The sequence below is a fragment of the Camelus bactrianus genome, chromosome 25, assembly GCF_048773025.1.
Source record: "Camelus bactrianus isolate YW-2024 breed Bactrian camel chromosome 25, ASM4877302v1, whole genome shotgun sequence".
NCBI classification, from domain to species: Eukaryota; Metazoa; Chordata; class Mammalia; order Artiodactyla; family Camelidae; genus Camelus; species Camelus bactrianus.
This window is the reverse complement of record NC_133563.1, coordinates 16985509-17057597: the sequence shown is the minus strand read 5'-3', so window position 1 is coordinate 17057597 and position 72089 is coordinate 16985509.

Below are 72089 nucleotides of genomic sequence, written 5' to 3'. Positions count from 1 at the left end.
AGGGCCTTTTATACCAGGACAAGAACCTTAGACTACATACTGTAACAAGTATTAGCCATAAAAGGTTTGCAGCACAGTGTTACATAATCAAATGTGTGTTTTAAATAGATTGCTTTCATGGCAACGTAGAAGATTGAAACACACCTGTTTGGGTCAATAATTTAAGCAAGAAATGAGATCCTTGGCATATATAATTGCACTGAGGATAGAATAATAGGATAGATTGATGGTGATTTGACATATTTAAAATTAAGGGAGGGAAATCAAAATGATTTTCTATTTCCTGGCTTGAGCAACTGGGATAATTATGATATAATTCATTACTTATGGAAGAAAAGAGGAAGCTTTCACTAACGAATACATCCTATCTCATGAATGCAATTCTTAATGGAATCCAAAAAAACATGTAAAAAAGAGAAGCATGATTCATTCAACTACTTTTTTGAAGAATACTCTAACTTTTCTCTGAATTAATTGATCAAAAATCATGCGTTTGTGGAAGTATTACCCTACCCTCCTATCAGAGTCCTCATAATTTTCTCTTTGGTCTGAGTCTAGTATTACAATCTTCACGCTTTGAAACTGTCTTAATTTGACTTGGCAATATTTATTTATTAAATTTTGACAGGGACCCCCATCTACCTGTTAAGCTGAATGCAAACCTGAAAATTCTAAATCAGACAATAGACTGTAATTTCTAAAATCTCAACTCCATTGGTTCCTAGGTACATAGCCTCTTTGAATGCCCACTTTTAAATTTATCTGTGATGTTTCATGAATATTGCCAAGACAAATTAAGACAATTTCAGAGCATGAAGATTGTAATACTAGGCCCAGATCAAAGCCAAAATTATAAGGACTCTGATTGTTGCTCCATCATCTTCAGCTCTAGTGAGCAGAATAAAAATCTGACTTAAATAATGCATAGTCGCCAAATGGAAATCCTCTCCACTACTGCCATCTGGAGATATTTCTGATGTAAAAGAAGATATATTTCATTACATTTATAATTCTGGTTATGCTGTCTAATGCTTATTTTGTCATTAAACACTGAATTTTCATATAAAACACATTTTCTCCATAAACTCTATAATACCCTCTCAACAAAAGAGAGCAGCTCTTTTTTGAATTATCAATTCCCCTTATATGTCTATTATAAATTTTCTGTTTTGATGACAGGTTTTTAAATGTTATTTACCATTCCTTCTATTTTTCTCTTTTATACTTAGAGAGTTGTTTTGGATTCTATTTATGGATCTTTGTGTATTGTTGTTGTTTAGTTGATTTCCTTGGCATAAAATTCTTAAAAATAATCTTATTTTTAGAGCATTAAAAATTGGGGATTCCAGATTTTAGTGGTTTGTTTATTGATTTGTTAGTTTACTTTTTTGCAAGGAGGTGAGTTTTTGAAAAGAAAACCTATGTATCATGTACTTCTGTATTCCTACTGTATTCAGAATGATACATTTTAGAAAAGATAACTCATTAGGATCATTAAGCCATATTTGCATTAAAATTCACTTGAAGATTGGAAAAAAAAAGTATTTTTCTCATGTACATTCTAATTTAAATTTTTAGGTGATATTTTAATTTAATTTAAAACAGAGGTCTACACTTAAATGTAGAAGAACCAGAATGGTTAACATAAATGAATAAAGAAAGAAGGTACGTGACAATGGGCAGTGGTTAAGAACTGGGCAGCTGTCACTAAGGCATAAAATTCAGTGTATGTGTGAGAGAGATCTGTGCAGCACCAAACAAAACTGGTCTGTCAGAAGAACTAGGCCTGCGATATTTTGGAAGATCTTACATATAAAGCTTTAGAATCCCAGGATCATAGAATTCCAGAGCTTTAGGAGTGATCTTTTTTCTCTTAAAATATGTGTTATATACAAGTTCTTAAAGCTTTTAGAAAGAGTAAATTATTTCAAAACGTTAGTATCAAAGATGAAATAAAAGTATAAAAATTACTTACTGGAATGAGTTATTCATAAAACTCTTTTCAAAACTGTATTTTTTCCTACATTTACCAAAGTGGCTTTTAAATAAGAGTAAAAAGCCATAAAAAGTATACAAGTGGAAAATAGGATAGTTATTTTAGAGAAGAAAAATCATAGAATAGTCATATAATCAAATCATACTTCTCTTGCCCTTTTAATATAATGTGCTGTTTTTCCTTCCTGCCTGAGCAAGTCTCTTGAACTTCCAAATAAAAATGTAAGCAATGTGATAGGGATTTATAACCTCCAGGAAATTGTTTGATTCTATCGATAATAGAAATAAGCTCTAGATATTTTACAGCCTCGAAATCCAGTTTTCAGGGGTGTCATTGAACATGTCTTCCAATATGAGACACTACATAACAGCTAATACAGCCACTGAAATAACAAGGCTGAAAATCTTAGGGTGAAAACTACATGTTATTAATTGAAAAGTAAATTCACCCTCGAAAAAAAGGAGTCACAGAAGTACACTGAATGACACAAGAAGAAATGATTGTCCAAACTTCATTGCATCTAAAACAATTTTGAAATGGGTTCCAAATTTTTTAAAGTTGTAGTATGTTAATTGGTCTTGAAACACAAAGGTAGAAATTATTTTTGAGAATTGCTAAAATCCAAAAAATAATTGGTTTAATTTGAATTTGAATTTAACTCAAACTGAAGAAATTTTATGTGGTTGAACTAGGTTATATGTTGTTCTGTTTTGTTTTGTTATTGAAGTATAGTTCACTTACAATATTATGTTCATTTTAGGTGTACAGCATTGTGATTTAGTATTTTTTACAGATTATACTTCGTTAAAAGTTATTATAAGATAATGGCTATAATTCCCTGTGCTTTATCCTTGTTGCTTATCTATTTTATACATAGTAGTTTGAAGGGTATATGTTAATATATTAATGGACTGCACAAAACCAATAGATTGGAAGCACAAATCCCCAGAGTACTGACTTAGAGCTCCTCCAATGGTTCTTGATCTTTACTGGGCAAAGCAGTACAAAAAGCCTAAGGCAGAATTCAGACTGTGTAGATAAAGGGTCAAATAATAACAACCTGGCAAAAAAACAGATCTGATACAATGGCAAGCTGGACAGATTTAAATGTTTTTCCTTTCAGAGGAGTGTGTGTTAACATTTATTACTTACATACTGTTTGACTACACACCATAGTCAAACACTATGCTAGGCACTGAAGAGATAATATGAATACAACAGTTTCTGGGTTCAAGATCATAATTTCATAGTGAAAATACATATACAATAAATGATTGACAAAGAGAAGGGAGAAGGCTTGATTAAAGATTTTTGCATAATTAATCAATTTCATCTTAGTTTAACCCTGAGTGATTTGAAGGTTAGATTATCTTTAAGAAATAAACTTCAAGTATACTAGAATGAAATTAAAAGGAAAAAAAAGTTGTCAGTATAAGAATAGCTTAAGAATAGCAAAAAGAACAGCTGCCTACAGACGTTTATTTTATATATAAATTAATTTTAGGATGAATCAGGATGAGACTATCACTTACATATAACAACCAGCCGTACTAGTTGTTTTACTATACATTGATAATATACCTATAATATCCTATAATGTGCCTTGTTTATGAAGAAATGAAATTTAACTCATCTTTCTGTAATTTATCCTACTCTATGTGGTTAAGATTTATAATTATAAGTAAAAGCTTAGTAAACAGAGGAATTTGAAAATATTCTAATGCCATAGCCATATGAAGCAAAACAAATAATATGCATTAGACATATATTAACAAGTGCTTCAGTTTCTTAATTAAGTTAACCAAAGTCAAAGTACAGCTTTCTGTGGTCAGTAATTTTAGAATTTATGTGAAAAGTTGATCAACAGAGAGATGGGGGTCATCTCTTATTTTTTATCAAAATTTCAACAGAAATATCACAAATCTGTATCTTTAAAAATCAAGTATATAAACCAGAGGAGTCAAAACTTTTATCCAACAATTCCTAGCCGCCAGTACAAACACAGTCACATACATAACTTAGCATACCAATAAGTAAAGGAAAGCCAGTTTCACAAGAGAAGCGTAATTACTCTTGGTAGTGAAGACCCAGAGATGTTCAGTGTATCCCCCTAAAGAAGATACGCAATGAAACCAACCTTCATAAAACTTTGATGTTACAAATAAAATGACTTCTTAGTTTCTCAAAGAAATATTATTTTCTAGCTAAAAAGGAAGCCAGCAAACCAAACATAAACAAGGTAAATAAAAGATTATAAATAGATACCAGAAGGCCAAATTAACATTTTACAAATGACAATTTAAAAATTGTACATTTAACATAATAATCTGCTTCCTAAAGTGATTTAAATGAAAACAGTAAAGAAAAACTACATATGTGAAATTATCAATGTGGATAAAAATTTGATATAAACAAAATAAATCCGAATATCAATTTTATCCTGCTCTAACAGGAATTTAATTAATAAAAGTGATATAACCCAAATTATACAATGATGTATTTAACTAAAAAAATAATTATTTCAAAATAGATGGAAAAAAATCATAGGATGCATGGAAAATTGCTGTGTCATTATTAAATCAAATCTAGAATATATAATTTACATTAATTAAAAATAACATAAAATAGCCTACTTAAAACACAAATCTTATGTTTTTCTGTGTATGAACTCATGCTATATTCTAAAAGGAATTAATGACTGACCAAGATATATAAAGCAAATCTTTCTCCTATATAACCAGTAGAGGGAAGTCTTCATTAAATATCAAAAACAGCTTGAGAGACATTGGGCAGATTAAAAATGTGATTACAAATAACAGTGCCCATACAGAAAGACCCAATTATACTAGATAGGCTTATCTGTGCACTCAATTTCAAATAAAACAAAATACATTTTGGTGGTTGCCTTTGCTTCCAGGATGGGCTCTAGGCAAAGCATTTGTTAAATAAATAAAAATATTTTATTTTGCTATTCCCTCTATCTCCCATTTCTTTGAGAGTGCCTTCTCCAACCCCATCCCAGTTTCTCAAGCATTTTATTTTGACATCTTTCTCTATTTGCTTTCTTCTCATCAATACATAGTCTCTCAGTAACGCTAAGGTATGTTATCTTTAAAGACTGCAGTTTAAACCACTGCAGTTCAAGGCAAATTTATCTGAATCTATATGATGCTTCATATCATGCTAATTTTTATGGATTATATTGTATCTCCCTTAACTTGAAAAAACCATGAGTTGGCAAAAGTGATCTAGAACTCCATTGTTATAGAATTTTAAGAGATGGTAGTATTAAATGATGGCATCTTATTTTAAAGTTTAACATTTAATTTAGCACTGCTGTGTTTTCATCATTGGCTAAGAGTTTTAATATGCAGCACTTCACATAATACTGGTAACAGTCTTATAAACTAAGTACAACTGTCATCCCAATTTTATATATAAGGACTGGGTTTAGAAATATTAGGGGGTAAAGCTGGATTTTTAAATACACACTCTGAGCTTGGAGTTTTGAAAGTTTAATTACTATACATACTGCCTCCAAGCTGAGATAAATATGATAAATGAGATCAAAAGATCCCAGAGCACACCAGATTCTAAATTTCCTGAATCCTCTTAGATACTGTCTTCAACATCCCAGATACCATCACTTTATCCAGCATCCTTATTATTCTATTATTATCCAAACACGTAGTTGGTCAGTAAATACTTTAAACGTTTAAACAGAATGGTTTATATTCCAAGTGGTTTAAAAGTCTACATGGAAAATGTGAGCCTCAAACTTTGAAAAAGAAAAACCAATAAAAACTGTTAGCTCAAAAATCTATTCATATGTTTCAATGCAAAAACAGCTTTAGAATGAGTGTCCTAGAAAGGCAGGGAGGTAGAATAAGAATCGCAAAGATTTTCTAAGACTGACTGAAGAAGGTTAAAGTTCAGTTTATCCTGAGAATTGTCCACTATTAAAATCCTCAGAAGAAATGGGAAAATGTAGGTTGTATTAGTCAAGATAGGAAATAGGGGAAGTAGGACCAGAGTTATGGTAGCAACTGTTAGGTGGACTATTTGAGTTCAGAAAGAGTGGGACGGGACACTTGTGGGCTAAGATTTGAAAGAGTGACTAAAAGCAGAAGGCTTTTATACTTTGTGTCCTCTAAGAGCCCTTCCTTTTAGTCAGCATTGGTGAGAGGGCCGACATGCCTAGAAAAACAGCAGAGTTCAGTTCTTTACTGCTGTGATGGTGGCCCCTAAAATGTCTTAATCCCCAGAACCTGTGCATCGCCCCTTATTTGAGAAAAAGGATTTTGCAGATGGAATTAAGTTAACTATCTTGAGATGAGGAGATCATCCTGGATTTTATCGCTGGTTCCTAAATTCAATTATAAGTATTCTTAGAAGATACAACACACAGAAGAGAAGATACACAGAGGAGAAAGTTATGTAGAGTTGGAGGCAGAGATCCGTGTGATGTACAAACCAAGGAAGCTAGAGAATACTGACAGTAACCAGAATCTGAAAGAGGCAATGAATTCTCCTCCACTGCCTCTGGAGGGAATGTGGCCCTGCCAACAGCTTGATTTCAGACCTCTGGCTTCCAGAACTGTGGGAGAATAAATTCTTGTTGTTTTAAGGTACCCAGTGTGTGGTCATTTGTTACACCAGACTGAAAATTAATGAAATTACTACCTAAGGTTTATGTATCTGAGAAACTAGAGAGGGTCTGTAACCTTAGGAGCTGGTTTATTATCAAGCATGAATATCAGTTTCTCCTGTGAGTTATGGTTTTCTATGGTTACTTCATTTATCTATCAAGTTAATGGCTACACAGGAGAATTTAAAACTCTGGACAAAATATAACACAGGACAGTAATGCCAAGGGATACAGAAGGTAGAATTATTAATAGGACCTTAGCCACTCACCTATTTTCCGTAGTCCTAAGGAGGAAAACAAATGCCATTTCCCAAATGCTCACCTGAATTCTCTGACCCAGGAGACCTGGAAAGTGGCACAGTAGTCAGGTCACCAGGTTTTCTCACCTCTTCTGTCCTTCCCTTTATCTTTTCTTCAAGAATCCTTAAAATACTAGGGAATAACACCTAGAAATGAAAGATACAGAATTAAAATGGAAAATACTGTAGCTTTCATCCTTGATAACTAAGAATCTAGTTATATAAGTATAACGGAAGCTGTAGGTATAGTAAAAAGAAATAATATCTGCCTTCCACTTAGGATGCAGAAAGCTGGAAGAGTGCCAAACAATTTGATAACAAGAAAAAGATGGATAGTCTACAAAATCATACCTTTTATTGAACCCATCAAAGAGTTGAAGTTGCAGGGCAAACAGACTGACATCTAAGAAAATACAGGTGCCACCAAAGAGAGACAGGGTGCAAGCACTGGCTCACCAGAGGCAGAGTATGGGAGGAGGAGACACAAGACACCAAGACACACTTAGATAAAATGTTTAATGAATTACTAAATGCTGGGTGAAAGCATGTAACTCCGGGAGCTGCCAGTACAAGGCAAGTTCAAACTTAAGCACAGAGATCCGTGGATCTCCAGCAGGAGCTCACAGGAAGGTGTGGGACAGAATGGGAGATCAGAAAAAGCCTGAATCTTCGCAATGGGGCAGGTTTGGTGGAGACAGGTGGCCACCTAAAGGGAACAAGGTTCAAAGCCTCACTCAGATTCTTTTCCTCTAAGGGATAAAAGCATTACACTGCTAAAGGAAGGGTATCAAACCCTTTCACTCCCAAAACACAGGTGCAACCAACTGAAGTTATGGGAAGGGAAAAGAAAAACCTAAAGGGATGGAAAATGCCTCTGGGTTCAAGATACTATTCCAGTATTATTAGAGGTCTCTTAACAATGGACAAGGGGAAGTATCACTGAGAAAGCCTGATTCCTGAATGTGACACAATGAAGCAGAGCCAGTAAGAAAAAGGACAAGACAGGACTCCTACCCTTTTCCCCACAGGAACAGGCTGGCAAGCACTGAGTAATACTCAAAGAACAGTTTCCAACTATATTAGTAAGAATATGGAGACAGACTCTGGGAAAAGAACAAACAGGTTAAGCTTAAAGCTGAAAACAGAACAGGAACACTGAGAAAAATCCTTCAGCAAACCTACTCTATCCTAGGGATGTGGTAATTCTAGGAGAATTTAAAGCTGATGGTATGACTGAGGTCACCCTAATAGTAACAAACCCAAACCTAGTTCAACTCCTGACTTAACTGTCTCATTCTACCCCTCAACACATTAATGGCCTATAGAGTAAGAGACATACCTATTTACATACTGTTCATCTTAGCTGGTACTATCCTACTACAATGTCCAGCATTCCATTAAAAATCGAGACACCAAAAATCAATTGTCAAAAGAAAATGTAATTAATAGAATCAGACTCAGATGACCCAGGTGTTGGAGATCCGAGGCAAGCAACTTAAAACAACTATTAATAAGTTAAAAACTCTAGTAGAAAAAGTGGACAACATACATGAACAGCAAAGAGGCAGAAACTATTAAAAAACAGTCAGATGGAAATGTGAAAAATAAAAACCACTGAAACAAAAATTAAGAATGCCTTTACCGTCGTTCAATAGTAGACTTGAAAGAACCAGAAAAAGAATCAGTGAACTTGGAGTCAATAGAAATTACCCCAGCTGAAAAGCACAAAGAGCGACTGCACAGAAAAGAGCATGCAGGAGATGCACACACTGTCCAACTCCATAACATACGAGTGATCAGAAGCTCAGAATCAGGAGAGAGAGAAAACTGTACAGAAAGTGTATCTGAAGACATAATGGCCAAGAATTTTCCAAAAATAATGAAAGACATCAAACCACAGTTCAGGTCCAAGAAGCTCAAATAAGTGAAATATTAAAGCCATAGTATGATTAGAATGGCAAAAAATCAAAACACAAACCTCACAGTATCAAGTGTTGGAAAGTATACACAGCAGTGTTTGAACCTCCCACCATTGCAGTGGGAATGCAGAATGACATAGCAACTTTGTAAAACTTTTGACTGTTAAAATGTTAAGCCTACACTTACTAGACAATACATTAACCCCACTCCTACGAATTTACCCAAATGTAATTAAATACTTCTGTTCCACAAAAAAAATGGGCATATATTCAGAGCAGCTATATTCATTATTGCCCAAACCTGGAAACTAACAGAATATCCTTCACCTGGTGAAAAGATAAATAAATGATGTTAAATTCATACAACAAAATACTACTCAACAATTAAAGAGAACAAGCTAGTAAGTCTCGGGTGCATTATGCTACCTGAAAGATGTTAGACTCCAAAAATTACATGCTGCATGATTCCATTTATATGGCATTCTGAAAAGGTAAAACTGTAAGGATAGAGAACAGATCACCAATTCACAAGGGTTGTGTAAGAGGAGAGGGTTTAACTACAAAGGGTATGAGAGAATTTTGGGGGGTGATGAAACTCTTCTATATTTTGACTATGGCAGTAGTTATGAAACTATGAGTTTGTCAAAATGCTTAACATTCTATACTAAAAACAGTGAATTTTACTATATGTAAATTATGCCTCAGTAGATACAACTGAAAATAAGGGGAAAGAGGAGAGGACAGAGAAGCATGAGACATTCAGTGGCTGATGGCATTTGTGGCTCTTTGGGAATCCTGAGTGGACGCTGTCCAGTTAAGGAAGAGTGTTGCTTGATCTGAGTTTCTTGGGGTGGGAGGAACTCCTTCCTTTATGATGTTGTCAGTTTCTGGAGAATGCTGAAGTAACTTCAGTGTTAGATCCCCAAGCAGTGATTATATTCAGGTTGTGGAAACATAATGTATTGTCTGGCTTTGGAAACATGGATCCAAGGATCTATGCCTTGTTACTTAATTGCTTTTGTTAGTATTTAATAATACTTGCAATGGTCCTCTCCAACAAGGTTCAAAATCAGTCTTATATCGGTATCATTTCTGTAAAACAGGTCCCTGGACTGAAGATCATGCAGAAGTTTCTCAGATTTATTTATGGGAAAAGCTATCTGCACCTATTAATTAGAAACTTGGATATACTACATTAAATCTTTACAGTAATTAGTCATATCAACCTGTAAAAGAACAGAGTCAAAGACATATAGGCTATCTGTTTGACTAACTCATATGAGGATAGGGTATAAATTCCACTTGGAGTTCACCTAATAACCTTAAGAACTAAGAGCAAAACTTTTGGCTGTGAAAACTGACAGTCCTTAGATAGTTTTACACATGTCAGTTTTAATATGCCATTCACTCATTCTGTTTCTCTGAGAACTAGAATGGTAAGAACAAGGAAGCTTCTGGGTGACAGACAGAGCTCCCAGAATTCCCTAGTCACTTTTATATTGAATAAATAGGAGGGTTTCTTAGCTACAGTTAAAACAGTTGCCTTTTGACAGAGTAAAGCTTTTAGCCATCCAGAATAAAAAAAAAAAATGGTAAGAGCATATCAATATCCAATAGTAGGAGGCAACTGAATAAAAAACTGAGCAAATGCATCCTGAGGCATTAATTTTGGGGTATTGCCTGTGTTACACTTTAACCACGGGTATGAGATAGGCAGACAGAACATGTGTCAGAAAAAGCCTCAGCAATTTTGAGTAGTAAGTAGCATGAGCGAAGGCATACAGCCGGGAAAAACCGAATATTCAGAATAGAAGTCCAGCCCTACTAATTACTTATTTAGTACACATGATAAAGGCATCCAAGCCAAAGCAGTTATTGGTAAAAAATGTTACTGAATTTTAACTCTAGCAGTGATTCTCAACTAGTGTGGGAGGAGAAGTTATAATGCTCCCTATAAAAAATTTGCAAATGGGTGAAAACTATTTTGGGTTTTGGGTTGTTACCATGAGATAAAGAAGTCAGCTGGCATTTAGTAATTTGAAGCCAGGGATGCTGAAGGTTTAGCAGTGCACAGGACAGAGTTGCACAATGAAGTTATTAGCCCAAATGCCAACAGTGACCTCAGTGATAAACACCCAAGGAGTGTCCCTAGGGCACCTTATGTATGCTAGGAAACTTAGAAGAAACACAAGTGAAAACGTGGTTAGAGAAGGGAGCTTTGCTCCAGATCTACAAAGCACAACTTGTAGTACAATTTACACTTTCCTCATGTGGAACATCTCTCCTGACTGCTTCAGAAGCAAAAATCATTTAACACTGTAAAATAAATAGGCTCTGGCTTCACTGCTAGAGTAACAGGGAACAGGATTAAGAATAACAGTTTTAATTGATGCAATGACTTTTAGGATAATCAAAGCATGTGTGTAAAGAGGGTGTGTTGAGCACTTTGGGAGAAGATTTATCTTTGTAATTATATTTTCCCTTGCCTAACCTTAAAACTATTTTGCATATACTAACACACACAGACTAATAAAAAGGTATACTCCAGGAATATTTAAGAGTTGACAGAAGTGAGCATAGTGTTAAACATTCTCCACAGTATTAAACATAGTGTATCATATCCTACTTGGTAGCTAAGTCTTTTATTACACTTTCTTTAATTATATTTAAGATCAGGTAACAAAATCTTTTTTATAAATGAAAAATGTTGATATTTTATAAAGGTTCAAATACATGTTTAAATCCCACCATTAAATTATAAAAGTTTATAGAATTTTTCAATTTATGGCCACTAGTCAACATACATACATCTTACTATAACTAAAAAATTAAATAAAGAAAATTCCTATGAAATTCCAGACTAGGCAAATCTACAGCGACAGAAAATAGATCACTAGTTGTCTGGGGTCTGGGAGTGGAATGGGTAGGGAAGGGGGAGAGAAGAGTGCTTATGGGCTTCTTTTCAGGGTGAAATATTCTAAAATTACAGTGGTGAACTGTACACTTTAAATGGGTGAATTTTATGTTATATGAATATCTCAAAAAAGCTTTTTTAAAAAGTATATAAGGAGTGTTGAGTTAAACCTTGATACTTTGATGTCCAGCTGGGTGACAGGGCCATAGCTAGAAGGTCCTTTCAGCCACTGCTGCTCAGGAGAGACTCTCTCTGCCTTCCAGATTACTTCTACTCAAGATACTAATCTAGTTTCATAAGAAAGCTCTCAGAAAAGACCACGAATATCCACACCTTCCATGGAACAGAACTGGCAGCCCTTTGAGAATGTGGATTCAGCCACTGGGCTCTGGGCAGTTTGCTTTTAATTGCTCTGCAGGCAGCTTCCAGAACCCCCATTTCAAATGACACGCAGCACCAGGGTGGCAGCAAGTCCTCGACCAGAGCTGGGCAACCCCCTTGGAGTCTCTCCCTCAAACCCGAGGATACTGTCCTGGCTGGCCACTGTGCTCTTGAAGGCCAGGAGGACACAACCATCTCCAAAGTCTCTTTTCCTCTTGCCCCTGCCCAGTCCGGCCTTAGGTTCGCTCATCCGTTTTGGGTGAGCTCACAGTGGTCCTTGGCAGGGAGACTGGGACAGGGAAGGACAGTCAGTTATCACTTGACCTGGCATCACCACGTTTCCTCTCCATCCTGTAAGGCCTCTAACCTTGTCCTCTGAAAGTTCAACAGTGGAAGGAGTTATATAATTATGAAGTTTTGCAGCTTTAAAACAAGTGGACATTTTATCTCAATTTTTTTAAAGAGGATAATTCATGTAGTGAAGATACACAATAGATACGAACAAAATTTTCCTACTTTCCTATTAAACTGTTGCAGTGAAATTACATGTACTTACACTATAAATTTACATAAAAACCATTTTAATTATATCAACTTAAAACTTAAGCATTTAGGCTTCATGTAAGGAGAAAAAGTTTTGCTTTGTTACAAACTAGACAAATTAATTCTGAAGGTTGTTTGTAAGAGTCATTGTGCAAAATACCAAGACATTTTTGGGAGAAAAAAAAAAAGAGTACTTGACATATTGGATATAAAAAAAAAAAACTAACTGTGCATTAAAAAAGTCAGTAATGAAATAAAAAAAACTATAAAATGATGGCACAGAGAGTTAAACTACATAGAAAGTAATACAAAAAAGAAATTATTACAGATTAAATTAAAAAGCTACAAAAAATACAAGATGATATAAACTTGGATAGAGAACAAAGGTAATATAATATGAAATGTATAAAATTAATAAAATGGCAGAAGTTTAGAAAGAATAAAGCTCTTGAGTCAATAAACAGAAAAATAGTCAAGCTTAAATATGTTAAAAGCTATGAATTTCTGTATGGTGCCATAGAGAAATTTGAAAAACAAGTAATACATTGGAAAAAAAATACTACCAACATATTACAAAAATCATAGGATGGAGGAGGGATAGTTGCATAAATTCACTTCAAAGTGTATTGTAGCCTCTTTAAAAGGTATGCTCATTATGTTTTACTTGTTTTCTCTGTGTACATATAAATAGATTCCTAGAAATTTATGATTTGGGATGTTTTGTTTGTTTGTTGTTTTAGCGCCTGCGAGGTACCGAGTTAACCCTGGGGCAGACACAAAATTCTATGTAACACTTTATCCTCATTGTCTTAAGAAAGGTAATTCCACATATAACTGAGGGAAGAGGGAGTCCCAGGCAAAAAAATGAAAATACACAATGTATGATGCCCACTGTGGGTGAGGATGTCAGGGAACTTCCATTCTTACACCCTGTTAGAGTAAAAGTTGGAAGAGGCTATTTGGAAAATAATGTCAGATTCTGCTAGAATTAGAAGCTGTATTTCTTTCCTTCAAGCTATTCTACCTTTAGAAATGTGTCCAATAGAAATAGTTGCCGTGTACAATGATAGAAAAAAAGATACCCAAAATAAATTTACTTTCAAGAGGAACGATTTAATATACACTAATTTCTGCCAATTAGCAGCTATGAAACCTTGGGCAAGCTACTTTACCTGTTTCTATTCCAGTTTCCTTTTCTGAAAGATGAAGATAACAGTCATATCTCATTGCTAACGATATTTTTAGAATTCAGTGGGTTAATGTATGTAAATTATTTTGCACTTTGATTAGTTTTTGCAAATACTGTGATGTGGAGCTAAGACAGCTTTAACCGTAAAGATAAGGACAATGTGGAGGGAATGATACAGCCACATGATGGAGGGAAACTGCGTTCAAGAAAGAGCTAGGGTATCAGATGTGCTCATGTGCTTTGACCGCAGTATGTATTGGGACCTCTTTATTACAACAGCTTAGCTTTTACTCTAATAGAATTACTCTTCCATTTTCATGTTTCTGTATGTATGCTCTGTCGATAGATAAAATTTAAAAAATCAAACTGTCCCTTGTAGTTCTTCCTCAGCAGGACAACAATGCTATGGATGAAAGTAGATTTGAACTTTTAATTTTATGTGTATTTAAAGTCCTTGATTTTATTTTTTCTATAGGGAACTTTTCATAATGTAAAAACAATGGAAAGAAGAATGATGAAAAATCACATTAGTAGCCCAATTTTCCAGAATTTGATAAAATGTAACTTTAATTTTTATACGAGCCATATAACATTTACATGCGTCTATTTTTAATATTAAGGATGCTGAGGTACAGAGATTAAACAATTTATCTAAAATTATTCTGAGAACATATGTTTAAACTGGGAAGCTAGCCTGGGTTACTCTGAAGGTAGGGTTTGTTCTCTTTAATTATGTGCTGAATTTTTAAAGTTTCTTTTAAATTAATGATGTGTTTTTAACGTTAAACATGTCTTTTACAAGTGTCTTTATGTAGTCTCACGTGGTAATAATATGTTCATTTTGGTTATTTAATAAATTTATTAGGACGTCTTTATTAAATTCTCATTTTGTACTTGGTGCTGCTCTGTATCCTAGAATTCAGACCTGAGTAGTATTATAGTACTGTCTCTCAAGAGGCTAATCCCTGACAGCCCATAACAAAATACCACTCCTAAACCGACAAAGAAAATGTTACATATGTCTCTATTAATATTATTGTGATTTCAAATGATCCTATTCTAAGTTTTGAAATTCCCTTAATAAAACCATTATAAGTGAAAGATCAAATTGGTTAAAAAGAAAAAAGAAAGAAGGAAAAAGAAAATGGCATAAATAAGCCTAAGCTAAGGAAAACTGCTTAGAACAGTTTGAGAACACACATTTTTCCTCTCTACTGTTCATGTATTTTTCCAATGTTGAACATTTCTGAAGAACCAACACATGACACTACAGCTTCATTTAAAAATCAATATCCATGTTCAATTTACGAATTTCAATGCTTTTTAAGTTTGAGTCTATCAATAAGCTAATTCTTCAGATGTGCTACTGAATGTAAGATATCACTGAAATAGTGATACTTGGTGACAACAATGTATGATCTTATTTTAAACACTCAGTTTATGCCCAATACTTTTGCATGGCTATCATTCATATTTCTTCACAAAGGAGAAAAAATATGTCTAATGAAGTGAATAGCCCAGGTAATTCTTTATGACAGCTGAGAAATGGACAGGAGGGAACTTGGTAAAAATTAATTTCTATTTTTTTTTACTTTTGTTAATTTGTTTTTGTGTGTATATATAGGTATGTGTGTGTATATATACTTTTGTGTGTGTGTGTGTATGTGAAGTTTGTTCCTGGAGGTGACTAACAAGACACTTTTAATTTCATAGGAACTTATACTGGGAGAGAATTACATATCCTCAAATAATAAAAAAAAGTGACTAGAGGAGAAAATGGCGAAGAAAAAAAGGAAAAAAGCAGTGAGTGTATATTAACAGGAAACTGTTTTTCTATTTCTGATTTTCATTTTTTTTTCATTCTATACCAGCCATTATTATAAAACAAGTACTGGCTCATCAAATTTGTAACTGTTAAAGTTTCTAACATTCTATGATGTAACATGGGAAGTATATTTGAAGCTTTTTAAAATTATGCAGCTTTGGGCCAACATCAGAAGAGTTTACACTTCTCATACTCATCTGAGATCTAAAGAAGGCTTGTATGCTTCCAAGAGGATCATATTATTAAGTTCAGGAAGTGATTTCTCCTCATAGTCACAGCAGTAGAATTAGATTAGGATGCATAGAAACACATTCTGAGACCTCTCAGCCTCACCAGTAATCCAATCTCTAACAGTATGCAAATGCTCTAACAGGAATACAGTCAGGGCTACAAGAGCAAGTAATTTCCATTTCCATTACTGCTTAATGAGAGTGTGTTACAATTTTAAGGCAGTGGAAACCTTCAGGAAGGGTTTTTTTTTCCCCTTCTCCTCTTCTCTTTTTGCTTTATTGTAACTGCTTCCTCCAATTAAACTGAGTAAGAAATTATTGCCTTATCTGATCCAAGGAGTACAAAATGTTTCTAAAATAAGATTTTCCCCCTATAAGCATGTTTTGAAGCCTGCTAACATAAGAATTAAAAAGTAAATGTAGCTATAATGATCTTGATTTTTTTCACACTTACAAGTGTGGTATTTATTAATCTTGATTCTATAAGACCTTCTTGTTCTATGTCTTATCACCCAGCCTATCAACTCTTTTAAAAATTAAATCACCTTCAAGAGAAAGCTACTTCTTAGGCATTGAAATTCACTGTGTAGTCTCTTCAGCAAATGGTGCTGGGAAAACCGGACAGCTGCATGTAAATCAGTGAAGTTCGAACACTCCCTCACACCACACACAAAAATAAACTCAAAATGGCTTAAAGACTTAAACATAAGACAAGACACTATAAACCTCTTAAAAGAAAACATAGGCAACACATTCTCCGACATAGATCTTAGCAATGTTCTCCTAGGGCCGTCTACCCAAGCAATAGAAATAAAAGCAAAAATAAACAAATGGTACTTAATTAAACTTATAAGCTTTTGCACAGCAAAGGAAAACATAAGCAAACCTAAAAGACAACCTATGGAATGGGAGAAAATATTTGCAAAAGATGAGACTGACAAAGGCTAAATTTCCAGAATATATAAACAGCTCATACAGCTTAATAAGAAAAAGCAAACAACCCAATCCCAAAATGGGCAGAAGATCTAAACAAGCAATTCTTCAATGAAGACATACAAATGGCCAATAGGCAAATGAAAAAATGCTCAATATCACTAATTAGCAGAGAAATGAAAATCAAAACTACAATGAGGTATCACCTCACACCAGTCAAAATGGCCATAATTCAAAAGTCCACAAACAATAAATGCTGGAGAGGCTGTGGAGAAAAGGGAACCCTCCTACACTGTTGGTGGGAATGCAGTTTGGTGCAGCCATTATGGAAAACAGTATGGAGATTCTTCAAAAAACTAAAAACAGACTTACTATATGATCCAGCAATCCCACTTCTAGATATATATAACCAGGGGGAACTCTTAATTCCAAAAGATACATGCACTCCAATGTTCACAGCAGCACAATATACAATAACCAAGACATGGAAGCAACCTAAATGTCCATCAGCAGATGACTGGATAAAGAGGTTATGATATATTTATACAATGAAATACCATAAATATATATAAAAAGAATAAAATGATGCCATTTGCAGCAACATGGATGGACCTAGCGATTGTCATTCTAAGTGAAGTAAGCCAGAAAGAGAAAGAAAAAAAAAGGACACTATGAACTCATCTACCAAACAGAAACAGACGCAAACATAGTAAACCTTATGGTTACCAGGGAAAGGGGGTGGAAAGGGATACATCTGGGAGTTTGAGATCTGCAAATGTTAGCCACTATACGTAAAAATAGATTTTAAAAAAGGTTTCTTCTGTATAGCACAGGGAACTATATTCAATATCTTATAAAAAAAACCCTTTAATGAAAAAGAATATGAAATGAATATATGTATGTATATGCATGACTGGGACATTGTGCTGTACACCAGAAACTGACAGATTGTAACTAACTATACTTCAATAAAAATAGATTTAAAAGAAAGAAATTCACTGTGTAGAAAAGTTATTTCCAGGTTGTTCTAGTTAGGGCTAATACAGGGCACAATTATGAAAAATCTCTAAATATTTGAAATGAAAGGACAGTTTGAAATCATTATATCATCACCCACTATATTCTCCTTCATTCAACAAATGAGATGTGAAGAACTTAAAGTTATCTACCCAACGGTTCACAGAGAGCTGTTGATGAAGCTACATCTCATGCCTCCTAATTTGTGGAGTTAATTATGTTTGTTCTCCTATTTTCTTCTCTAACTTCATACTATTTTCTTCCTTGCATGGACCCCCATAATATTAATAGTCAATATTCATTAAGTATTTAATCTATATGGTTTTACTAGAGGTGAATTGTGCTTAGTGTGTTTTATCTTTAATGCTTAAAACAGCCTGTGAAATAGTCACAATGATTTCTCCCTTTTATGAATGAAGATAACCTGGGAAGTTTAAGTGACTTCCATTAAGTTGCACAGTAAGTGGTGATATCAGGAAAATGAACACATGTCTGCATGACTCAAAGCCTAAGCTGGAAACTGGCTCCAGTAACGTTCTATGCTTAAGTCACTCTACCTCTTGGATCCAGGCATTTCACTTCCCTATAAAGGTCATCCAAAGCTAACTTTTCAAAGTACTCTCATTAATGAATTTACCATAAAAAATGATGGTAACAATGTGCTGTCTTTCTGGAGAGATTTCATTTTTTTCAAAGGAACAATGTTACGAGCCGTAATACTAAAATTTTAGTGTTGCAAATTCACCCTTCAGTGACCAGCTGTTAGGAAAAGATTTAGGGTTAAGAGAACCTTTGTTGTGTCCTTGACTTATTGTCTCTTGTAGAGCATGATGAAAAGAGACCAGACTATAAAAATACAGTTTACTTCTAACTCTGACTCACTGGGTGAAAGATTTGGGGACGTTTACTTTGTATCTTTGAGCCTCAATGTTCTCATCTATGTTTTGGAAATAACAATGCATCCAATACACAGAATTTTAAAGTTGTATTTAACAACTATTTTAATTCTGTGAAAGGGGAGTTTAGGAGTATTATAAATAATTTAATAATTTTCTAAAATGAAAGCCTTTACCTTTTACCAAATCAGACATTTAGATCTGGAAATATTAGACATTTCTTACAGTCTAGTGATATCGAGATTTTTCTGGGAAATACATGGACCTTTGACTAAGGTGATTTGATGACGAAGTAGGAATGGAAGATGGATAGATGGTCGGGAGTGGCTCTCCCATCTCCATCCCCACTTCATTCAGACATCTGTGCTTTTACATAATATATATATTTCATTCTTACATAAGATTTCACTTTAAGAAAGGAGCCCATATCTAAAAATACCTTTACATTCATTGATTTTGTACAAATATTTTAGTTTACAGCTAAGCAAAATACCTTAGCAATATTCTACACTCTTTGATATACCATACTGTACAGAATGCATGTTTCAGCAAAAGTGTTCACGTTGGTCTGTGTTATCAGTTTTTATCCATATTTTAATGTAAGATATTTTGTAAGAAACTATTCCCTTCAATACTGTTTAAAATGTGTTAAATTCAGTACATGGTTTAGTAAATTCCCAAGTGTGAACATGTACCTTTTTCCTGGCATTAATATATTTTTTCTCTTCTACTTAAAAAAAAAAAATCTCAAATAAAAATATGTAACACCTATCCATGATTTTCACCTACAAAGCCATTTTTTCTTTTTCCCTAAAGTGGCTCAGTTTATCTTAAACTTATTTTAAAACAGTAACTCTTTTCAAGTTTTTTTTATAGTTCCAATTCTAAATACTATATTAAACTCATGATTTAGATGCATTTTGCCCTAAATATATTAATAGCACAATTTACATTAAATATGCAGAATCAAAACACCTTGAGTGTTTACTGACCAATTTTTAACTGAACTAGTATTTTACTATATTAATTGATTTTTAGTGAAATACCCGGAACATTACAAAAACTTTAAATCAATTATACTCTGATACTTAATGAAATATTAATTACAAATTTATTATTAAAATCTTTAGGTGGAACAATGAAGAACTAATTTTTTCATATGACAGAGAATCCATGGTTAGAAGATGTTATTAGAAAAAGTTATACAAAATACTGATTTCATTTACTGTTTCTGTCTTTTTGATTAAACTTTCATGAAGTATGTAATATCCTTGGATAATACGTAAAGTTTTTCTTATTTTCTTTATATACTTACATTTTACGTTCAACAGTTATTTTAATATTCATCCATGCTTGTGAAGACAACTGTAGGGTTCCACTGAAACACAGCATATCTGTACATTCTCTTATATAAACTGGGGTTATCTTCAGTGTATTCCTGTTAAAAAAACAGTAAAATTGTAAAGCTGTTCTGTATACTCTTATACATACAGCCTGGTGCATATGTGCAATATTTTGCTTATTTTATAAATCAAAATGGAATTGATGGCTCAGAGGGTAGAAAAATCACCAAAAAGGCAAATTGTTTTCCATAGTGATTTGATGTAGATTCATTTTAGATAAATTTAGATTAATACCAGCAATGCATAAAAATACTATATTCTTCAAATCTTTCTATACTGTCAGATATTTTCACATGTCTTCATTTTTATCAATCTGGTAGGTTATAAAATGTTATCTCATAGTTTCCTATTTCCCTGGTTACTATGAGATAGCACATCCTTTCTAATGTTTGGGGGGTTCTATTTATTTCTACTATTAAATGCTTCTTCATATCTCTTGACCACTTTTATATTAATTTCTAACTTAGTTTATTTACAAGAATTATTTATATACTCTGGATATTATCCCTTTGCCAATTAGATGTTTTTGTCCTAGTTTATAAAGTTCCCTCTCATTTATACCTTTAATTGTGTCTTTTGAGGAATGTAAATTCACTTCTATTTCTCATGGACATGGAGATTTTATAAAAAAGATAGATGATGACTTTTATAGCACGTTTATTCTTAATTTATTGAGATGTTTTGCATGTTGTGTTTTTCCTTTAATCTGTTACACCTTCTGTATAAGGGTTCTCCAGAGAAGCAGAAGTAAGGAGGGAGAGAGGGGGGGAAGAGAAAAAGAGAGAGATTTGCATTTACATGCATAACCTCCATCTGTCTTTTTGTCTATCTAGAGAGTTTTTTTTTTTTTTTTTTTTTTTTTGAATTGGCTCACATGACTGTGGAGGCTCTCAAGTCCAGAATCTGCAGGGTTGGCTGGCAGGCTGGTGACCTAGGGAAGACGTGATGGTGCAGCTCCAGTTCAAAGGCAGTCTGCTGGTAGAATTCCCTCTTCCTTGAAAGGTTATTATGGACTTCACCTGACCTCGTTAGGACTTCAACATACAAAGTTTAAGGAGGCATAATTTAGCCCATAATACCTACCATATGTTTCTGGAATAAATGAAACTAAGTCATATTTAAATGAATATTTGTATCATATACTTTATAAAATGTGCATTCATATAGACACATCCATATATTTACATATAAGATACACATATTTAAAGTATAGTTAGTGTAGCATTGTAGTTAAGCACATAGAGCCAAATTGCCTGATCTTCCATCCTAGATCCACTACTTATGACATGTGATTTACAGAGTGATCGTTTTTAGAGCAGGATATGGTACATAGTAAATACTCAGAGTATTTTCTACAACATTGATAAGGGTGACAATAACATAGTTCTTAATTTGTATGGTTTTGGGGATTTTTTTTTTTGCATTATTTTGTCCACAAGTGAGACTGGCCTGTATGGTAGACAGAATAATGGTCATCCAAATATTCCCACATCCTAATTCTTGGAACCTGTGAATATGTTCTGTTCCATGGCAATGAGGAAATTAAGGAAACAATGAAGACTGCTGATTGATGTTAAGTCAGGGAGAGTATACTGGATTATCCAGGTGGATCCTATATAATCACAATGACCCTTAGATATGGAAGGAGGAGGCAGAAGTGTTAGAGTTTTGCAGTCTAGGAAGGACTCACTCCTCTATTGCTGGCTTTGAAGATGGGAGAGATCCACCAGCCAGAAATAACGGGTAACCAATGAAAGCTCAAAAAGGCAGGAAAATGGGTTCTCCCTTAGAACCTCCAGAAGGAAATAAAGCTCTTGATTTTAGTCCAGTGAGACCTATTTTGGACTTGTAACCTGAAAGCTATAAAATAATTTTTGCTGCTTTAAGTCACTAAATTTTTGCTAACTTATTACAGCAGCCATAGGAAACTAATGCAGATCTCAGCACTTCAAAGTGGGATTCTATTGTAAAAAAAAAAAACAAAACAAAAAAAACGTGAAAATGTGGAAGTAGCTTTGGAACCTGGCAATGGGCAGAAGCTGAAGAATACTGAGCAACATGGATAATAAAAGCTTAGACTGCTGTCAACAGATTAGTAGAAATATAGATGTTAACAATTCTGCTGGTAGAGGCTCAGAGGAAGTGTGGAGTGTGGTAGCGAAAACATGGGCATTATGTTTCACATTAGGATTCAAAAATGTAAACCACATCATTCTTCACAGTCTTGTTAAGGAGAAACATATGTTCATAAAAATTTTTAGGGAGTGGAATATGTAATGTGCAGAGTGCACAGAGTATAATATACCAGTTTAGGTGTATCTTAAGCCATTTTTTAAATTCACTAGTTAGTATGAATCAGTGTAGTGCAAGGAGAGCTGCCCAGCAATCCACATCTTGCAGGATGTTATCTATGTACCAAAGTCCCCTCCTCTAAGCTTCTCCAGTCTTTTTCCTATTTTCCTTAACTATATAAACTACAATCTGTTTTTCTTTACGTCCTTCAGCATAATTGCAATAATAGCTCCTTTAAAATTCTTACCTACTAATTCCAACATGTGGTTATTAATTTTTAAATTTCTCTTTGTTGACACAGATGTCTTCTTTTTAACATGTTAAACGTACACAGGTGTGGCATGACTAATACTGGTGTGAAAAGCGTCACAGCACCTGTACATGGTAATAGAACTTGTATAAACCTTATGATTTATGACTATCATATATGATAATTTAGGCCACATATTTCCCAATTTACCTAGCTATTTTCACATTCTTTTGGCAGATCTATCATATTCCCTCAATTTAAAATAATCTGCCTTCTCTTGGGAGGGCAGATAGGTGAAATGAATTTTGCTCATTATTTCTATATTTGATCAGATACCTCACATCTCCTGGAACTAAGCAAGAATTATTAATACCAGAAATCAATTATCTAAAGAGTAGAAAAATATAAAGCTTTTTATAGGCTCTTCCAAAGGGATCATATTTTCTTCTTCATAATTTTTAAAGATGATAAATTAAAATTACAAGGAAGTTGGCCAGTTATGAGCTAGTCTTGATTAAAACAAAACAAACAAAAAATCCAAAATTAGTGTATAAACTCATTGGAGATACAATTATTCAAATATCTGTACTCAAAATAAGCAAATAATTGTTTTCTTAGTTTCATAAAAATATTGACGTTATTCATAGTAGGATTTGAGATTGTCAGATGCTATCCTTTTCTCTTGCAAAATTTAACTATTAAGGTTGACCCTTCAACACATGGCAGTTAGGAGCATGGACATTCCATGCAGTCAAATATCCACCTGTAACTTTCTATATGTGGATTCAACCAACTGCAGATCATATATAGTACTGTAGTACATATTTAGTGCAAAAAAAATCTGCATGTAAGTGGACCCACGCAGTTCAAACCTGGGTTCTTCTAGGGTCAACTTTCTGGAACATGACTGAAAAAGTTGATTTTTTTTTTCAAAATTCAGCAATTGAGAAACACACAAAAAAGTGATGGATATTAGAAATAATATCCATAAAAATGTTTAGGAAAATAGCAAGGCTTTTTGCTAGAACTGTACCTGTGTTCTACACACACATTTTATTAAATTCTCATTTGGAAATATTTAAAAATGATCTTTGGAAAACAATGTCATAAACATCTTAACATTTCTTCTGCTCTGACTGAGATAACGAGATAAGCATAGCTGAAGTCCTAATGTACTTGAGCTTTTATGCTTTCATTTTTGTCCACAGTTCATAAATTGCTATATTATCTGTCAATGTTCTGATTATACTTGTGAAAGAAAAAGATGCTTTTAGAGTAAAAAGAAGATATGCATCCTTGGTTCTTTAAATATGTGATATTTGATATGGTTAATAGCATTGTAATACAACAAAGTTGTCTTCTCTCTGTAAGTGACATTGCTGAAATATGTTCAGCGGAGTGGAGACTATAAATTGCTTTCCCAGAGCAATACGATGTATGACATTACTCACCTGTACTGTTTGATCAGCCCTCTTGTAACAAGCACAACACACTTGCAATATTTTTGGTTTTATTTTAGGTGTACCATTTGTGATTTACCTAGTCCTATAAAGATGATATCTTAGGGCAGCAGGAGGTTACAAAATGTATTTTAGCTGGGGAATTGTTTCCATATAAAACCTTTCTTGGATGCATAAAATGTAAAACTCATAAAAGTTAGGCTACAATTCCAGATGAGATGCGATTCCCCCTTTTCTTTTCTCCCGTTCCTAGGTACCTCACAGAGCATTCAGCCAGAAGCCCATGAATCACTATTTAAAACCCCTCATAAATTAATGCCTCATTACAAAATATTCAAAGGTCAAAGGACCAGACTGTGAAATACTTAAGAATTGCATTATTGTCATAATAGCAATATATTTCAGTGCTTATTATTTTGAACCATTATGCTGAGTGTTTTAGCTGTATTATCCCAGCTGCTGCTTATTCTCATCATCTGAAGGGAAGTGCTACTTCTGGGTACTGTTCTTCACCCATTTTATAGAATGGAAACTGAGGCACAGTATGCTTAAGTAAACTTTCCTTATGTAACAGCTAGTAAATGCTAAAAGCAGGATTTAGGCTGAAACAACCTGACTCAGAAGGCTACTTACATAATGGACATGTATTATTTTCTGTCTGACCTCAATGTCATCATTTCTAGAATGACCCTCTTCACTATCTAAATCTATGTGATTCTAACGGGGATGAAAGTGGAAACCCGCCACCCCACCAAAAAACAGGCATTTTACCTAAGGCAGCCAATCAAAATAATTCTCCCTTGTGTAAAGTTGTTGGTCCAGTGTGAGACATATAAGTAAGACAAATCTCTCTTTCTGAGATTGTTATATACGCAGTGAGAGATGTCTCTTCTCATAAATGTTAAGTACACCTGTAAACCTGGACCTTCTTGGAATGAGTGGGACTGGCAGGTGTCTTTCTCACCATGTGAATACAGGGTACCATAAGCAAAAGCCAAGACGAGAGTGATGCTAGGCACCTGAAATTTCTCAGTCATGAGGGAAAAAATACATTAATTTTTCCCATGAACTATTTGGTGTTAGCATTTTATCTCTTGTATCTATTTGACCTCAATTTTTTTTTAATTTAACTAAACTCAAACACATATAATAAAGGAGAATATCTTTCTCAAGCATACTACTACTGGGGATACAGAAATGCGTAAGACCCAACTTTATTCTAAGAAAGGGTTGAAAGAGACATAAATAAAGCGCAGTGTAGGGGGATGAAATATAACTGGGTTGTGCTTAAAATATCAACTTTTCCACTGGAGATGGAGATTCATGGGCTGATCCTTAAGGATAGGTAGTCATGAAAATGAAGGGTGAGGAGCTTTTCAGGCTGAGATGTACAAAGAAATATGATGGTCAAAGCTCAGAGTCAGAAAAGAGTGTAAAAATCCTGGCAGAACAGGGGCATTCTTTGAAAGAATCTATATTACAAACAAACAAAACACCATCAATGCTGATCTAAAATTTGGCCTATGACATTTTACATAACTTAAGAGCATGGTCTAAAAATGGGTATTATTTTGCATCTTTTATTATTTTAAGATACATTCATGAATTCAGGGAATAAAGGTAATCTATAGCTGTTATGAGTGAGCAAAATCTCCTCTAGTAAAATGTAAGCTCATTTGTGGGAAATAAACATACTTTATAACTAAGAAGATATTCAGGATTATATTTTGGTTGAGCCTCAAGTCCATAACCTCTTTTAATAGGCATTTCCTATACAGACATTCTAATTACTTTTTTCTCAGAGCCAAGATTTAGTTATATAATTTCATTGTTATTGGTAATTGCTCATTTTCTCCAGTCTGATGAAAGAGAAAATCAAGAGAAGGGAAAAAACTAATATTTTTATGACAAATTTTTGATTCTGAATAAATATTAAGCATAGGTGGATAATAATACAAAGAGATGTTTCATGCCAGTTGATCTAATAATAGAGGACCTAGGATGAAAAACACTGATTTTCCACTCCTCTAATTGAGGACCTTTTTAAATTCCACACGAAAAAGTTAATAAAGCCTGATTCCCTTAACACTATACACTAGGATCTTGACAACCTAACCAGTTTGTTACCGCTATCACTTCCTTTCATTTTATTGACTATTTTCCAGTTGTGCCCAAACTCTCCTTGACTTGTACCACATGTATTATGAAGTTCCCTCTTCATGCCTTTGAACTTCCTCACTCACCCATTTAATCCTGAGGAAACTCTTCTTCATTCTTAAAGATAGAGCCCAAAAGTCACTTCTATAAATACCATATTTTTAGATTTATATTTGAACACCTCACTGTCACTCTTGCCACTGTTTAGTCAAAGGCTTGGCATGTGGTACTTGCCACCCAATAAATGGAAAAAACAGAGGGAAGAAAAGAGAACCAACCACAAAATATTCAATCTAATGACAATGTATGATCTTCATTTTCATACAAGTACCTCACTGTGGTGGGGTATTTGTGATTTCACTACTTACTTCTGTAACTGGTTTTCATTTATTCATTCATTCATCCATCCAACAGTTAGATGCCAGGCATTGTGCTAAAATAAAAAAAAAAAAGAATTTTTTCCTTCAAGCACTATTTATATAATTAAATATTTTCAACATTTATAATTGCTATAATAGACTACTTTTAAGAGGCCTATGGAAGTGGAAAGGAGGGAACATTTAGTTACAATTAAGACATTTATTGAAGAAAAGGGAACCCTCCTACACTGCTCGTGGGAATGTAGTTTGGTGCAGCCATTATGGAAAACAGTATATAGAGTCCTCAAAAAACTAAAAATAGACTTACCATATAATCCAGCAATTCCACTCCTGGGCATATATCTGGAGGGACCTCTAGTTTGAAAAGACACATGCACCCCAATATTCACAGCAGCACTATATAGAATAGCCAAGACATGGAAACAACCTAAATACTGAACAACAGATGACTGGATAAAGAAGTTGTGGTATATTTATACAATGAAATACTACTGAGCCTAAAAAGAATGAAATCATGCCATTTGCAGTAACATGGATGGACCTAGAGATCGTCATTGTAAGTGAAGTAAGCCAGAAAGAGAAAGAAAAATACCATATGAGATCACTGATACGTGAAATCTAAAAAAAAAAAAAAAAGAAAAAGGACGCTATGAACTCATCTACAAAACAGAAACAGACTCGCAGACATAGTAAACAATCTTATGGTTAGTAGGGAAAGGGGGTGGGAAAAGATAAATTTGGGAGTTTGAGGTACTTCAATTAAAGACATTTAAAGGATTTTTAATGTATCCTCAGATATAGTTTCACAGTTAATTTTATTAATGTTTCTTGTTAAAAATTAGAAATCAGAATATTTTATTATAACAATGAAATTTCTCAATGTGTTTTTAACTGCCGTCGCCAGAATTCCTTGAACATTCTGTATAAAGTATTAAAGTATATATTTTACATAATGATTCTTTACATGATCACCTATGAACGAACTAAGCAAAATGACAAATCAACCAAATCAATTGTATGCCCAAGCAGAAACATACCCTACAAGACCTTCACCTTCACCTTCTGCTACACAACTGGTTTCCCAGTTACTTATGCAAGGAAGCCCATATATAGTCTATCAATGTCAGGGCTGTATTTTAATTATCAAAAATACTATTAATCATTTGCACAGTAATTTGTTTTTTCATTAAAATAGTCATGCTCATTAATCATCATTGTAATCTACAGTTTTCTTAAACAAAATCTTTATCTATCTTCATATACAACCTACTTTTCTTATTTTATTACCCACAACTATACTAAGGAAAATCTGTTACAAGCTTCAAACAACTAGTTTCTTAAAATTTAGTTTCAACATTAACAACGTCCTTGGGTCTATCCATCATTATAATGGATTTTGTCATAACATGATTAAGCGAAGAAGTAATTTGCACTGCTGTGAAAATAGCTCTGGTTATGAAGGTACCATGCTTCCATCTGGTCCCTTTAGCCAGGGTTTTGCTGTAATAAAACACACTAATTTTCACAATGCTAAAAGGTTTAGAGGGCCAGGTTGTCACAAAGTGCCATTAAAATAGGAAATGCTTACTATCCAGTTTCTGTTGGTTATTTTAGACACCTGTACAATTTGGAAAAATACTTCTGTATACTGCTGCTTGAGGAGATAGATTTGTTTTTGTTGTTTTTCTTCTGGTAGAAGAAACAGTAACCGGATGCATGCACTTATATTCCAATTATGGTCTGCCTTTTGGATTTGTTTATGTCTGGACATAAACAGAGACTTGAATAATCACCAGTTCTTTCACTCATGTATTGAATACCCACTAAATGCTAAGAATTGTGTAAGTGCTGAACAAATGGCGCACGGCGAGAGCTTAGAGCATGACAGAGAAAGCTGTTTTAAGCTATTTAAACAAAATCTTAATAAGTATAATGCAATTAAATGCTCTACATAAAAGAATTGTGTGAAGGGAGAGGGGAGAACTGCTTTAGATGACCTCTTGAGCCAGGACTTCTTGAAGGTACTATTTACATGGAGGCTTGAAGGAGGAGGCCAGACGAATGTGGCGATAAAACTGCAGGAAAGAGACTCTTAAGAGTAAAGAAAACAGCACTTGAAAAGGGCTCAGCTTAAAAAAAAAAAAGTATGTTCAGGAAAACTGAATCAAGAGAAGTAATAGATTATTTATCTTGTATTTTTTAAAATAGTAAAGCTTCAGCATTATTATGTATATCATGCAGAAAGGTATTCTGTAACACGGATAATGACTCACTTAACAATTCTGTGCAACTGACATAAAAGCAATGTGAGGCAATGATCCACCGCAATCGAGATTAGAGGAAATGTCAAGACAGTTATTCATGGATTCGAAATCAAGATTGTATTTTAAAGATTATGAGCAATAAAAGCCCTCTTCTGATCAACTTCATTTAATCATTAATCATTGAGCTCAGACGGTATTGTTTCAGTTGTTGAAATGCTTTATATGTTTGTATATCTCAGTGGAGTTTGCTTTCTTTCCTCACCCCCTAAAATGAAGTCAGACTTTGGTAATGACTAAAACACAGAGGACATCCATGTGGAGAGGGAAACAGTGCTTAGAAATGCTGAGAGTTCACTCAATAGCATATGTCATTCTTATACTGTCTGCATGTATTATGTTGCCTGGAATATTATTCATTAAATCATTAAAATATTTTTAACAGTTATATTGCAGAGAAATAATTACTGTTTTCTTTTCTCAACAGAATTTAGATTTTAAAAAAATTATATGTCATAAAATATTGAAAGCTATAAAATATACACTAAATCTATGTTGTAAAATATATAATGAATCTTTGAACAAATTTATGTTACAGAATTTGTGATAATAATAGTTATTTTTCTCCCAGTAAAAATCTGACCCTTTCTGTCTGTCATGTTAAAGGTGAACTATAGGTTGTCATGCTCAATAAAAGGAGAAGTAGGGGGTATCTTATAAACCAGGGTCAAGAGGAAAGAATCCTTCCCCACTAACACTGGGCCTATGTGAAACCGAAGGCAGACATCCCTGTTCTTCTCTGGCCATGTTTCATGTTGCTTGCTCTTTTTAATATAATTCAGGTACCATCTCTTTTAAGCCTCATGTTCTTCTACTCTATTTATCTCTTAGGTATAATTAGTAAAGTGTAGGTTTCAAGTTGTTTAATAATATTCCTTTGCTGTGTAGATCAACAACTGGTCCAAAACAAAGTAGATGAGAGTGAGGGAAATTACTCAGAGATCAATCTCCAACACTGCATCACTTCACTCTGGGGAGACGAGAAGATTCTAGACAATTTCTTACAAAACAGGATTCAGAAGTAAGGAGTAAAGAAGACAAAAACTTGCTAAAACTACTGAACAGACAGAAATAAAAGAACAGGGCAGAGGCTGAGTTATCAGCACTGTTTTCTGTCCCTCATAATATGACAGATAAGGGCAGTGCCGTTGTAATTTTGATTAGTAAAAAGGACAAAAACGGTAACAATCTTGAGGCTTGTGGTGAAGTTTAAATAAGATTAAATAACCTGCCATGTAATAGGTAGATACTGCCTATTTCTTATCCTTCTTTTGTATCTAAATACGTAGTAGGATCTGAGTAAATACTTGGGAAATAATTGCCATGATCTCAGATATATTGGCTGAACCCCACCATAACATGATTTTTTTTTTCTAAGAATCTACACACAATCTAGCAAAATGTGTAGCTCATATTATAGAAATAGTTCCATTTTCTGGCTTGATACATTTTATAAATGTGATTGACACCACTCCACCCACCACTGGGTCCTTTATGTTGGTTCTCACCATCTTATTAAGAAAATACAGTAGAGGAGCAAGAGGGAGTTTCAAATGGCATTTTTCAAAAGAAGAGAGGCTGGAGGAGGCTTATTTAAATAAAATTGAGTCATGTGCATGCCCATGCTTTTAGTTTAATAATCCTTTGGCATTTGACTTACACGAAGCAAAATTACTCATGCTGTACTAAAATGTATCTATAGTTATGAAAAGAGCAAATGTCTCTATATCCAATGCAACAGTTTGAAAAGTGAGGGCAGATAATCACTAAATTAAAAAGAACATGATTGGTTTTTATTTTTATTGTAAAGAAATTCCAGGGCCCTTAGGAAATGTGATTGATCATTTGAGCCATTCAAAACTGAATGGACTTTTGAATTGAAAAAAATGTAGGATAGACTATTATATATTAGGGCAAATTTTATTAGTTGATTTGCTTTCATAATAATCTATTAAAACATCATTTAGAAATAAGTGTTTTCAGTATGTGACAATAATTCTTTCCCTTTAGGATGGATGTAAGCAATTGCAGAGTAGTTGTCATCAATAAAACTAGTCCTGATATATATTTGGCACATACATGACATACTGAAAACTGCTGAATATCATTTGATATAGAGTAACTGCAGTTTTCCATGAGTGGAATAAAAGAAAAATAAACGTTGTTAACAGGAAAAGATACATGATGCTGCTTGTGTAAAAATACTAACTTTTCAAACATCCATATCTACAAGTGTATATTGTATGCTGATAGCTTGTGATGCTTTAGCTTAATGTCCCTTGACCCAAAATATAGCAAAAGGAAAAAATATATATATTTTTTAAAGTTATATCAAGAATGAAATCCAGTCGAACATTTTAATTCTCGGTGGTGCGAAGTGGTTTTAATTTCTGGAAAATTTATCTGACAAAACACATGTGATCAATTTCAGAAAAAATTCAGTTGTGCATCCAGATTCTGTGGAATGAGATTTCCTGGTTTTACTACTTTTTTGTGAAGTAGAAAGTGCTGAGAGAGCTAATGGCCACCTGGTGTGACACACACTCTGCTACTCCAGGCTTGTCTTTGGAGCTGGAGGTGAATCTCACAAAATCACTCTAAGTTTTAATTTAAATTACCTTTCTATTTTACTTGTCTCACCTTAAATTAAAGGCAAGTCAATAATTACCACAATTAAAAAAGAAATGACTTGCATTGGTGTTTGAACAAAATGGCTTCACGTCTGCATTTAACTGGCATATATGATTCTACAAACTTTTTAGACTATTTCATAGACTTGACAGTTTTTTCTATTGAATGGTGCTTAAATGATTGGATTATCATATTTCATACATATGCACACATATGTATAATATGTACTTATTCCTTCCAAATCTCCTTTATCTCAGTAAATGGTATCACCATTCAATTGTTCAAGCAAAAAACAAGCCAAAAAGTAGACATTATCTTTAAACCTCAAATTCTCTCCTCTCCCACAGCTGATACCATTAGTTTGTCCTATCATTTCTATACTCAAAGTAGGTTTCAAATCCTTTCTTTTTTCTCCATCTCAACTGTCAACCTGCTAATTCAAGCCATCATCATTGCTCCTCTGCTCTAAATGTAATATCCTCCGTACTAGACCTCCCAGTCCCACTCTCTATCTGCACAGAAGATAGCATAACCTGTGGTAAGGTGACAATATTCCACTACTTGTATCTCTTCACCAGCTACCCTGAACTTAACACCCAGACTGGTTAGCTGATCTCCATGGCTGTATATAATTTGGTCCTTGTTTTACCTCTCTCCCCATGGATTATCATGTCCCAACCATATTGTCCTTGTATCCAGATTTGGGGCCTTCATGCCTGCAACCACCTTTGACAAGACGCTCTTCCACAGGCTATTTGAATGGGTCATTTCTTCTCATCCTTGGAAATCAGTTCACATGTTACCTCCTTGAAAGGATTTTTTCCTGGTCACCCTAACTAAAATAGCTCTGAGTCTCTAGTAACTAACATCATTCTGCTTATCACCTTAGTAGCATTTTCTTTCACTAATTCATGCCATTTTATTATGTACCTTTGCTCCCAAATACATCAAAGTGAGTGACAGAGGCAGGAACAAAAGAACAACAACAACCAAATCTATCTCATTCACCACCATAACTCCAGCAATTAGTGCTTTTGCATGGTGTTAAAACTTCGTAAATATTTGTTGAACAAAATAGCTTTTAAATCATTTTCCATTATCATTATAAATCTCAAATATGTTAAGCCAAATAATGGTGTTCTCATCCTGAATGAAATATTTATGTTAATGACACCATTAATAATTCTTTGTTAACTTATTTATATTATTTATTACTGAACATTTGTAGTTTTTCTTTGTGAAAAACTGATCGTGACAGCATGAAATGTTTGCTTTCTTCTCCAAGATTCTGGAATGATGATTTTGTCACTTAGGATGATTATTTTGGCATGTACTCTTTTGATATTAGTTTTACTTTTTAATTTATTTAAATAATAAACCAGCATTTACTGAGCACATGCTATATTTTAGCACTGTGCTACACACTTTATCCACATTAGAGAAAGTGGTAAAATGGTCTCATGGGTGGAAAAAAACTGGAGCTAAAATAAATCATTCAGAGTCACACAGCTTTTTTTAAAGGCTAAAGTTTCAAATCCAAGCCTATATAGTTCATGATCACAATCTATTTTTTTGTTTCATATCTTATTTTGTCACAATGATTGTACTTCCCATAAGAAGTCTAAAATATAGTAATGCTAGAGTTGTATCATTCCATGATTTAACAATACCTTCAAGAACCCAAACTCCTTCTGTTTCTCCACATCACCATAACTGGATTTTTGATATGGCTTCTCTCGTATGTGTTCACTTCTTTATCACTACATTACTGCCTAGACAACAATGTCTAGGAATTCCAAATGAACTCTTTATTTCAGCAACTTCTTTTTTTAAAAAAGTAAGAAAGCCTTTCTCAAGAGTCCCTTTCTTTTTTGCAAGTTCCTTTTTATGAAAATAAGAAAGCCTTTTCAGGAGTCTCGTTCTCAGGATTTTTTTTTCTCCTATCTCCTTATTTAGAAATTAGTCATACACCTCTACCAAAGGCAATCATTGCCAAAGAAATAATATTTCCATGGTAACTCTGTCCAGTCCACTGATTATCAATCATGTCTGCATTTTAAAATGATGTGGGAGTTTTCTCAGTTACAAATTCTCGTGACCCAGTTCAAAATAATTAAATCAGAATCTCTCACACCAGAGCCCAGGCATTATTACTTTTTAAAAGTACCCAGGTGATTACAATTTACAGTCTAGTCTCTCTCTACACTAATCTGGGGCTGGGCGTAGAGGCAACTGTGGCAGATGGAGGATAAACACCTGAATAATATACAGGCTCTCCCAGAACAAGAGAAGTGGGGCAGGGGGAGAATAAAATGAATAACCAAAATATCTCCTACATAGTATTAATTTTTCTCCTTGTAAAAATTTAGAATATTAAATTTAGAGTGTTTTTTTTCTTTTTCCTGAAAATAAATTATATATTTAGCTTGATTCAAATTACTAAGCCCATTCTATTTATTTGTATATATTTACAGATGCTGCAGTGTGCTGAAGTTATTAGGGAATGGCTTCTGGCCTTCAGATAACCTTCTCAACAGCCTTTAAAGCTCCACGATATTCTCACACAGAGAGCCATCCTGCTCTGCTACACTGTGGCACTCTGATACCCGTGCTAACCAATTATATTAACTTTCATTGTTCACCTACTGTGCCACTGACCTTTTGAAAATCGACAGAAGTAACTTTCCTCTCACTGCACCTCTTACCAATGAAGGCGTCTTTTAATCTTGTTTTCTACAGGCTTTCTGTTGCAGACTTTCTAGCTAACAGACTGACTATAAAGTTTCCTCAAGGCTGTTACTCAACATTGCAAATATAATTCTTATTTCTGGGCAATGCAGACTAATCCCAGTTACAAAATAAGTTAGTCTTCTCATACCCAATACTTCTCTCAGGTGGTGCTGCGGGACTCTTAAGAGAGACACTGTTATTTCATAATCTGTAGAAATCCATTCCCCTGATTATCCTCAGTACTGATTTTGAACATGAGTACTTTTGGTTATGAAGATAATAGCAAGTTTGGTCATAAAGATCCACAATATGGAAGATAATTAAAATGCATATTAGATCACTAATCACAGATGTATTTCATACCTAAATGTTTGAAATTTAGGGTTGCTCTTATCGTAACACCAAAACTTGTCCATGTTCCTTATAATTTTCATCATTTAACAAGTCCAAGTAATTGCAGAATTTCAACTACTAGCTGTATTTTCCCTAAAGCATCATTAACAAACATATTTGGGAGTTTTTCTATTGCAAATGAGAATATCCTATGAAAAAAGAGAGTTTATTCCTTAGTTACCTCATTTCTTACAGTAAATTAGATGCTCCAGGTAATATTTAATTACATAAAGAACCAGGTCTTCAGAGTAGCAAAGGTACTTCTGCTTCCATACATCTTCAAAAACTGGATCCTGCTACTCACTATATCCTCAGAGGAAACAGTAATTTCCCAAGACACAGATTATAAAGTGTAAACTGGCTTTTAACCCTGAATCAGTCGTTTACCTTGGTCTCTATTCTCTTGAGTAAACAAGTGAGATTTTGCCTACAAAAACGAAATTAAAACATAGAGGACAAACCCTGATCCTTGTATGAGACTCTCTGGAGGCTTGTTATCAGCAACTGTGAAACAGTACTGTTCTGTTTATGATTTCCATTAGAAAAATATTTATCCTCTCTGTATGCTCTTTAAGAAACTCCAATAGAAGGTGAAAGGCTTTCGTTTCTTCATGATCTTTACCTTAGAAAACTCAATGACTTCACTGTCTCTACATTAGTTGACAAGAATATATAATGATTCAACAAAGTGTTTCAAAAAGAAATCAAGGCAAACTAGGTCTTTGACAACTTACAGGACAACAAGAACTCTAGGGATGTAGTGCAAATGGACTGTGATGGGATGGTTGATTAATTCAATCTATAAAATTGTGAGTATATAATTTGGTTTAGGTTAAATTTTACTTGGAAATGTAGAAGATGATAAAGCATGAGGAGGTAAATATTTCTGCAGTTATTTATATAGTGGATTGATAACTGGATAGATGTACTACCACATTTAGAGTGGACCTGGGCAGTCATTTAGCTCAGAGTTTGGCAAACAACAGCCAATGGTCCTGATATAACTCACTGCATGTTTATTTAAATAAATTTTGTTAGGACAAGTCCTGCTCATTCATTTACTTATTGTCTATGGCTCCTCTCTCCTGTCATGGCAGAGGTGACTAGTTTCAACAGAGACTATATGGCCCACAAAGCCCTATTTACTTCTAACTGACTACAGAAAAAAAAAAAAAAAGAAGAAGGTCGCTGACTCCTAGTCTATCATTCGGTCCAAAATATGTTACTTATTGTTAGATTCACACAAAGGCAGCTCGGAAGTGAGCCCAGAATTTAATACGTCACTTTATGGCACTGCACTCTTGAGCTCCTTTCTTTTCGTAAGCTCCCTAAGATTATCCAGCTCCCTGAAGCCTTCTTTGTATGGTTTTCTATCTAGAAAGCTGCATCTTTAGTTTCTCTTTCTGCTATACACTTCCTATGGTGGTGTCCGCTTCCAGAGCCCAGTGGTAGGAGAACAGAGAGAGAAAATAAGTAATGAAAATTTGCCCATATTCTTGGTACCACAGACCTTCTGGTGAGAGAAAAGGATTCCCCTCCCTCAGAATTTTGAGCATTTGCCCAGTTGTCATTGCTGTCACCATTACCATCACCGCCTGTGCTACTGTGACACTGCCAGAAGGCTAACGTAGGAGAAAAAGTTAAAAAAAAAAAAAACAAAAAGTCAGGTGATTTCTCCTACTCTTGCTAACCCTTAAGGGTCCTCTTTTCTGATTCTGAGACCACAGAGTGAGGGTTTTCTTGAAGTTCCTTCTGTTCTCAGCTGGTGTACATGCAGGTGTCTAGATGCCTGCAATTGAACGTAGGCCTGGCAGTATGGGTTTTGGGCAGAGGTACTGGAGAAATTCTCTGCAGGTTTGGTGGTATGTCAAATTTTTGTCTACTTCCCCAAGCCTCCTTCAAATACTGACTTCTCAGAGTCCTCATATAAGTGCTCCTGAATTCTGCCAAGTACATAGTTGCATTCAGTGGGAGAAACATGGTAGATAGAGGGCACTAAGTCTATCTTGCCAAAGAACCAGAACCATTCTAACAAGATTATTTTCATGTCTCAACAATATATTTGTAGAAGGCCACACATCAACACTCTATAATATGACTGGTAGATTTAAATTTTCTATTATTGTCCCATTTCTATTCATGTCCCAAATTCCATACACAATCAATTAGTAGAAAGAAAACTATAGCTACATTTCTAAAAAATTCTCTAGTCTCAGATGGAGTAATATTTGATCCCCTTGAACCATTTGTAAAATGTATTGCTGGGTCTTAACTCTTCCTTGAAAATACCATCCAGTTTCATGCTATCCTGGAGTGTATTCTTGTCTGAAATTATCTTAATAGTTCAAATACATTATCACTTAACATAAGCTATACTAAGTTGATTTTCCCTTCTTTGGAAAAATGCTTTTTCACTTTGGAGAGATTTTCTAAAAGCATTTGTTCCAAATGGCATCATATTAAGTTCCCGTTATACTTCCTAATCCTTTTACCACTATAAGGACCTAGTTCCTTCTAAAATCTTATCTAAAGGACAAGCAGAAAGGAAAACACAAAAAGGCCCACACAGATGACACTGATATAGTAGTGGTTTAAGAAAAAGTGTATGACATGATCAAGAATATGTGATCAAAAGTAATTCAAAACAGAAGCATTTCTTGAGTAATTATCTATTTTGATAGGAACTTTCAGTATTCAAGTGCACAATATTACCTCTGTTATGCCTGTAAGAGTGTCACAATTTTCTGCATTCATGAGGAAGTTTAAAAGAATAAAATGCTCTGCCCTAAAAAATCCAGGAAATAAATGCTAAATCTGTTTATCAGATCTCTGTATTTTCATTTCAGTATATTATCCCCTGGCAAACTTCTCAATTGTGATCTTCAGTTGTCTACCTGTTTCTAAGTTAAAATTTGTAAGATTGTAATTATTTCTACTATAGGTTTATAAAGCTAATGAAAGCAGAACATAATTTTGTTGTTTAATTACAACAAATTATTTGATTTTTTTAAATGTGGAAATAATTCTGCCAGACAGGAAACAGAAAAATTAGCAGCCAATTAATTTTAGTAATTTACAAAGAGTCTAGTCAGTAATGCCATAGTTACACGATTACTAAAAAAAATCTGGTGCTTTGATATTTAGTTACTTTAAACTAAATATAATTGTGTTGCTCAGTTGTACTGACAAACTCTTAATCCAATTGCTATTAGTATTCTAAATTGTAGGCTCCATAATAAACTGTCAGTATGATTGGTTGAGGATGTAATGGAAAAATACTTAAATATTTATTAAAGTCTATATATACAAAATTAACTGAAAATGGATCATACACCTATATGTAAAACTTAAAACAAGCAAAAAAAACTTTCAAAGACAATATAGAGTATTTTTGTGTTTTGGGTTACATAAAGAACTTTTTGAAATGAAACCAAAATCATGATATATAGAAGAGAAACTGATGTTAGACTTCATCAAAATGAAAAAGTTTCACTCTTCAAAAGACACTGTTCATAGTAAGAAAAGACATGCCATAGGCTGGGAGAAAATATTTGCAAAACATGTATCTGGTAAAAGATTTCTGTCTGGGATATATAAGTAAATATCAAAACATAAACATAAAGAATAAAATTTTGCCAATAAAAAATGGACAAAAGTTTTGAATAGATATTTCATCAAAGAAGATATACAGTTGAAAAATAGACCTATGAAAAAGATGCCATCATTAATCAATGGAAATATGCAAATTAAACCACAATTTTATTTTTTTACACACCTATTTGAAATGTAAAATGAGATTCACTATATCAAGTGTATGCAAAATTTGGAATGACTTTAAATTCCACACGTTACTGGAGGGAATGTAAAATGGAACCACCTCAGAAAAAGTTTGATAGTTTCCTAAGTATTTAAACATAATGTACTATATGATCCAACTCTTCAACTCCTAGATAATTACCCAAGAGAGCTGAAAGCATATATGCATATAAATATTTGTATAAAAATGTTAAAAGCAGCATTATTTTTATTAACCAAAAACTGGGAATAAACCAAACATTCATTAACAGGTCAATGGATAAACAAATTGTGGTATATCCATATATTGGAATACTACTGAGCAATAAAAAGAATATTTGATGAACATGGATATCTATGGATGAATCTAAACATGATGAATCTCAAAAGAATTATGCTGAGTGAAAGAAGCCAGGCAAGAGAGGTATTCAGTTTATGGTTCTATTTATATAAAATTACAGAAAATGCAAATTAGTATACTGTGACAAACACAGATTGAAAGATGGAGAAGGGGATGGGGTCGAGGAGCATCTGGTGGGTGGAATTTCCAAAGGGCACATGTAAACTTTTGAGAGTAATACACATATTCATTATTTTTATGGAAGTTTTTGTTTTACAAATGTACCTGTGTCAAAACTTATCAAATTGTAGGAAAGCCTAGACTCTTTTGTCCCCCATGGAAACATGAATTTAATAACAGGTTTATTATATGAATACATCTGAAATACCTCTGTGAGAAATCCAGAAACTAGTTATCGTGTCCTAGGTGAGTGCGAAGCCAACTGCATCAAAGCCAAGTAGGGAATTCCTGATACTCTCTAATTTCTTGTTCAAAGGCCCTCCCTACTGGCACAGTGCAGTGTGGTGAATCTGATAGGAAATCCTCAACTCCTGACTTCTCTCTGGGGAGCAAAAGAAGTAAAATGTATATCCAACTGACTTTTATGGGGGCTTCCCAAGGGACTAGTGTCTGTTCTACCTTTATTCAAGTATTTCAGGAAAGTTTGGGGCAGTGAGGGGATCTCCAAGAACAAAGATATCAACCATGCACCAGAATCTGTAGTACCACAGACACACAGAAGGTGGAGCACAAGGACTGTGATTTACTACACCAGAGAAGTCACCGGGAGGTGGGTGGGGGGGGGGGTGCCTGAGTAAAAACCAACAACTTCTTCAAACAGGAGATTTCACAAATGAGGCCAGAGAGGATAAAGATCTAGAAAAGGCTTGCAAGATCTTCAGGATATCTACCTGATCTGTATGGAGAACATTCTTTCTTTATGAAACCAACTTGTCTGGGTGAGTTGACTGGTTCTTTGGATGCTGAAATTTCAACAACAAAATGACAAGAAATACAAAAAACAAAAACAGGAAATTGTAACACATTTAAAGTAACTAACTAAATCTTCTCAAACAACTTAAAGAAACAGAGAGATATGAATTCAAAGAATTCAGACAAAGAATTAAAAATTATAGCCATAAGGATGCTCAATAAGTTAGAAGAGAACACAGATAGACACCTAAATGAAATCAAGGAAACAATTCATGAACTAAATGAGAATATCAACAGAGACAGAAATCATGAAGAAGAACCAAACAGAAATTTTTAAATTCAAAACAAGGTAACTGCATTAAAAATTTACTGGAGGGACTAAACAGTACCAGGGAAAGAATCAATGAATTCAAAAATAGGGCTTTCGAAATTACCAAAGCAGAGAAGCAAAAAGAAAAAAGAATGAGGAAAAATGAATAGAGCCTAAAGGACTTACAGGACATCATTAAGCAGAACAATGTATGCATTATGGTAGTCCCACAATGTGAAAAGAGAGAAATGAATAGAGAAACTATCTGAAGAAATAATGGCTAAAGATTTCACAAATCTGAAGAAATGGACATATAAAGTCAAGAAGCTCAAAAAATTCCCACTGGGATAAATCTACAGAGACCCACACCAAGGCACATCAAAATCAAACTGTCAAAAGTCACAGAAAAAAACAGAATCTTGAAAGAAGCATGTGACTTGTCATATACAAGGGAGCATCTATTAGATTATCAGCAGATTTCTCAGCAAAAACTTTTTATGATAAAAAAAAGAGTAGAGTGATACATAAAAAGTACTAAAAGAGGGGGAAAAAACCCTGACAACCAAAAAAAAGATACTGTATCTGACAAAAAAAAGTCCTTCAAAAATGACGGGGAAATTAAAGACTTTCCCAGATGAAGAAAAGCTGAGGAAGTTTATTATCACTCTACCTGCCCTGAAAGAAATACTGAAATCAGTCCTACATATTTAAGTAAAGAATGATAAATAGCAACACAAAAACGTATAACAATATAAAGTCTCTGGTAAAGCTACATATATAAATAAAAATAGAATCCTGCACTATTGTAAGATAGGTGAGTAAATTACTCATAAATCTGGCATAGAAACTTTTCAAAAGCATAAAAGGTCCATGTAAATAGATATGTCATATTAAAAGAGGTAAGTTGTATCACTAATAACAAAGTAGGGGGCAGAGATATAAAAGAGTAAAGATTTTATATGTCATTGAAGTTGTTATCAGTTACAATATATAGGTATAACTTTAAGATGTTTTAAGGAATTTCAATGGTATTTACAAAGACAGTATCTATAAAATATACACAAAGGGAAATGAGAGGGAAACAAAACATGTAACTACAAAATGAATCAAAACACAAAGTAAAACAGTAAGAAATGAAAAAAAGGGACAAAAAGCTACTGACTGACAGAAAAAAATTGAATAGTAAGAGCAAGTCCTTTCCTATCAGTAATCATTTTAAAATAAATGAATTTAATGTACCAATTAAAAGAAATAGATTGGCTTAATGGATAAAAAATCCAAATAGATTGGCTTAATGGATAAAAAATCCAACTATATGCTACATACCAGAGACTCACTTGAAATATAAGGACTCAGGCTAAAAGTAAAAGAGTACAAAAAGATACTCCATGCAAGCAGGACCTAAGGAGACTAGGGATAACCACACTTATATCATAAAAAATAGACAGTAATACAAACTGCCACAAGAGATGAAAGACATTATGTAATGATAAAAGGGTCAATTTTCCAGGAAGATATAACAGTTATAAATATTAGAACATCCAAATAACTGGAGTAAACACTGATAGAACTGAAGAGAGAAACTGAGAGCAATAAACAATAGTAGGAGACTTCAATAATCTACTGTTAATTATGGATAGAAGACAGAATATCAAGACACAAATACAGGACTTGAACAAAATTTAGACAAACTGAACCTAACTGACATATACGTAACAATCTACTCAAAAGTAATGGAATATACATTCTTCTGAAGCACACAAGAAATAGTCCCTAACAGACAATATTGTAGGCCACAAAGCAAGGCTTAGCAAATTTAAGAACTGAAATGGTACAAAGTATCTTCTCTGACCTCAATGGAAATAAACTGGAAATCAATAGCAAAAGAAAAGAAAATCCATGGAAAATTTCCAAAATATGTGGAAATTAAACCACACACTCTTAAACAACTGGATAAAAGAAGAAATCACAAACGAATCTAGGAAATACCTGAAAATGAATTAAAATGAAAACAAAACATACCCAAACTCATGGGATGTAGTGAAAGCTATACTAAGAGGGAAGTTTATAGTGGTTATTGCTTATATTAAACAAGAATGATCTCAAATAAATCATCTATCCTTATACCTCAAGGAACTAGAAAAAGAAAAACAAACTAAACCCAAGACCACAGAAGAAAGGAAATAATCAGATGTGGAAAAAGAGGAGTGGAATAGAGCAGAAAATCAATGAAACCAAGAGTTGATATTTTGAAAAGATCAACATTAACAAACCATTAGCTAAACTAAATGAGAGAAGGATCAAATGTCTAAAATTAGAAATTAAATTTGAAAAATTACAACTAATGTCACAGCAATAAAAAGATTATGAGACTAATATGAATAATCATACACAAACAAGTTAAATAGCCTAGAAGGAAAGGATAATAAATTCCTAGAAACATACAACATACCTAAGCTAAATCATAAAGAAATTAAAAAAAAAAAACAAACAAAACCTAAACAGACATATAACTACCAAGGAGATCGAAGCAGTAATTTAAAACCTCCCAACAAAGAAAAACCCAGGACCAGACATTTTCACTGAAGAATTCTACCACACATTTAGTAGAATGTCAATCCTTGTCAATTTTTCAAAGAAACTTTAATATAAATCCACAGCAAACATCATGTTCAAAGGGGAAAGACTAAAAATTTTCTTTAAGATTAGGAACAAGAAAAGGATGCCCACTCTTGCCACTACTTTTCAACATAGTACTAGAATTTCTAGCCAGAGTAGTCAGACAAGTAAAAGAAAGAAAAAGCATACAAATTAGAAGAATTAAAATCACTTCTTTTCACAGAAGACATGATCATATGCATAAAACCCTAAATAAACCACAAAAACTATCTTAAAACTAATAAATGAATTCAGCAAAGTTGCAGGATACATCATCAACACTCAGAAATCAGTTGCATTCCTATACACTTACAATGTCCAATCCAAATACAAAACTAAGAAAACCATCCCATTTACAATAGGATTTTTAAAAAAAAGATAAAATACTTAGGAATAAACTTAACCAAGGAGGCAGAAGAGTTTTTCACTGAAAACTGAAAAACATTGCTTAAAGAAATCAAAGAAGATACAAATAAATGGAAAGACATCCCATGAGTATAGACTGGAAGACTTACTATTGCTAAAATATTCATATTACCCAAAGCAATCTATCAATTCAATGCAAATTTTGAAAATTTGAAAGGTATTTTATGCAGAAACAGTAAAAAATATCCTAAAATTTGTATGGAATCTCTAGGAATCTTGAATAGTAATCTTGAACAAGAAGAACAAAGTTAGAACCCTTTTACTCCCTGATTTAAAAATATTCAAAAGCAGTATTAATTAAAACAATAGGACATTGGCATAAAACAAAGATACATACACACACAAATGGAAAAGATAGAGAGCTTAGAAAGAAACCCTTCCATATATGACCAAATGATTTTTGACAATGGTGAGAAGACTACACAATGCAAAAACACAGTATCCTCAACAAATAGTGTTGGGAAAACTGGATATCCACATGCAAAAGAATGAATTTGGACTTGTACCTCAAACCATATACAAAAATCAAATTGTACTAAAGATTTAAACATAAGACTGAATCTATAAAATTCCTAAAAGAAAACTGGTCTTAGAAATTTCTTGGACACAACACCAAAAGCACAGGCAAAAAAATAACAAATAGACAAATGAGACTACACCAAACATAAAAAATGTCTGCACGTCTGAAAAAGCAATAAATGAAGTGAAAAGACAACTTCCAGAAAAAAAAAAAAATTGCAAACCATATATCCATTAAAGGGTTAATATTCAGACTATATAAGGAACTTCTACAATTTAACAACACATAATCTAATTTAAAAATGGGCAAAGGACTCAAATAGATGTTTTTCTAGATAAAATATAAAAACAGACAATAAGCGTATGTAAAGATGCTCAACATCACTAATCATTAGGGAAATGCAAATTAAAATTGAGACATCATCTCAAACCCATCAGGATGACCACTATCAAAAAGAACAGAAAATGATTGTTGGTGAGGATGCCAAAATGTTCAACCCTTGTGCACTCTTAATTGGAATATAAAAAGGTACAGAAGTTACAGAAAATAGTATGAAGAATCCTCAGAAAATTAAACACAGAACTACCATATGATCCAGGTGTACTCATACAATAGAATATTATACAGGCTTAAAATAGAAGAAAATCCTATCACAAGTTACAACATGGATGAACCAGAAATATCGTATGCTAAGAAAATTAATCCAGTCACAAAAGGACAAGTACTTTATGACTCCACTCATATTCTAAAACTTTCACTATCAATTTTAGAATATTTGCCTATTTTCAGTATCTGCTCTATCCAGTAAATTTAGATTCCTGGGACCCAAATCAGAATTCTCTATGTCAAACACTCTGGTAGTATAGTGTAAGAAAATTCATTTTGTATAGGCAATACCCCTGAGTGGATATACAAGATAATACTTGTTTTCCTCTGTGCTTCAGCAAGAATAAATATAATCATTTTGTCTAAAATTACCACTTAAAGACACAGTTGTCTTTTATACTTTTACTTGAACATCAAAATTTATATGTCTATTCTGAAATTTATACTTGTATTAAAATGCAGATGTGGATGGCAGGTCAGGATGGTACTTTATTTCATGGAGCCCATTAATGTTCTAAACCTAATATATAATACTGAGGGAACATAATTGTTCTTTCTGGAAAGAGAATACATAATCTTCATTAGATTGTCAAAAAATTGTGATTTAATAGAAAAAAGTTCTTACAAACCACTATTTATAAAGTTTTTTCAAAACCAACAGTTTTCCTTTATCTAAACTATCCAATTGATAGACAATAGTTGCAATCAGGGTTGAAAGTTTGCAATGCTACAAATGACATAAACTGGTACTTCTGGCTCTTATCTAACTTTAGCTCAAACTTAGATATCCTCTATATTGTTTAAATTAATTCAGATATGTTACTGTGACATTTCACCTCTATTTCACTAATTTTCATACTTCCCTTTGCTCAAATTGCAATATTTGCATAATCTTTTGTAAAAATATGTACGTCAGAGAAATTGAGGGAATTAAGGAAGGTTGCAGTGACAGTTCTGGGATTGATGAAGATTATTAAGTCTATTTAAAGAGGAGAAAGAAGTGTTTAAAAAACAATGATAATTAGTGATAGTGAGCATATTTCCATGTGTCTATTGGCCATTTGTTCAATATTGTTAATTATCAGAGAAATGCAAATCAAAACATCAATGGGGGATCACTTCACACCAGTCAGAACGGCCGTCTTTCAAAAGTCCACAAACGATAAATGCCGGAGAGGGTGTGGAGAAAGGGAACCCTCCTACACAGTTGGTAGGAATGTAGTTTGGTGTGGCCATTATGGAAAACAGTATGCAGATTCCTCAAACAACTAAAAATAGACTTAGCATATAATCCAGCAATTCCACTCCTGGGCATATATCTGGAGGGACCTCTAATTTGAAAAGATACATGCACCCCAATATTCATAGCGGCACTATACAGAATAGCCAAGACATGGAAACAACCTAAATGCCCAACAACAGGTGACTAGATAAAGAAGCTGGTATATTTATACAATGAAATACTACTCAGCTATGAAAATTAATGAAATAAGGCCATTTGCAGCAACGTGGATGGACCTGATGATCATCATTTTAAGTAAAATAAGCCAGAAAGAGAAAAATACCATATAATATCACTCATATGTGGAATCTTAAACAGAAAAAATGAACTTACCTACAAAACAGAAACAGACTCACAGACAGAGTAAACAAACTTATGGTTACAGGGGGTAAAGGGGGTGGGAAGGGATCAATTGGGAGTTTGAGATGTGCAAATACTACTACATATAAAATAGATAAACAAGTTTCTCCTGTATACCACAGGGAACTATATTCAATATCTTGTAGTAACCTATAATGAAGAATATGAAAATGAATATATATGACTGAAACGTTACGCTGTACAGCAGAAACTGACACACTGTAAACTAATTATATTTCAACTTATAAAAAATAAAATAAAATAATAAACAATGAAAGGAATCTCTATGTTCCCTAGGTTGTTCCCTAGGTAGAGAAGAGAGAGGAGATGGTTTTTCTCTCCACTGTGGCTCTTGGTTTTAACCTCCTAGTGTCATTACAGAGTATCTGCCCCTGAAATAAGAAGTTCATGACAGATGATGTTAATGGCACTGAACACACAAGTAGATTTTTAACCTCTGGTGAGTATTCAAATTAAAAAAAAAATAACAGATGGCAACTTCTTAGAAACTAAGTACACTACTCTGGAGATAAAGTGGAGTGTTAACACATTTTAACATTGCACTGGAGCAGATAATTAGGGTAATTACGACTCTTCAAAGACAAGAAATAAGGTCTAAGCCAACTTCCTTTACTTCAAATTGTGAAGATCATGAAATTCTAAGAGGAACATGGGCAAAATAATCACTATATAAAATGCAGTAATATTTACAATGGTGGCATATGAGATTGAACAGGTTCTCTACTTCAACATCATGCTCAAATATCAATTAAATAATTAAGGAAGTAAAATCAGGTTGCCTCTAATTTCACGAAAACTGATAAAGTTGCAAAAAGATATTCTGTCAAGCTAGTTCAGAGAAACAAAGAAACAAGTGCACAAATACATACACACTTATACCAAATGAGCAGAAATACTAAGTGATTTAATTTTTTCCAAATATTTCAGTCATGCCAGCACGTCATGGCTGCACAAGGAGTTTCAGCTATATTATCTCCTGAGTGATTTTTATTTTTACCTATTTTAACTGTCTCTAAATAAACAATTTTTGGCTATCATATTTAATTAGAACAATGATAATGGCTTCCATTGAAACAGTATGTATGGCCCATAAAAAACACTTCTGAAACAAAGTAGAGATACTAATATATATACAGAGATAAATGCCGCATCCCATACTAACTTCTATATATTTTCATAAAAATCAACCCTGCCCATCTGTTATTACATATTATACCCTTGGTTTGAATCCCCAGTTTCTCAGACTTTTTCAAAAGTATCAATATTGGTTCTGGGCATCCACTCCGTCTTCCCAGGGCCACTTCCACTGTACATTTCTGGGATCTTTCAATGGCCTTTCTGGTCACATGCTTCCATTCTCCACCCTCTCTATGCACATACCAACCACACAGTGAGCAGAAACGTGTTTTTAAACAGAGATATTTAAACGGAAATGTCATGTAAGAGACTTTAACAGTTTCCCTTATACTTTATCCTACAATGACTAAATGGTGTCTTCCACCTACCCTCCAGACCTTTCTTCCCATTCTCAGCCTCTTCCACTGCATTCCTGCTACATTTTGTCCTACATAATTTTTCAGATATGTTAAAGCTTTCTGGTCTTGGGCTTTTTGAATCAACTTTTCCTAACTAGATTTTTTCTGGGCTGGCCCTTTCAAATTATGGTCTTCACTTAGATGTTTCTCCGCAGAGCACTGCTCCCTAACTTATTTGCTAGAGTAATGACTTGGCTACTCTTTATCTCTCAGAGCTCTCAATTTAATTATTCTTCTTGATTAGATTTTTCTTGGTTAGTTTATTTTGGGGTGGGGTTAATATTTTGTCATTGTTGTTTTGCTCTGTCACACTTCTCATGCCCACACCTACCTAGGATGGAAGATCCCAGAGAGTAGAAAATTTCTGTGTCATGTCTGCTCCATTTCCAGAGAGCTAGAATATTATCTGACATAACAAGAGATGCTTATGGATGCTTTTGAAATGAATACATGAACAAGCAAATAAATAAACAAATGTAGGGTTACCATCCTCCATACAACTATAAATTTTTCTACCTTTGATTCAATAATATCAATCACCTGCTAAAAATCTTTAACACATTCCCATTGCCTATGTTATTCAATCCAACTTCATCATAATGCGTGTAAGGACCTTTAGAAGTTGGTCTTTGTATAATTCTGTGCTTTCTCCAATCATTTGACTATAAAGTACTCCCCACATTAACTGGAAATCATATTAACCTCATTAACACTAGCATGGACTTGTGTGTCTCTTAAATTTTAATATAATGTACTCTTTGCTTAAAATCCCTTCGTTTTAAATTAGCAAGTTCCTAATTATGTTTTAAAATCCTACTAAATTATTACCTCGTATCTGTAGTTTACAAATTATCCCAGAAAGGCAGTCATCCCTCATGTTCTCCAAGTAGTCTGCATGCACACTTCTCTGTATTTCTTATTTTCATGTAATTATATATTCATGAAAAATTGATCAAAGGTGGAGAGCTCCTTCAGAATAAGGAGTATGTAATAATCATTCTTACATCCTTGTGTTGTAGCAGAATGCTGAACATAAGGAAATTGAATGCATATATTTGGTAATTCGTATTTTTCTGGTAGCTTTTTAAACAATTTTTTGTGATCTCTGAACTCAAATATAGCATCTATTTATCTCTCCTTTTTAATGTATCCTCTTATTTTTCTAGTTTTCAATCTCATGAATTGATGACTTTAAATTCTGAGTAACAATTCCATTTGTCTTTTGTTCTAAAATATGTTCTAAACATACACGGTATTGATGTCAACTAAGACAATAACCCTAGAAGAGCTCCTAGATCCAGGCATACTTTAGTCAACAAACAGTTAAGTGCTTATCTTATTTTAGGTCCTGTCTTTAGAGCTGAGGATAAACAGATGGGAGATTGAATATTTCTGCCTTTACAGAACTTACAGTCTCCTTAAGACAACAAAAATTTTTAATACAGGTACTATGATTGAAAAACCAAGGTGCAATGAGAAATCAAAAAGGGTAAGAAACAGATGAGGAGAAAAAGCAGCAATAGGAAAAGAAATGTGGCAACAGCTACGTGAAGAGAGTGAGGAAAGAACAGGGAGAGTATCAAGCAAGAGTTAAAGTGTAAGACTTAAGAACGTTGTCAAGTGATTTTGCTGGTATTCCTTGGCTTGAGACCACATTACTCCAATCTGTTCTTCCATCATCACATTGCCTTCGCCTTATTCTAATCTCTTGCCTCTCTCTTAAAATCCTTATGATTACATCATACCCACTCAGATAATATAACTTTCCCATCTCAAAATACTTAACTTGATCACATTTGCAGAGTCCCTCTTATATGTAATATATTCACAGGTTTCAAAGATTAAGAATGTGGACATCTTTGCGTGACAATGATTTAGTCTATCACATATTATTCAAAAAGCAATTATTACTATTATCTCAAAATACATCTCATGATGTGTCATTAAAACATGCCACTAGTTACTAAGTCACTGCATAAAAGAAATTAACATCTCCATGGAGAAAGATCTTGAGATGTAGTGTCCTACTCCCTCACCATTATTTATTCTCAAGATTTAAGATGGTGTCTTCACAGAGTCAATTCTGTATAGCGCTAGTTGAATTTTTGAGTACGCCTTGATTTCCTTCAAATCACTGTGCTTGTTAATACCCAAAATATATTTTAAAATGAAACAAGATCCTTTAATTATTTAATAGAGCTAGATTGTGTGTGTGTTTGTGTGTTGTGAGTTTTTCCTGGATGAAGATGAATGATAATATATGTTTAGGTGGTCAATGAGAGAATATACGTGAGTGAGAGACATCTACCTGTTTTGTAAGGTAAGAAGGGAAGAACAGAAGGGTATTAAGCAACAGAAATAGAAGGAAGGCTCAACATTCCCGCTTACAGATAGGAAACCAGGCAACATTAGACAAACTTCACTGATTTCTCAAAATTGTTTTTCCTCAATGTGTGTTATGGGTAAGGCTACTGATTCATTTGAGTGATACTAAATAAAGCCCTGGACACACAGAGCATTCTGTACCCTGCAGCAGCAAACACCGGCGACTGTGCTTCAGGTGATTTTTTTTAAATTTTGAATTTTGGTTGCTTTTAATTTAATTCTGCTGACTTCACTTGAAGATGATGATGCCCTGGTGCTGATGTACAGTCAAACATAGTCCTATGAGACACCTTAAGCAGAGACCCCAGTAAGGTCATGCCAAGACTTCTGGCCCATACAAGTCCTGAGATAATAAATATGTGTTGTTTTAAGTCATTAAGGTTGTAGTAATTTGTTATTCATTAATAGAAAACATATATATGTCATTAAGCAAAAACCATTTATATATAAATCCATTTAGTGAAAGAAATAAGGGAGGAGCTGAAAGAAGCCAAAAAGGAAGTAGGGAAAGAAGGTATTATTTTTAATGATATTCAAAAGCATGTCCAAAGTGCCTTACTCTAATTCAAAGTCTGCTCTTATTTTGACAGAATTACAAGTATTTTAGTTTTTGGTTTTATACTTATATTTTAGAGAAAGACATAGTAGAGTTAGTCAAAATTTCCTTTAATATGTCTTTTAGCTTTGAGATACTGAAAAAATATTTTCCCCTAACCTGTTATCAGGGAGAAATCCTTAGACATTTTCCTTTTTTCCTCTTTTAATTTTCCTTTTTTTGTTGTTTTAGTTTTCTTTTTATATTCTGAATATACTAGGCACAAAACTTGAACTATAGCTCAAAGGATTTTTATTTTTGTTTCATCATTATGAATTGGAAGTCTCCCTTATAATGAGAATTTTTGTTTATTTATTCAGAATAGGACTTTAAGTGGTTTGCAAATAGGAGTGACTCCTGGAAATGGCAAATACAAAGGAAAACTCATCTGAAAGTAGACTTTCTAGACTTTTTCCGGTATAATCAAAGTGAAGATCACTGCTTCTGTTTGGTGCCAAGAAAGTAAAAAAAAAAAAAAAAAAAGAAAAAAGTCCATTATTTGGTGAATAAAAGATACAGCTTTTGATACAACGCAATCATAGTAAAATCATTTCAGAGATGGTGTTGGAGAAGTAATGGGTTTTGAAACAATGTAATCACAGCAAAGGGAACTTCAGATCCTTGGGCATGAAGTAATTTTATGAATAGCCTTACCTACTTTGATAAAATTATGTTTTAAACAGAAGTGAAGAATGTTATATAAGTAGGTGAGGATTTTCAATATCCTCCATAAATAACTATAAAATCATTATTATAATCAAAGTTCCTTACCTTTACCACTCAAACCATGGACATATAGCTTTTGTTTTAATTGTATAATAACCAGAGTATCTGAATCCCATTTTGTTACTGGTAACAAATTTTATATTTTAGACACAAATTTGGGGCAATGGAACAAATAGCTAATTGACTTTTTTTGTTAAACCAACTAATGAAATTGCAAATTGTTCATATTATTGTTAAATTAAAAAAAGATATAAAATTGTATCAAGTATGATACACACATGCTGTAGGGGAAAAAAGACTAAAAATAATGTGTCAGAGCAAAAAAATCTCTTTTTCATTCTAGGCACGTATAAGTTAGAACAACTTTGAAAATAATTTTTCTGGGAAATGTTAAGTATGAGCCTATCCTTTTTTTAAATTTGTTTTTTATTAAAGTGTAGTTAATTTACAATGTTAGTTTCAGATGTACAGCAGTGATTCAGTTATTCATATACATACTTTTTCCCTTTTTTTATTGAAATATAGTCAGTTTAGAACGTTGTGTCAATTTGTGGTGTACGGCATAATTTTTCAGTCACACATATACATACGTATATTTGTTTTCAGATTCTTTTTCATTATAGGTTACTACAAGATATTGAATACAGTTCCCTGTGATATATTTCTTTTCAGATTCTTGTCCTTTATATGTTATTATAAGAAACTGAATATAGTTCCCTGTGCTATACAGTAGATCCTTGTTATTTATTTTATATATAGTAATGTGTATCTGTTAGTTCCAAACTCCTAATTTATCCCTCCCCTGCCCTTTCTCCTTTGGTAACCATAGTTCATTTTCTATGTCCATGAGTCTGTTTTTAGTTTGTAAATAGAATTTATCTTTTTTTTCTTTTTAGATTCCACATATAAGTGATATAATATGGTATTTGTCTTTCTCTGTCTTACTTCACTTAATATGATAATCCCTATGTCTATCCATGATGCTGCAAATGGCATTATTTCATTCTTTTTTATAGCTGAGTAGTATTCCAGTGTGTGTGTGTGTGTACACACCACATCTTCTTCATCTAGTCATCTGTCGGACATTTAGGTTGTTCCCATGTCTTGGCAATTATTGTAAATAGTGCTGCTATGAACATTGGGGTTCAGGTGTCTTTTTGAATTATAGCTGACTCCAGACATATGCCCAGGAGTGGGATTGCTGGATCATACAGTAAGTCCATTTATAGTTTTTTAAGGAACCTCCATACTGTCCTCCATAGTTGCTGCACCAATTTACATTCCTACTGACAGTGTAGGAGGATCCCTTTTTCTCCATACCCTCTCTGGCATCTATTATCTGTAGACTTCTTAATGATGGCCATTCTGACTGGTGTGAGGTGATACTTCATTGTAGTTTTGATTTGAATTTCTCTAATAATTAGCAATGCTGAGCATCTTTTCATGTGTCTGTTGGCCACCTGAAAGTCTTCTTTGGAGAAATGTCTATTTATATTTTCTGCCCATTTTCCGATGGTTTTTTTGTTTGTTTGTTTGTTTGTTTGTTTTATGTTAAACTGTATGAGCCGTTTGTATATTTTGGAAATTAGTCCCTTGTCAGTTGCATAATTTGCAAATATTTTCTCGCATTCTGTAGGTTGTCTCTTCATTTTGTTTATGGCATAATTGACTTGTATAGACAATTACACATTAAGAAACAGATTTTGAAAACTATATATGTTGGTAAGAAATGTCTGTCTCATGTAACATAAAAATCTTCACTGTATAAAATACAACTTAACTCTCTCCCAGATGTTTCTTTTTGAGATAGTGCTTTAACGAAGGTTTAATGTTCAAATCTTTTAAACAGTATTTATTTTAAATTCTACATCTTTAAAGTAATTTTCTTTAGCCAAATATTTGCCATTGTCTATTATTTCCAACTGTTATTGGAGATATTAATGTGATTTAACTTGTGCATATTGTTTGGTTAGAAACAGGAAGCACTGTTCATGTCAGATTTAGTCTGCTAAACTTGGGGATAACCCCTGTACTTTGTTGTTATGTTTTTCTTTTTGTGATACTAAATCATTTTACAATAAACTGTCAAGATATAAGACTTTAGGGACAGCTTTTTCCTCTGTATTATATATGTTACTTTATCATCTTGTCAGCTTCAGATATTTTATGCCAGGTTATTCAATAATGGAAGAAAATTGTTAAGCATCTTACGGGTTAGAATAATCACCTATTCATAGTTTATAATTTCTATGTTTCAGTGCAAATCAATATCAACTTTAGTTTCAACTTAGGATCTGTAAATCAATACCATGTTAGACACCTCAGTGTGCAAGCTGAATTATGCTAATTACCAACTGTCACAATACTAACTATAATATGTCAGATTTTCTTAACCTTGGCACTATTGACATTTGAACGGATAATTCTTTGGGGAAAGAGGGGGCTGTCCTATGCATTGCAGGATGTTCGGCAGCATCCCTGGCCTCTACCCACCAGATGCCATTGGCACCCCCTCCTCCAGTTATGATAGCCAAAATACTCCAGAAAATGCATCACCAACAGTCCTCCTGGGGAGGAGATGGGAAGATGGTCCCTAGCCAGGAATCACTGCTCTACATAAAATGATATGTATGCTGTTATTTCAGAAAATTTAATCTTTAATGGTTTAGTGATTTAGTTAGAACCTTAAATTTACACACAGATTCTAATAAGTGTGGAATTATAATGCTACTTATTTTTGTGTTATGTTGTAGAGAACAATTTCAGTATAGTCTTTGCTTCTATTCTGATTGGATTAGGAATGAATTCTGTTGGTCAGGCAAAATGAAATTGGTTTACATTGATATCTGGTTAGTCATAATGCCATATAATCTGATATCTGTAAGAAGCTATTGTGAATGAAAATACTGCAATGTGAGTGAAAATACTGCAACCACATCAGTAAACAAAGAATGCTGAAACCAAGTCATCAGCGGCTGCCGCCACCCCCCGAGTGGGGACGGGCCTGCAGCCCAGTCTCTGCAGCCACTCACAATGGTGCACTCTGAGCGGACTCAGAATAAGAAAGGACAGGATACTGGCCCTAGATAGCTAGATGCTTGTCAAAGGAAATGAATTCAGTGAGCCCAAATGTTTGCTTCCTCCCATACATAGGAAAGCACTAAATTCTTGAACTTGAGATGCCTGGTTTTCTTTAGATAACAAGTAATCTTTTATTGTTCCAACTACCTGGTCTTTGTTGTAAAGCTCTTATGTATCCTAGCTCCTCCCCTACCTCTTCGGAGCAGTCCCTCAGAGCAATCTGAGAGGCTGTCATTCCGGCTCAAGTCCTCCCGCCAAATAAAACATAACTCTTAATTTTTAGGCTGCGCGTTTATCTCAGTCAACACTATCAATATATTTGCTTCTGGGGTTTTCTTCTGCTCCTATGAAACACCTGACTTTATGAGACTAAAACTTTGTTTTACCTGAAACCCTGGACCATCTATGATACATAACTGTGAAAAATAAGTTTATAATTAATTTCACTTACTTTAGATCCTTTTGGCCTGAGATCCCTTTGGCCTTTACTGGTGCTTTGCTCTGCTTTGATAATTTAAAAAAAATTTTTGTGGTATTTCTTAAATAAAATAAATCACAACAGTGAAATTGGTGAGTTTTAAGCAATGTAAGCAATAATGTATTAGTGAACTAATAATATACTAGTGCACATATGCTGAATGTAAAATGTATTAACAAGTAACTGAAAGCTGGAAAGAAATTAAAATGAAAAATAAGAGGCTTAACTTTCCTTATTGAAAATAAGGGAAGAGAACACTCCCTTATTAGATTCATTCACTTCCGAAAATTTATAATTTTAAGTACTTTCTCCTTTTGAAATGTACATAAATTCTCTTGAAAACTAGACAGGCCTTTTGTCAGCTCTAAGACGGAGGAATGTATTTCTCAGGGACCTCAAGAGTCATCTCCTTGAAATGTAAATCAAAGGAGACAGCACTCAGGTCTTTCAGTTTCTGTGGGAAGGTAGAGCCTAACTTGCTCCAAGTTGCAACACTACCTCTTGTTGTAAAGATATGAGAGGCCAGTTTTCCTCTGGGTTAAGCCAATGAGCTAACACAAACAGATGGTCACTACAATTACTAGGACAAACTGTGTGTGACCAATGGTACTCCTGTCAAGTCCTCTTGCTTGAGGATTATTTATTGTTTATCTTGAGAACATGGATCTAATGGGTTGCATCTGCTTGGATGTATAAAAGGGTGAGATTCCTTTCTTTGCTGTCTCAGTGGATTGCTTGTTTTGTACATCACAGTCTGGTTTAATGTTTATTCAATAATAAAAAGTGTTTTCTTTCATTATTACATTCGTGCAAGCAAACTGAGTTGGGAAAAGATTTTGTTTTTAATTGTATTTCTCCAACAAAGGGAACTAACAAAACATGGATGGAATGATGTGTGTGTGTGTGTGTGTGTGTGTGTGTATTTCTGCTGTCCTTTTTTTTTTATTGATCTCTGGCTATAGCAAAGTAGTTCTGGGAGACCAAAATTGATGTTATGTTCACAGATACTTTAGTTACAGTTTCACCCATGCTTTGACTCCTTTTACTTGAAAACCAGGAAGAAAGAAGTTGGGCTTCTGGTGTTGGAGTGAACACTGTGGCAGAGAAACATATTGAAAGAATCTTCATTTTGCTGAACAGGGCTTCGATTCTAACCACTGCTATAGCTTAAAATAAGATGTATCGGGAAAAGAAAATACTGGCAGATATGCCCTGGAGAATAACTCTCCTAACTGACTCCTCTGCCACCTCTGCTTTTCTGCTAAATGAGTCCAGAAATAAAGCTATAAAAATAGTGCAGTTGGGTCTGGAAACAGTAAGTTAAAAAGCAGAGCTTCGCTGATGTCAAGGGCCTTTAGGCAAAATACCCTAAGAGGTTTTCTTCCTCTCCCTTCTTTCCACTCCCCTTTCTCTGCTTTCCCTCTCTCCTTTCTTCCTTCATATGCCTGTATCTTTGGCTTTATTAAAAATCCAATCGTAAGTTAAAGGTTTATAAACTTGAAGCACGTAGCAATTTCATATATAGCAGTTTTCTTCAGACTATTTCTTGTGGGGAGGTAACAAAGAATTGCTAACCTGATTTCAGTGCAGGCAGAGGACCCTTACTCAGGCAATTCTGATAAAAGTCTACCTAACACATCAGCTGGCTGGGCTTTTAGTGTATTTTTTCCCACTATTTCTCTGTCTTCAGTATCTGCTGATACATTGGCTTAACTACTACCTTATCTGTTTTTCAAAAAATATTGTAAAAACCTCAAGACTATAAAACCCTTAAACCATCTTTAAAAAGACCACCATAATTACACCACCAAGATCCATTCCTGAATTCCTCAACAATGTAATATTATGGTCACAAAATATAGACTTGCAAATTCAGTTTATGACAGTTAATGCAATACTCCCAGAGGCAAAAGGAGAACTGCTGAATATACACTTGACCTGCAACACATGTCTTCCTGAAACACTCAAACAATTTCAGTGAAACTGCCAGAGTCATAATGGAAGTACACTTAAACTGAGGGCTAGGGGTCCAGTCCTAAATCTGACTTACACAGGGTCATTATACTGGTGCATTTTGTGGCAATGTTACAATAAGTAGTTTCTTGATTATAATTTTAAAGACATCAATATCAGAATTATGACTGGTTGTTGAGATTAAACTAAGGAATAAATCATACAGTGTTAGTCAAAATTTAAGCAACGTGTCGTGCCTCATTGGGCCCATTAGAAGAAGTTCCTACTTGTATTCCATTAAATGATTCACAAGACTCTCAATTCCCATGCTTGTAACAAATATTGTATTACTTGCCTCTGAAGGTCTTCAATAAATATTACTCCACTAATTTGTCAACTGAATTCTGAAAACATTGTGAAATAAAACAAACAAAAAAAGCAAGCATAGAGAATGAAATACCACTTGTAGTTCTCATGACACAAAGATAGAAGACTCAGCTTAGTGTGAAAGTCAATTAGGCAACGAACCTGATGCTCAAAACCAGTCAGGCTTAACCATCAGGTGCCAGCAACACTGAACCACGGAAGGCCACACTCAGTAGGAAGAAGCCTGAAAGAAAAGAGCATGTGCTCTTTGCTAGCAGCTTTGCTCCCATGAGAAAGTAGGGAAGAGCTGAGGTGGGCATTCCTGCCCAGATATACTTCCCAAATTTATCAATATTACATTCTCAGCACAAAAATAAACACGAGTATACCAACTGGAGTTCTATTTCCTCCATTGGAAGGAAACACCAAGAGAGGTGCTAAGCACTCTACAGTAACAACTACGGGTCATAATTTTATAAGTATAATGTAGAAGCTCCCCATGGGTTACGAACATCACAACTTGCTAAATTTGGTACATTGGGCTTGGTTTCTTCCAAATAGATATGATTGCTTCCAAAGTTGAAAGTTCTAAATGCATCTAACCTTCTCGTTTATTTAATCTGGGAAAATATTATAAGTACTGTCACTTTCAAGTTTACTAAAGTCTCTCTATAATTACCCTTATTATCATTATTAATTTCACTAATATAGGCCAATTCTTCAGTCAGAGAGAAAAGGATGGATCATGTTTCAATTAAGAAAGTAACAAATGCATTTCTGGTGTCCTTAAGCAATATAAGTTTCACTACAATTCCACCTGTTCCGTTTGTCCATATGAAAAAAATGGTAAAGTCTTTAAAAACTGTATTAATACCAAGATCATATTTCTCCAAATATAACCCCACATGTGAATTTCTTCATTTACTCTCATTCTAGGTCTGTGCTTTCCATCTGTACTTTACGTGCTGTCAGATATGGGGAAGCTACATATGTTGTCATAGTTCTGAATGTTTCTAGACACTGACCATCTCCTAATTCAGAGGAAATCAGCTGGACTTATGGACCATTTATGGGGTTTTCTTCCAACTTCAAAATTTCTCTAGAATATTTTTTCTACTGAATGAACCTGAAAATATCGTGACTGTGCCTAGCATCATCTTAATTATAGGATTCTTCATTTTCTGAACTGCTTGCACAAGATGATTGAGAATATTCAACAAATTGCGATTAGTTATATATCTGATGGTGCATTGCTCATTAGCATGTTGGGGTATGGAGAATCCACAGGGATCGATTGCTGCACTATTCTTCTGTAGATGAAGATTGGTTTTCTGCAGTGCTGTACAGTGGAATGACCACATGATTTGGGTCAAACTGGGCTGAATTTAAACCCTATGTTTAAAAATCCCTAGGTACAACTAGACAAGTTACTTAGTTCTTCTGAACTTTTATGTTCTTACCTGAAAAATAAGGATAATAATAACCACCTTGGTATTGTACATATTTAGGAGCAATGTGTCTATAAAGAAGATAACATGGTGTCCAGTAAGTAGTAGATACTCACTAATACTTGTGTTATTTATTCATAGTATTTATACCTTATATAAAATCCTACAGGAATGCTTTTGTTAGACTAAGTATTGTGTTTATCATATACTTTCACTTTTTATTTCAAAAGGTAATAACACATGATCACTATGCAGTGATACTTTGTGATAAAAACGGATACGTGTATTAATGTAACACAGTGTAAGCAAATATCTGAAATACATTTTATTATCTCAATAGCAGTATGCATGTTGTCATGCTTTGTTGTAAATTTATCATTTCCTAGAAATTTAAGATATGTTTATAGTTTATGTCTAATCATGATCAGGCTTTCTTTCTGTGTTTTAGGATTATCTTGAAAAGTCAAATGGCAATATAGGTATTTTCTCAGTTTTATTCTACTCTATGATACAACAAGTAATCCCTACGTATCTTTTTTTCAGAAAAAGAGGTATTAATTCTCTGCTTAAAGAGCCACTCTAACATTCCCTGTTCTATTTGAACTCTCTGGGGCACAGTTGCTAAATGATGATATAATCAAAAAGTAAGTCTTGAAGGCTGATAATACAAGGCCTTCTTTCAGAAAACTCAAAAGATCACTGCAACAGTTCTGTCTCATTACCTTTTCTGGTTATATGTTCTCATTCAATCCTCACGATATCTTTTTTGTGAACTTTGGCCATTAAAATAACCTCTGAAAATAATGCCATTTTATCTATTCTAGGCTATAACATACAAACAGCATTGTGGGGTTTTTCTGTAAGGTATTTTGTAATAGGTAGAATATTAATTTAAAATATCTTCAGGATTTGCTTTGTGAATATACATCCTTATTAACAACAACAACAAAAAAGCATTTTATTGCAATGACTGAATTTTGAAGTCCAATAGACTCTTGATAGATTTTTTTTGAGTGCAAAACATGATTATTGCCAAGCACAGAAATGAGTAATAAATCTGAATTTGACATTTCTTTTTGTCTGAAGAGAGTTATTGGTTTCACAACATAAATTTCCAATGTCCACTTGCTACATTTTGTCAGCCTGATTATTTTTGGTTACCTGCAGGCAAAATTTTCCATAACAGAGACTTTGAAGTAGCTCATTTTGCTTTTAGCTTCTTAAAATAATAGAAGACTCTGCTTAGAGATGGCTTAACTCACTTTTTTTTTTTTGGCCTTCATGCACAAATGTGTGAATGCAAGTAGAACTTGTGGGGTGTCACCTTTCATCCATCATGGAAGTAACAAGCTGAAAAGACAAGCCTGGGTACATATGATGCCCAAACACTCTCAAAGCTAGTTCAACGCCCTGCATTTCTATAGCAGTAATTGGGGGTTATGTTATTGTTTCCTGTTCAATCTCTGTTCCTCTCAAAACCTATGTGACTTGAGAGTCCTGAGATGAAAGTAAAAATAGCAATGTTATACTCCAAAAGAAACAATAAGCCTTCTTTCTCTTTCTGACTCAAAGCTTAATGTACAGACCTGACAGCAGTTTGAAGAGTCTGAAGAGTCTGAAAGGAACTTGAACTTGCTTTAGAATTTAACTGAATGAACACAGAAGAGTACTTTCTGTATTTTCTGGGCAAAAGAAGAGAAAAAGGAATACCTAAGAGCTGTATGACATTTACCTTTTTGGCATAAATCAATTATTTTTTTCCTAAGATTACCACAACTTTTTTTCCTCATAGGCCTAACAGGTTAGTGAATTTTAAAATAAACCTATACTACCCTTGATTTTCAAAAACTCCTTAATTCAATAAATGTAAATCTGACTCCGTATGTGTCTGCATCTGTAGTCATGGTAAACCAAAAAAGAAAAAAATCATGCCTTTTATTACTGTTCTCTTAACTGATTTTATGGGCCTCATAATATATAAACTATGATAGCACATAAAACTGTTAAGTGTATAAAACTGTCAAGTGTATAACGGCCATATGATATCAATATGGGACATTTCTGTGTTTAAACCACATTGAAACCCATATCGTTTAAATGCTAAAATTTTCACACTGCAAATAAATATTAATGTGGTAAGTCAAGTAATTTTATTTCAGTTGCTAGCAGGACTATGACATAATGTTTTATTAAAATAAAAATATTACCTTTAATTTTGTTGGCAATAGCATTACAGTATTAATAACTGGTTTGCTGAGTAGGACTACTTTGGTATCTATTAGGAACTGATAAAAAAGAAAAAAGGCCTCTGCCCTACTTTTTGACATATAACTGCTTAACTTTCAAGATCTCAGAAGCACAAGAGAAGTTTACAAAGTTAAAGAACCATATAGCTGAAAAGTTTAAACATTATCATTTCTAGCTTCTCCCCCACAATGTAACAGAGGAGAACAAACCTGACTCCATGTTGAATCTATTCCTTTAGCTCTAACCTTTTTGCTCTGTTGCCTGTGCTTCATCACGCTGCCTCTGCATCTCTGGTAAAAGAACACTGCCTATAGCCTATTATGTACAGGATAGCCCTTTCTCAAGGCTCTGACCTTTAAAGGTATAACACTTTTAACAGAGAGTAACATTTGTCTTTTTGGACATTTATAGGAACATTGTGACCAGATAGCTGAAAGAACAAAGGATTCTGGCACCAAGAAGTTTGCCACGAACAGCCAAGCCCCCTCTTGTTTTAGTGTAATGTTAGCCTGAATTCTAACTCTGGGAAAATGGTTCTTTAGGACACTAGTCCACTATCTTCTTGGTCTGCTGGCTTTCCGGTTGGGGAATTTTGGGTAAGGACCTAGAAGCTGTTGGGACCACTTGTCATGAGGATCTTTTCTTCAAAATTCCCTGAAGCTGCACTAGCCATCCCAGCACGTGGCAGCTGGAGCAAGGAATCAACATCTGGGAGCCAACAGGGCTCGGTGCAGGGCACAGGTCATTCCTGTGTACAGAGCTGGAAACTCTTCCCTCTATTCAGGCTTCTTCTCTGGAATAAGCCAATTTGTTTTGTATCTGAGTAGGGCACCCTGCTGGAGAGAGGAAATGCTTGCTGGGCTTCTACATGATTTGTGAACCAGTTTGTTTCTTTGGATGCTAGCATTTGTGTGTGTCGATGTGCTTTGTTTGTCTTGTGTTTCTGTCTTTAAAAAATGGAGAACGTTTCCACTATCCCTAAAGAAAGTCCTCTGGGGTGCATTTTGGATAAGTGGTCTTATAATAGAAAAGAACAAATCTGACTCTACAGTAGATCTGTTCCTTTGGCTTTAACCCTGTGCTCTGTTTCCTAGGCTTAGTCTTGCTGGTTCTGCACCTTTTGTAAAAGAATGTTGCCTATATCCTGAAATATCCAGGACAGCCTTTTCTCAAGGCTCTGACCTTTAAGGATATTAACAGTTTTCTATTCATATAATGATAAAAAAAATTTCAGAATAGAAAATAACATTTGTTCTGTTGGAGGTTTACAGGGACACCATGATCTGACCTACGTAGACAGCTGAAAGAACAAAGGATTCCGAGAACAAAGAATTCATTCCTACACGAAGAAGTTTGCAACAACTAAGCATGCCCCCTCCCTGTTTTAGTATAAAAGGAGCCTGAAATCTAACTCGGGGAAGATGGTTCTCCAGGACATTAGTCTGCCATCTTCTCAGTCTGCTGGCTTCCTGAATAAGGTCACTATTCCTTGCCCCCAACACCCCGTCTCTGGATTTACTGGCCTGTTGTGCGGCAAGCAGAATGAGTTTGGTCTCAGTAACAGTTGATTACAGCTATGAAACCACGACTAAGAGGAAGATAATAATTTATTGTAACAATGTGTGGCCACAGAACCTATCAGGGTCTGAGGAAAGGTGGTCTTTGAATGGCTCTCTCAATTACAACCCAATCCTGAAACTAGAGCTATGCTGTGAAGAAGCAGGGAAGAATGATGAAATCCCCTATGTGTAAGCATTTGTGCTATTACATCAGGGTGCATAAATGTCAGACAGTTGTCACCTGATGATACAAAGGTTGAAAAGAAACCCAAGGGAAAATATGTCACACGGGAAGAAAAGGAAGGGCATGAGGGTGAGGATATGTTGCTCCAAATCTTAAGTGCCCTCTGGCCAAGCTGGAATTCCATGGATGCGCAGTCCTTTCTTCATCTCAGACTTGTTTAATTGGAAAGGTAGTAACCCTCCGTACAGGGAGGATCCTCTACGAATGACAGAATTGTTCACTTCTATTTTTGCTGCCCACCACCATTTCTGGGCAGACATACACATTCTTCTCAATATAATGCTCACAGGAGACAAAAGGTGAATGGTCATTGATAAGACCAAGGAGGAAGTGCACCAGCTCCACCTAACAGACCCGAATGGTACACCTGAAGCCCACTTGGCAGCATCCACAGCTGAACCAAACTGGGACCCCAGTGAGGGAGGAATGCCCTTATTAGAGCACCATCATAAGTGCATCTTGGCAGGGCTTCACAAAGGGGTACCAAAGCAAAAGAGTTTGAACAAAATTCAAGAAATTCCAGCAAAAAACAAATGAAGACTGCTCTGAATTTTTGGAAAGGATTTATCAGACCTACAGACATTGTAATGATACAGGTGCCAAGGCCCCTGAAAATACCAGAATGGTAAATATGACCTTTATTGGGCAAAGCACCCCAGATATCAAGAGAAAGTTTCAAAAATTAGATGGTACATTTGGAATGAATCCTTCTCAGTGAATACACATTGCTTTTAAGGTATTAAGCAGCAGTAAACAGAAACAGAAAAACGAAGACCCAAGGCGAAATGCCACTTTTCTAGCTGCTGCACTGGATTCCTGAAAGATAAGAGACCTTAAGGAAGGTAAGTCAACATTTAGTAAGGAACAATGTGCTCATTGTAAGAGGAAGGATTTTGGAGGAGGGAATGCCTCAAACTAAAGAGGAGGGCTGAGGAAAAGAAAGGGGGTAAAGAGTGGAGTTTAACTTTTGATCAGACCTCATCTGGCTGGAAATGTAATGCACAAGGAATTGTTTTGATCCCCAAGGCACCCTTGGACTCTGTGTTGGGGCACATTCATAATCGTACCCATTTTGTGAGAGATGCCACCTTACAATGGATTCAGAGGCATATAATGGGACCTAATCTGCAAAACACCATCCAGCAAGCCATTTGGAACTGCATGATTTCTGCTAAAAAATCATCCAAAGACTGTTCCCACTCCCCACCCCGCCTCCAGATGGGAACTCAATATAGAGGAGCTTGCCCCACTGAGGACTGGCAGACAGACTTTATTCAAATGCCTCAAGCTACAGGAAACTTCAGATTCTTGTTAAGTGTCCGTTCACAATTTTTGAGGATGGGTGGAAGCATATCCCACCTGGACAGAAAAAAAAAAACTATAGTGGTTAAAACCCCCCTTAAGAAAATTATCCCCCAATTTAGATTGCCTAACATCCTTCCAAGTGACAATGGGCCTGCTGGCTCCAGTATAACCCAATAGGTATTAAAGCGTTGCACATTGATTGGAAACTGCATTTGTTCTAGAGACTACAATCAACAGGAAAAACTGAGAAAATGCATCATACATTAAAGAAGAACATTGCTACAATATGTCAGGGGACTATTTTAACTTGGGAAAAGGCCTTGCCAGTTGCCCTCATACAGATTAGAATGGCTCCCAGAAGCAAGCTTAAACTAAGCCCTTTTGAAATACTGTGTGGGAGGTCATTCCAGGTGTCTGCCCCTGCAGGAGACTCTGCCAATGTCTTCACGTCCATGTTTGTTGGAGTATTACTCACAATAGCTAAGATAAATAAATAACTTGTGTCCATCAATGGAAAACTGCATAACGATGTATATATATATATATATAGATGTAGATACAGATAAACACACACACACAATGGACTATTATTTAGCCACAGAGAAGAAAATCTTTCCTGTTTCTTATAAGCGAATACTTGAGTCACTCAGAGTTTGCCACTTCTAAGGGGAAACTCTGGGAGAACAGTAAGATTTTTGTTTCTTCCTTCATTTGAAAGTATGAGCAGTCTACCAGCCTTTTTCCCACTCTCATATCATTGCAGGTATTTAGGCTTCTTTAGGACAGAGAGACTTATTCACTACAAATTTCTGACCCAACTCTAATCAACATGAGCAGGGTATTAACAGCCTCAAACCCAACTGTATGTGAGATCTGAATATTGTTTCTATCACGTATTTTGCTTGTCTGTTGCTCTGAGTGCCGGTATTTCATACTGTTTCTGTCTTAGTTCTTAGTTGTACTTAGCTTAACAGTTCCTTGCTGGAATAAAATTTTTACCATAAACCAGTCCTTTGATTTTGGGGCTAAGGAACTGCCTAAGTCCATTTACTGCCATTAAGGGTTATTTATCTCCACTAAACAGAACAATATTTTCACCACTGATTTTGTGTCAATTCCACTGCCTAGAGCAAAATTTGCAAACCTGTAGATTTCAAGAGAAATTTGGTCTGAAATTGTGTGTGTGTGTGTGTGTTTTTTAACAAAAACTATGTTTAAAAATAATTGCACACTAACAATAAAATGTGGAAACTAAAATTTTAGAAAATACTATACTGTTTACAATCTCTTCAAGTGAAGTTAAACTATTAACCTAACAAAAAGTCTACAGAATCTGTAAGCTGAATATTACAAAATGCTAATGAAGGAAAATCAAAGAAGACCTAAGAAAAAACAAAGACATATCATGTCTGCGGATTGAAAGATCCAACAAAATGTGGGAAAATGTACAATTCCTATCAAAATCTCAGGGAGATTTTTGAGACACAGAAGGGCTTATTCTAACATTTATAATTGAAAAGTTTAAGCCCTAGCATAGTTAAAAGCATCTTAGAAAAAAAGAAGAAAGTGGGAGAAATAACTATACTCAATATTAAGATCAACTACATAGCTACAGTAACCAAGGCAATGAGGTATTGGTAGAAGGACAATCACACAGATGAATGGAACAGATTACAGAACCCAGATACGGACTCACACAAATATGCCCAGCTGATTTTTGACAAAGATGCAAAAACAATTCAGTAAAGGAATGATGACCTTTTCCAAAAATGGAGATGGAACAATTAGGTTACAATAGGCAAAAAAAAATTAACCTTAAAAAGTTCATACTTTATACAAAAATTAACTCATCATGGATCAAAGACTGAAATAGAAAAAGAACACCTATGCAAAAAATAGCAGAAAATCTTCAGGACCCAGGATTAGTCTACTTTTTTGTATTTGAAACAGTTCACATTTAAAATACCAATTTTTAATGTAAACTCAATACGATCTTTAAACACAAATGCTATGAGAAAAAAACAATGAAAAAATATTTTGTTATACATCTGTAAGTTGTATAACAAAATATGAGTTTAATATGAGTTGTATACTCTTATTAAATAATTAACCAAACATGCATTTATCAATGTGTTATTTCCGCTACTGAAGAAAATTGGTATACTTTGCATAATGTGAGAAAGCGTGGAAAATCTTCAGTAGGTAAGGTGAACATGGACGGGACATGCTCGGTGAAGTCATCAGGGAAGACAGTTAAGACCTGGACGTGTAAGAGGCTGCCAGTGGCTTTCTAATGCTGTTTCTACACAGTTTGGAAACTATGTTGTCCTTTGCACTAGGTAAAAGTTAATGTCTTCACTTGGCAAATACCAGAAACTTCTAGAGGAAAATAATTCTTTTTATGTAAATAATTTTAAAGTTACATTCTCTAGGAGCTCTTGGTGCATTCTGAAAGTGCCTGCAAAGTCATATTTTCTTATCTGTGACTTTTGAGATTCTGTGAATTTATTATTTAGCCTTAAATTTATAACTTCCGTTCATTACAGATTTGTAGGCAATACAAAAATGATTGATATTAACCTTCAGAAGCCTCAAAAATTAAATTCCTAGAACGTTAGCTTTGCTTAAGTTCATACACCACATTTGCATGACACTATGCTTGATACACATTTTGTTTTGTTTTTTGTTTTGGTGGGGGAGGTAATTAGGTTTATTTATTTGTTTATTTATTTTAATGGAGATACTGGGAATTGAACCTAGGACCATGTGCAGGCTAAGCATGCACTCTACCACTGAGCTATACCCTCCCCCTGATACAAATGCTTTTATATAATATTTGTTTTTCTTGCCAAAGTGACTTCCATGGAGGCAGAGACCAAAGTTTTGCGACTTTAAATGACAGCCCAAGATTAGAAGACTAAAAATTCCTGTGTAATGTAAGGATTATGTTTAAAACCTGTGAGAGAATTTTTGATCACAGATAGGGTTCCCATATAATATCAGGGTTACCATATAATGTCTTGTCTAAACTAAGACACTATTTCAGAGACAAATTCTGAACCAAACGGGATGCTGAGGCAACAGATGTAAATTAGGACAATTTAGGGAAACTGGAATACCTATTTATTTTATTGGAGGATATTGGAAACCATAACCTGAACAAACAGGTAAGATTTTAAAAATTAAAAAATCTTTAGCACAACTGCTAAGTTTTTGATATAGTAACTATATACACAGTACCTATCAACTTGCTTACATAGAAAGATCTTCTGTGCTAAGACTGTAAGGAACATGGTCTTTCTGACATTTCCCTCTTTAGCTATGATACTAACGTTATTACATACATTCACAAGGTTATAACTCTCATTGTACAACACGGTGGTAATAAGGTGGGATGAGGAAATTATATATAGGAAGAAGTAGCATTAGATTTTATTCTGAGACATAAAGATCCCTCTTGTGGACAGAAATTTTGAGTTACATATTGTGAAGTTTTAGTTTTCACATAAAGCATCTGGCCAAAGAATATTACAAGCACTGTAAAATATCTAGGTTTTTTTTTCCCTTTCCTTACTAAGCAGAGAACCATAGAGTGGGACTAGAAACAAATCTCACCTACTAACACCTTAGAAAAAACCCACCAGGAAACATGAATTGGGTACAGCCATTCACCATCTCTAGCTTTAAGTCTGAAATGAGGCAAGAGTGTTCTATGATTAAAAATACCTGAATCTGAAAGTTTAAGACTTTATTATATTTCAGGAAAATTTATTGAAAGATCTGCTCATGCCTACTTTTGTAAATTTCTTTATATCAAGATACCAAAGGTTTCCAAATATTCCAGAAGAATGAAATTATATAGTTTTAATTTAGATTAAATTGTAATTAGATTATCTAAAACTTCTTCCTAATACCAAATGCCAGAAGGCAATTAAGCCATTCTTTTAAGAGTCTAAGTTAAAAAAAAAAAAAAAAAAAAAAAGGCTGTAACCACCCCAAATGATGTAACTCAACTATCCAGGGCTAAAAGTATAAAAAGTTAATATACGTTGGCTCAGAAAATACAGTGCTTAGCTGTATTTTGAAAAATTACTTAAATTTAATGCTCTAGCAAACGAGAATGAGAACTACAGACTTCTCAGAGAAAAGTTATAATGAGGTATAGAATGGACTAGATGAGAAACAGCTATAAAATTGTCCTGAGACAGGTAGCTAGCTTTCATAGTTACTGGATCCAACAAGACATGAAAACTTGCACTTAATTTTCTATTTCTGTATCAGAAGTCCAATCTGGCACATGGGTCGAACAGCATTAGTCTTTAGGTAAAGGACTGTGTAAATAAGTAAAAGATCCAAGTGTAAGAAACATCATGAAAAGCTGTTACCCTAGCAACCTGGAGAGGATGTATCTTGCATAAAAGTGCAGCTGCAATTTAAATCTCTCCAAATCTTTCAGAAAAGATTCTAGGTGAAGTGTTTCTAAATCTTCTAATTTTATATGAGATCAAAGATTCATATTTTATATAAAATCTGATTTATATATGTAGAACTTATTTTGCTTGTATTTTTAATAAACTTTTAAATTGAGATTAAGTGCAGATTCACATGCAGTTGTAAGAAATATAGAAAAACCCCTTAACTTAGTTTCTTCCAGTGTTAAAATCTTGCAAAACAATCATGCAATATTACAACTAGGATATTAACACTGATGCTGTGAAGATATTGAACAGTTCTGTCTCCTCAAGGACCCCTCCTGTTTCCCTTTTATAGTCACTCGCCTCCCTCCCAGACCAGCCTCCCTTCCAATGTTCCTGACAACTTCTCTAATTTGTTCTCCGTTTCTATAATTTTTCACTTCAAGAATGTTCTATAATAATACAATATATGACCTTTTGGGATTTGCTTTTTTGACTCAGTTTTCTAGAGATTCATCCAAATTACTGTATCCATCAATAGTTTGTTGTCCTTAGTAGAACTCTGCAATGTGGATGTATTGTAGATCTGTTTTACTGCTCACCTACCAAAGGCCATTTGGACTGTCTCCAGTTGGGGGCTATTATGAAGAAAGCTGCTAAAAACATTCACATATGGGTATTTGTGTGACAGTAAGTCTCCATTTCTCTGGGATAAATGTCCAAGAGGATAATTGCTAGGTGACATGGTAGCTGTACGCTACCCTCTGCCAGCATTGTCATTTTACCTCCCCACCAGCATTGTGTGCATGATAGAGCTTGTTCAATCCTCACCTGCATTTGGTGTTACCGTTTTTTATCTTAGGAATTCTGATAGGTGTGAGGTGAGATCTTATGGTGGTATTTAGTTTGAATTTCTCTAATGAAACTGAACATCTTTTCGTATGCTTATGTGCGATCTATATATTCTCACTAGTGAAACGTGTGTTGGTACCTTTCCTTTTTTTTTTTCAATTGACTTTTTTACTGTTGATTTTCTAGAGTTCTTTATATATTCTAGACACCAAGTCCTTTATTGGATATATGGTTTAGAAATATTTTCTCTCCAATATCAGCTTTTTAATATGATTCAATAAATTAACGATTCATGTAGATTTTTTTCATTGGAAAATACATCTGCATATGAATTGTAACAGTTATATATTCCTATAGTCATGTACAACTAGATAGTTCAATATTTCCCTCTTACAGAAAAAGTCCTTTTCTATGTTTCTTCTACGTGTATGTTAGAAATTCTGGATAACATGATTTTCACATCTTCCACTATCCTTGACTGGTATCACCAAAGTATTCCTCTTAATGTTAGTGCCAATTCAGTTTCCTCAGCAGTACACAAGGGGTCCTATTTTCTGTGCAAGCTCACACTAAACCGGAGATATAAATTAAACTCATGGACAGGAATTACTACCATAACAATTCAAATTTTCCTTGGAGTTAATCTATAAATTAAGCACAAGTCCAGTCAGAATCCTAATGCTTACTGCTGGAAATTGATGTACCGCTCCTAAAATCTAGTTGGCAGAGAAAAGGTTCAAGAACAGAATATAATTTCAATATATAATAGTTTTCAAATATAATGGCTATGGATGGGAGATTTTTCTACCATTTATCAACGTGTATTATCCAGCTAAAGTAAATATGTCAATGTCACATATTGTGGGAAGCATTTTAACATTTCTCTCCCCAGAGCCAATGGTGACGGGGAGCTACAGAGCCACTTGGCTATGTTTCTCTTCTCCATTAGTGTTGTCCTTAGAGGTGAGTGAGAGAGTCCTGCCCTCGGCCTTTGTTCTACAGGATCCTGTGTGACATTCATCTTTCTCTACCTTTGCAAGAGAATGTGCCAACCTGAAAACCATGTTCCTCCCTGCATAGGACCTTTCCCCGGATACCTGGGAATACAGCATTTCCTTCCCAAACTGCCCCTTCTGGAACTGGTGTGTCTCTTCTGAGGATCTATCCCCAAGAGAACAGAGCCCACCACCAATATGCATACCTCTGGACCACAGTGATGGCCAACATGTGGCTGTTTGCAGGTGGAGTGAACAGAATTTTAGTATGTGAGGGGGATCTGCCAATTACCAGATATTTCTATTCCAATCATACATTCAGGGACCAAATAAATGACTACCAGATGGACACTCAGACCCACTGAACTGCTAATAAGCCAGGCCTGGGACAGAATGCTATTTATTTTCTACCTTCTGTGAGTTTCCCCTTCTAATAGAAGGGCTGCCATGAAATTTTGGGTCCTTCGGTATCAAGTCAGTGTGGACCCTGCATTCCTAAGTCCTCAGAAATGTTTCAGTATTCCTTTTTCTTCCTGTCATAGTTATGCAAATACATTTCCATAGGTCCCCATGAGAGAAGGACAGGGGTTTGGGAATCTGTTCTATATAAAAGATACACCTGATGGAGTGTTACAAAATCCTTCCTTCTGAAAACCTGGCCACTCCTTCAGTTACTGGGTTTCCAGATCGGGGAGGTGATTCAATTTAAGAAATTGGGCAATTATGCATTCTTGAATTTCTTTCAGATTTCTAGACTGAGATTCAACCACATTAGCTGCCTACCTGACTTGCCTCTAGAGACACTGTGTTCATGAAGTATCCTCAGAGTTTTCTCCAGGCCAGCTGCCACTTCAGCCTTGCCATTTACATTACTGCACCTCCTTGCTTCTGATGATTAGCACTACCCATCTGGTCTCCATTATTTCGGAATCTCTCTGCTACAGTGATTCAGTTATTAAGGAATCTTTTACGGTTAGCCATAGGCAACAAAGAAGAGCCACCACCAAGATCTTAAGTAATCTGCTACCATTCTCACCAGCAAATTTATTTCGTTTTTCTTTTTCATTCCATTTTCTTTTGGCGGGGCAGGGGAAGATACATTGTGGCATTTCCATAGAAATAGTCATCTACTGGCTTTCTGGGTGTACACAGTATATTCACTCTAGCATACTCAATTCTCTGAATCTGTATTTCATTTAACAGAGCATTGCTTTCTTCAGGTTTCTAGGAGACATCCTTGTGGTGCTTTTGCTATCTAACAGGGTCTTTGTCAGAGTATTGGACCTTGTATCCTGAGGAAAAGCTGACACATCAATCAACTCTCCTCCTCACACAACTTAATGTTCAATACAACTTGATCTGGCACACCCAGAATGTAGTTCTAGATGTACTATCCTGGCTCCTTTTGGTGTATGTTGATTAGCTGCCAGTTTTTCTGAGGTAATAATTACCCCCTACCTTCCCTGGTATGCCAAGTACCTTCTCCACTGTTGGGATTTGATTCTATTCATAACATAATAATCAGAAGCAACAGTGAGAGCAGATTTTGGAAGGATGAGGGTGTGCTGGCTTGTATAATGAAGGTGACTCCATCATCTTCAACAGTAAACCCTTCTGCAGATTCTGCAGGCTTCAAGGGTTTGGGGGACACATGGGAATTCAAGATTTTTAAGTGTTATCAACTCAGACATCTTCATCACATTCTGACAGTCCCACTGTTTCCCAATCAGTACCTTGATCTTGATATAGCAGGCCTGCTTAGAGTAAGAATGTAGTGCTCTCTGACACTGTTATTCTTTATAGTTAGCTTTGGTCGTGGTCCTGAGCTCTCTCAGCACTCCATCAAC